The 70,792-nt window shown below is 51.7% G+C and overlaps 2 protein-coding genes across 5 annotated transcripts; both read left to right on the top strand.

Annotated features, from left to right (window-relative positions):
- The first annotated feature begins 10,604 nt into the window (after nucleotides 1-10,604).
- On the top strand, nucleotides 10,605-36,476 carry LOC137310065 (netrin-G1-like). Of its 3 annotated transcripts, XM_067978032.1 has the most exons (6): nucleotides 10,605-11,242; nucleotides 14,218-14,390; nucleotides 17,292-17,318; nucleotides 29,027-29,194; nucleotides 33,420-33,554; nucleotides 34,918-35,338. In XM_067978032.1, exons 1-6 carry the CDS (start codon nucleotides 10,611-10,613, stop codon nucleotides 35,145-35,147), a joined length of 1,365 nt encoding a protein of 454 aa, XP_067834133.1. In that variant the 5' UTR covers nucleotides 10,605-10,610; the 3' UTR covers nucleotides 35,148-35,338. The 3 variants fall into 3 exon arrangements, with proteins under 3 accessions (XP_067834133.1, XP_067834132.1, XP_067834131.1); XM_067978031.1 differs by lacking the exons at nucleotides 29,027-29,194; nucleotides 34,918-35,338 and adding an exon at nucleotides 36,350-36,476; XM_067978030.1 differs by lacking the exon at nucleotides 29,027-29,194.
- A 4,663-nt stretch (nucleotides 36,477-41,139) lies between these two features.
- Nucleotides 41,140-60,935, top strand: LOC137310068 (E3 ubiquitin/ISG15 ligase TRIM25-like). 2 transcript variants are annotated; one of them, XM_067978035.1, is made up of 6 exons: nucleotides 41,140-41,788; nucleotides 45,999-46,094; nucleotides 46,788-47,018; nucleotides 51,217-51,239; nucleotides 52,195-52,328; nucleotides 59,633-60,935. In XM_067978035.1, the coding sequence occupies exons 1-6, from the start codon at nucleotides 41,228-41,230 to the stop codon at nucleotides 60,160-60,162; spliced, it is 1,575 nt and encodes a 524-aa protein (XP_067834136.1). In that variant the 5' UTR covers nucleotides 41,140-41,227; the 3' UTR covers nucleotides 60,163-60,935. The 2 variants fall into 2 exon arrangements, with proteins under 2 accessions (XP_067834136.1, XP_067834135.1); XM_067978034.1 differs by having other exon boundaries at nucleotides 52,195-52,403.
- The last annotated feature ends 9,857 nt before the right edge of the window (nucleotides 60,936-70,792 follow it).

Below are 70,792 nucleotides of genomic sequence, written 5' to 3'. Positions count from 1 at the left end.
CAGTGCAGCACTCCCTCAGTACTGACCCTCCGACAGTGCAGCACTCCCTCAGTACTGCCCCTCCGACAGTGCAGCACTCCCTCAGTACTGACCCTCCGACAGTGCAGCACTCCCTCAGTACTGACCCTCCGACAGTGCAGCACTCCCTCAGTACTGACCCTCCGACAGTGCAGCACTCCCTCAGTACTGCACTGCGAGTGTCGGCCTGGATTATGTGCTCGAGTCTCTGGAGTGGGCCTTGTACCCATGACCTTGCCTGTCTGTCTCTATCTGTGTTTATAATTAAATATGAATGTGGGCAATACAGAGAACGGGAAACAGAGAATAACAGGAGACGGCCCCGAGACTCCTCATCATTCAAACTGGTCGATAGAAAAATCCATCCCCTGATGACAGGGTCACAAGGTCAGTCAGTCATTACCTCAACATCTGGAAACAGCCTCTGAAAACACCGTCCGGTTAGAATCAGGTCTGTGTGCAGCTGCTGACGGACTCACTCCATAAATATCTTGTAATGTTTTCATGTACACAGAGTGTTTTTATAATTCATTCTGGGGATGTGGGCGTTGCTGGCAAGGCCGGCATTTATTGCCCATCCCTAGTTGCCCCTTGAGAAGGTGGTGATGGGCCTTCTTCTTGAACCGCTGCAGTCCGTGTGGTGAAGGTTCTCCCACAGTGCTGTTCGGTCGGGAGTTCCAGGATTTGGACCCAGTGACGATGAAGGAACGGCCGATATATGTCCAAGTCGGGATGGTGTGTGACTCGGAGGGGAACTTGGAGGTGACGGTGTTCCCATGCACCTGCTGCCCTTGTCCTTCCAGGTGGTGGAGGTGGTGGGTTTGGGAGGTGCAGTCGAAGAAGCCTTGGCGAGTTACTGCAGTGCATCCTGTGGATGGGACACACTGCAGGCACGGTGCGCCAGTGGGGGAGGGAGGGGGTGTTTAAGGTGGGGGAGGGAGCGGGTGTTTAATGTGGGGGAGGGAGAGAGTGTTTAAGGTGGGGGAGGGAGTGGGTGTTCAAGGTGGGGGAGGGAGTGGGTGTTTAAGGCGGGGGAGGGAGCCGGTGTTTAAGGCGGGGGAGGGAGCGGGTGTTTAAGGCGGGGGAGGGAGCGGGTGTTTAAGGCGGGGGTTGGAGCGGGTGTTTAAGGTGGGGGAGGGAGTGGGTGTTTAAGGTGGGGGAGGGAGTGGGTGTTTAAGGCGGGGGATGGGCTGCCGATTGAACGGACTGCTTTATCCTGGTTGGTGTTCAGGTTCTTGATTGTTGCAGCTTCACATCCACTTCCTGACGTGTACAGATGCATCGAGCCACATAAGGAGATATTAGGACAGGTGAAGAGGTAGGTTTTATGGAGCATCTTAAAGGAGGGGAGAGAGGTGGAGAGGTTTAGGGAGGGAATTGCATAGTTTAGGGCCCAGGCATCTGAAGGCACGGCCGCCAATGGTGGGGTGATGAATATCGGGGATGAATAAGAGGCCAGAATTGGAGGAATGTGGTGGACCAGTGATCCCGAGGCCTGGACCGGTGATCCCGAGGCCTGGACCGGTGATCCCGAGGCCTGGACCGGTGATCCCGAGGCCTGGACCGGTGATCCCGAGGGTCACTGGAGGAGGGGAGAGAGAGGGTACCCATTGGAGGAGGGGAGAGAGAGGGAGGGTACCCATTGGAGGAGGGGAGAGAGAGGGAGGGTACCCATTGGAGGAGGGGAGAGAGAGGGAGGGTACCCATTGGAGGAGGGGAGAGAGAGGGAGGGTACCCATTGGAGGAGGGGAGAGAGAGGGAGGGTACCCATTGGAGGAGGGGAGAGAGAGAGGGTACCCATTGGAGGACGGGAGAGAGAGGGAGGGTACCCATTGGAGGATGGGAGAGAGAGGGAGGGTACCCATTGAGGGGGAGGGGAGAGAGAGAGAGGGTACCCATTGGAGGAGGGGAAAGAGAGGGTACCCATTGGAGGACGGGAGAGAGAGGGAAGGTACCCATTGGTGGAGGGGAGAGAGAGAGAGGGTACCCATTGGAGGAGGGGAAAGAGAGGGTACCCATTGGAGGACGGGAGAGAGAGGGAAGGTACCCATTGGTGGAGGGGAGAGAGAGGGAGGGTACCCATTGGTGGAGGGGAGAGAGAGAGAGGGTACCCATTGGAGGAGGGGAGAGAGGGAAGGTACCCATTGGAGGAGGGGGAGAGAGGGAGGGTACCCATTGGAGGAGGGGAGAGAGGGAGGGTACCCATTGGAGGAGGGGGAGAGAGGGTACCCATTGGAGGAGGGGAAAGAGAGGGTACCCATTGGAGGACGGGAGAGAGAGGGAAGGTACCCATTGGTGGAGGGGGGAGAGAGGGAGGGTACCCATTGGTGGAGGGGAGAGAGAGAGAGGGTACCCATTGGAGGAGGGGAGAGAGAGGGAGGGTACCCATTGGAGGAGGGGAGAGAGAGAGGGTACCCATTGGAGGAGGGGGAGAGAGGGAAGGTATCCATTGGAGGAGGGGGAGAGAGGGAGGGTACCCATTGGAGGAGGGGAGAGAGGGAGGGTACCCATTGGAGGAGGGGGAGAGAGGGAGGGTACCCATTGGAGGGGAGGGGACAGAGAGTATTCCTGATATTGGGATCTGAAGGAACGATTAATCGCTGATCGTTTGACAGAAGCATGAGATTGAGATCAGGCAAAGAAGATAAAAAAAAACCCTCTAAATGATCCTTTAATTCACTTTCTGAACTGTATTTATCAGAAACAATCGATCCCCTAAAATAGTCAAATTGATGAAAAAGTGAGACATCCCCATAATTAATAGCAGGATTTCCATTTGCTGTTGGGGGTTTTGTAAATGAGTCGGTGTAAAAGTCTCCAGGTTTGGAGTCTGATTTATTGTCTCTTTAACCCTCAGACAGTATAAAAGGATGGGGGTGAATTTCTGACCCGTTTTATCCTCTCGCTGCCTCTGTCCTGTCGAGATTACTGGAGAATATTTCAGCTCCTCTCTGGGACACTAAACGCTGCTCATTTTATTCTCTGTCCGATCATTAACCTCCAAACTGAGCAACTCTGCTCTAAAATTAACTGTAACAAAGGAGCTGATTACTTGGCGATGGGGAGTGACCGCAATCTGTGGGATTGTACTTTATGGAGCCACTAACTCCTGTACTTAATAATACCCTAATTAACATAATTAACCAGGGGACTGAACCGTGCAGATAGCGAGAGGTTTAGTTAGTGAGAATGACAGGCTGTTACTCACACAACACATTGTAAATCCAAGATAGAAACACTTAAAGCCCTGAAATAAATGTCAAGTGGTGAGTGGATTTGGAGAAGTAACAATGATTCATAAGATGCTCCGTTTACACTCCAGTGTGGCAGGAACAGTTCCTGGAATATATGATCCGTGTATTGAAATATCTTCCCTTCCCACGTTGATGCAGCTGCACAGAGCAGGAGCCTGTTGTTTCTCTCCCTCCCTGGGCTGTGTGGTGATCTTTAATTACTGTTTCAACAACAACTACTTGCATTTATATAGCGCCTTTAACGTAGTAAAACGTCCCAAGGTGCTTCACAGGAGCGTAATCGGACAAAACTTAACACCGAGTCACACAAGGAGATATTAGCACAGGTGACCAAAAGCTTGGTCAAAGAAGCAGGTTTTAAGGAGCGTCTTAAAGGAGGAGAGAGAGGTGGAGAGGCGGAGCAGTTTAGGGAGGGAATTCCAGAGCTTTGGGCTCAGGCAGCTGAAGGCACGGCCGCCAATGGTGGGGTGATGAAAATCGGGGATGCACAAGAGGCCAGAATTGGAGGAGTGCAGAGATCTCGGAGGGTTGTAGGACTGGAGGAGGTTACAGAGATAGGGAGGGGCGAGGCCATGGAGGGATTTGAACACGAGGATAAGAATTTTAAAATCGAGGCATTGCTGGACTGGGAGCCAATGTGGGTCAGTGAGCACAGGGGTGATGGGTGAACGGGCGAGTTAGGATACGGGAGGCAGAGTTTTGGATGAGCTGAAGTTTACGGAGGGTGGACGGTGGGAGGCCGGGCAGGAGAGTATTGGAATAGTCGAGCCTGGAGGTGAGAAAGGCATGGATGGTGCAGTGGAACAGTAAACAAGAAACCTGGTCCAGAAATGTGAGAATCAGAGAGAGCTCGAGCGAGTGGTGGAGAGAGACAGTCGCTCAGTCTCTCTCTTCACTCCCGCTGTGGTTTCACACTGAACTCCCACCACTGATTGCCCCTCGAGTTTCCTCACCGTTTACACACTGTCATTCCATAGAATGGTGAGTTGTAGCACTGGGACAAGGGGCTGTTAATTATGTACCGAGGACACGGCAATTCAGGAGCACTTAACATCTGGACAGTGTGATTATTCATTCATACTTTTGACAGCTTTAGGATTCTGTTACTAATGGACACTCGTTTCATTCTAAATACAGACATTAAAATAATCGATTCCAATATCCAGCTTTAGTCAGTGCCTTTGGAAAGATGCTGTGAGAATTGTAGATTCATTAATAAGAACATAAGAAATAGGAGCAGGAGTAGGCCATTCGGCCCCTTGAGCCTGCCCCACCATTCAACAAGATCATGGCTGATCTTCGATCTCAATGCCATTTTCCTACACCATCCCCACATCCCTTGATGCCTTTAATATCTAGAAATCTATCGTAAACAATTTTACAACACCAAGTTATAGTCCAGCAATTTTATTTTAAATTCACAAGCTTTCGGAGATTTTCTCCTTCCTCAGGCAAATGTTTCATTTGCCTGAGGAAGGAGAAAATCTCCGAAAGCTTGTGAATTTAAAATAAAATTGCTGGACTATAACTTGGTGTTGTAAAATTGTTTACAATTGTCAACCCCAGTCCATCACCGGCATCTCCACATCATGACTAGAAATCTATCGATCTCTGTTTTGAATGTACTCAATGACTGAGCCTCCACAGCCCTCTGGGGTAGAGAATTCTAAACATTCACCACCCTCTGAGTGAAGAAATTTCTCCTCATCTCAGTCCTAAATGGCCGACCCCTTATTCTGACACTGTGACTCCTGGTTCTAGACTCTCCAGCCGGGGGAAACATCCTCCCTGCATCTACCCTGTCGAGCCCTGTAAGAACTTTGCAACTTTCAATGAGATCACCTCTCATTCTTCCAAACTCTCGAGAATACAGGCCTCGTCTACTCAATCTCTCCTCATACGACAATCTCGCCATCCCAGGAATCAGTCTGGTGAACCTATGGCAAGTATATCCTTTCTTAGGTAAGGAGACCAAAATTGTACACAATACTCCAGGTGCGGTCTCACCAAGGCCTATATAATTGCAGTAAGACATCTTTACTCCTGTACTCAAATCCTCTTGTAATAAAGGCCAACATACCATTTGCCTTCCGAATTGCTTGCTGCACCTGCATGTTAGCTTTCAGTGACTCATGTACAAGGACACCCAGGTCCCTTTGAACATCAACATTTCCCAATCTCTTACCATTTAAAAAATACTCTGCATTTCTGTTTTTCCTACCAAACTGGATAACTTCACATTTTTCCACATTATATTCCATCTGCCATGTTCTTGCCCACTCACTTAGCCTGTCGATACCCCCTTGAAGCCTCTTTGCATCCTCCTCACAACTCACATTCCCACCTAGTTTTGTGTCATCAGCAAACTTGGAAATATTACATTTGGTCCCCGCGTCCAAATCATTGATAGAGATTGTGAATAGCTGGGGCCCAAGCACCGATCCCTGTGGTACCCCACTAGTCACAGTCTGCCAACCTGAAAAAGACCCGTTTATTCCTACTCTCTGTTAACCAATTCTCAATCCATGCCAGTAAATTACCCCCAATTCCATGTGCTTTAACTTTGTTCACCAACCTCCTGTGTGGGACCTTATCGAAAGCCTTCTGAAAATCCAAATACACCACATCCACTGGTTCCCCTTTATCTATTCTACTAGTTACATCCTCAAAGAACTCCAATAGGTTTGTCAAACATGATTTCCCTTTCGGCCTTTCATAAATCCACGTTGACTCTGCCAAATCCTATTATTATTTTCTCAGTGTCCTGTTATCACATCCGTTATAATAGATTCTAGCATTTTCCCTACTACTGTTGTCAGGCTAACAGGTCTGTAATTCCCTGTTTTCTCTCTTCCTCCTTTCTTAAATAGTGGGGTTACATTTGCCACCCTCCAATCTGCAGGAACCATTCCAGAATCTATCGAATTTTGGAAGATGACAACCAATGCATCCACTATCTCTGTCGCTACCTCTTTCAAAACCCTGGGATGGAGATCATCAGGTCCTTGGGATTTATTGACTTTCAGTCCCATTAATTTCTCTAATACTATTTTTTTACTAATACTAATTTCTTTCAGTTCCTCATTCTCACCAGACCCTTGGATCTCTAGTATTTCTGGGAGGTTTTTTATGTCTTCTTCCATGAAGAGACACAAAGTATTTGTTTAATTTCTCTGCCATTTCCTTATCCCCCATTATAAATTCTCCCCTCTCTGTGTATAAGGGACCCACATTTGCCTTCGCCAGTCTTTTCCTTTCCACATACCTATAGAAGCTTTTACAGTCCGTTTGTATGTTTCTCGCTAGTTTACTCTCATATTCTATTTTCCCTCTTTATCAATTTCTTGGTCCTCCTTTGCTGAATTCTAAAATGCTCCCAATCCTCAGGCTTACTGCTTTTTCTGGTGTCTTTCTCTGCCTCTTTATTTGATTTAACACTATCTTTAATTTCTCTTGTTAATCTCTATTATCCAGCTTTAGTCAGTGCCTTTAGAAAGATGCTGTGAGAATTGTAGATTCATTAATCTCGATTCTCTCTGTATACGGCCCCCTCTCCATCTTTCTCACACATTAGTTTTATTGATTGCTGCAACAGCCACTTTCTGAAGATTGCGGTCTAACAGGCGAGCTGTGTGATCATTTGGAAAAGGATGTTGGTCTGATTCTGTGTTGCCGATGTTATCAGTGTGTCCCATCCACAGGATGCACTGCAGCAACTCGCCAAGGCTTCTTCGACAGCACCTCCCAAACCCACCACCTCCACCACCGAGAAGGACAAGGGCAGCAGGTGCATGGGAACACCGTCACCTCCAAGTTCCCCTCCGAGTCACACACCATCCCGACTTACAATCAGAGAATCGTAGAACCTTACAGCACAGAAGGAGGCCATTCGGCCCATCATGCCTGTGCCAGCTCTTTGAAAGAGCTATCCAATTAATCCCACTCCCCCGCTCTTTCCCCATAGTTCTGCAGATTTTTCCTTTTCAAGTATTTATCCAATTCCCTTTTGAAAGTTATTATTGAATCTGCTTCCACCGCCCTTTCAGGCAGCGCATTCCAGATCACAACAACTCGCTGCGAAAAAAATTCTCCACATCTCCCCTCTGGTTTTTTGGCCAATTACCTTAAATCTGTGTCCTCTGGTTACCGACCCTCCTGCCACTGGAAACAGTTTCTCCTTATTTACTCAATCAAAACCCTTCATAATTTTGAACACCTCTATTAAATCTCCCGTCCACCTTCTCTACTCTGAGGAGAACAACCCCAGCTTCTCCAGTCTCTCCACATAACTGAAGTCCCTCATCCCTGGTCCCATTCTGGTAAATCTCCTCTGCACCCTCTCTGAGGCCTCGTCTGTCCTTCACCCGACTGTCGGAATCATCAGAGAATCTGGGAACATTGTGATGGGAGAATACGACCCACATAAAAGCTGATGTGTGACCTCTGATTGTCTGCGGGCCGTCGACTCATTCCCGAAACGCACCTTGTGTGAAATATGTGGAGCTGCCGCTGTCTCTGTCGCTGCTTCACTGCGGAAGGACCCTGACCTGAAGTGAGCCCGAGGGAGCCCTGCCATCTCCGACTGCTTCCTCGCAAACCAGCCGCAGATAAAGCATCATTAGGACCACAGGCTGGTCTGACACCCAGAGCCCAGGATTATGGCCTGATCGGAAATAAGGGATTGTTTTAACAACGGACTGTAAAAAGACAACTGCCCCTCGATCATTCCGCCCGGAAAACTCTCCTCCTTTCTCTCTCGCTCTCCTTTTGGGCAATAAATGCCGGCCTCGCCAGCGACGCCCACATCCCGAGAATTAATAAACACAAATGATTCTTTCAGAACAACATTCCTGAGAAATTGGCCGATGATAAATTCTGTGATCCAGATATTCCGAATTCTGATACAACAAACTGCACAGTGACAGGGAATCAACCCCAGTGGACAGGGAATCACCCCCAGTGGACAGGGAATCACCCCCAGTGGACAGGGAATCACCCCCAGTGACGGGGAATCACCCCCAGTGACGGGGAATCACCCCCAGTGGACAGGGAATCACCCCCAGTGGACAGGGAATCACCCCCAGTGACGGGGAATCACCCCCAGTGACGGGGAATCACCCCCAGTGACGGGGAATCACCCCCAGTGACGGGGAATCACCGCCAGTGACGGGGAATCACCCCCAGTGACGGGGAATCACCCCCAGTGACGGGGAATCACCGCCAGTGACGGGGAATCACTCCCAGTGACGGGGAATCACTCCCAGTGGACAGGGAATCACCCCCAGTGACGGGGAATCACCGCCAGTGACGGGGAATCACCCCCAGTGACGGGGAATCACCCCCAGTGACGGGGAATCACCCCCAGTGACGGGGAATCACCGCCAGTGACGGGGAATCACTCCCAGTGACGGGGAATCACCCCCAGTGGACAGGGAATCACCCCCAGTGGACAGGGAATCACCCCCAGTGACGGGGAATCACTCCCAGTGAGGATAAGGTGGGATCTTACAGTTGTGTTTCCAATTCCTGTGTAGTTTTACAATTCAGGTCTCTAAATATTTTAGAGGTGTGAAGCTATTTTTAGTTAGACAGAGCGAGAATCATTCCTCAACACTACAGCGATATAATTAACCAGCTGTCTAACCGTCCAGCACAGAGTGCAGTGAGATGGAGCGCGTACAGTTTAATCAAAACTTATCCCTGAGAAAATTAGAGTGGATCGATATTCCTGGATTTCAAGACAGTGTCGAGGGAGCTTTACTCTGTATCTAACCCGTGCTGTACCTGCCCTGGGAGTGTTTGATGGGACAGTGTCGAGGGAGCTTTACTCTGTATCTAACCTGTCCTGTACCTGCCCTGGGAGTGTTTGATGGGACAGTGTCGAGGGAGCTTTACTCTGTATCGAACCTGTCCTGTACCTGCCCTGGGAGTGTTTGATGGGACAGTGTAGAGGGAGCTTTACTCTGTATCTAACCCGTGCTGTACCTGCCCTGGGAGTGTTTGATGGGACAGTGTAGAGGGAGCTGAACTCTGGATCTAACCCATGCTGTACCTGCCCTGGGAGTGTTTGATGGGACAGTGTGGAGGGAGCTTTACTCTGTATCGAACCCGTGCTGTACCTGCCCTGAGAGTGTTTGATGGGACAGTGTAGAGGGAGCTTTACTCTGTATCTAACCCGTGCTGTACCTGCCCAGGGAGTGTTTGATGTGGGACAGTGTGGAGGGAGCTTTACTCTGTATCTAACCCGTGCTGTACCTGCCCTGGGAGTGTTTGATGGGACAGTGTAGAGGGAGCTTTACTCTGTATCTAATCCTGTACCTGCCCTGGGAGTGTTTGATGGGACAGTGCAGAGGGAGCTTTATTCTGTATCTAATCCTGTACCTGCCCTGGGTGTGTTTGATGGGACAGTGCAGAGGGAGCTTTACTCTGTATCTAACCTGTGCTGTACCTGCCCTGGGAGTGTTTGATGGGACCGTGTAGAGAGAGCTTTACTCTGTATCTAACCCGTGCTGTACCTGCCCTGGGAGTGTTTGATGGGACAGTGTAGAGGGAGCTTTACTCTGTATCTAACCTGTGCTGTACCTGCCCTGGGAGTGTTTGATGGGACCGTGTAGAGAGAGCTTTACTCTGTATCTAACCCGTGCTGTACCTGCACTGGGAGTGTTTGATGGGACAGTGTAGAGGGAGCTTTACTCTGTATCTAACCTGTGCTGTACCTGCCCTGGGAGTGTTTGATGGGACAGTGTAGAGAGAGCTTTACTCTGTATCTAACCCTGTACCTGCCCTGGGAGTGTTTGATGGGACAGTGTAGAGGGAGCTTTACTCTGTATCTAACCCGTGCTGTACCTGCCCTGGGAGTGTTTGATGGGACAGTGTAGAGGGAGCTTTACTCTGTATCTAACCTGTGCTGTACCTGCCCTGGGAGTGTTTGATGGGACAGTGTAGAGAGAGCTTTACTCTGTATCTAACCCTGTACCTGCCCTGGGAGTGTTTGATGGGACAGTGTAGAGGGAGCTTTACTCTGTATCTAACCCGTGCTGTACCTGCCCTGGGAGTGTTTGATGGGACAGTGTAGAGTGAGCTTTACTCTGTATCTAACCCGTGCTGTACCTGCCCTGGGAGTGTTTGATGGGACAGTGTAGAGTGAGCTTTACTCTGTATCTAACCCATGCTGTACCTGCCCTGGGAGTGTTTGATGGGACAGTGTAGAGGGAGCTTTACTCTGTATCTAACCCATGCTGTACCTGCCCTGGGAGTGTTTGATGGGACAGTGTCGATGGGGCCTAACTCTGTATCTAACCCGTGTTGCTCTGTGCCCATTTCCAGGAGAACCCCTACATGTGCAACAACGAGTGTGACGCTCGCACGCCCGAGCTCGCACACCCCCCCGAGCTGATGCTGGATCACGAGGGCAGGATCCCAAACACCTTTTGGCAAAGCGTCTCCTGGAGGAGTTTCCCCGAGCCCCTCCTGGTCAATATCACCCTGTCCTGGGGCAAGACCATCGAGCTGACCGAGGATATCGTCATCACCTTCGAGTCGGGCCGGCCGGAGCAGATGGTCCTGGAGAAATCTCTGGACCACGGCCGGACGTGGCAGCCCTACCAGTTCTACGCTGCCGACTGCCTCAACTCCTTCGGGATGGAGCGGAGAACGGTCCGGGATCTGAGCCCAGCCTCGGTGCTGGACATCATCTGCACGGAGGAGTACTCCAGGGGCTACGTGTGGAAGGTGGACAAGACGGTCCGCTTCGAGATCAGGGAGCGGTTCGCCCTGTTCGGGGGGCCCCTTCTCCGCAACATGGCCTCGCTCTACGGCCAGCTGGACACCACCAAGGACCTGAGGGACTTCTTCACCCTGACCGACCTGAGGGTCAGGCTGCTCCGGCCGGCCACCGGGGCCACCAGCGTCGACCAGCTCAACCTCTCCAAATACTTCTACGCCATCTCCAACGTGGAGATTCACGGACGGTGAGAGCTCCTCGTCACCTCTGCTCAGGGTCACTGATCCCACACTTCACATCCAGGGGGCGCTGTATCAGGACAAACATCTGGGGGATAGTCTATCAGGGCAAACATCTGGGGGACGGTCCATTAGGGCAAACATCTGGGGGACGGTCCATCAGGGCAAACATCTGGGGGATGGTCCATCAGGGCAAACATCTGGGATATACTATCAATTGACATCTGGAGGGCATTCTATCAGGGCTAACATCTGGAGGGAATACTATCATCAATAAGAACAACAACTTGCATTTACATAGCCCCTTTAACGTAGTAAATCATCCCAAGGCGCTTCACAGGAGCGATTATCAAACAAAATTTGACACTGAGCCACATCTGGAAATATAGGGACAGGTGAGCAAAAGCTCGGTCAAAGAGGGAGGTTTTAAGGAGCGTCTTAAAGAAGGAGAGAGAGGTGGAGAGGTCGCGAGGTTTCGGGAGGGATTTCCAGACCTTCGGGCCTAGACAGCTCAAGGCACGGCTGCCATTGGTGGAGCGATTAAAATTGGGGATGCGTAAGAGGCCAGAATTGGAGAGATCTCGGAGGGTTGTAGGGCTGGAGGAGGTTACAGAGATAGGGAGAGGCGAGGCCATGGAGGGATTTGAAAACAAGGATGAGAATTTTAAAATCGAGGCGTTGCCAATGTAGGTCAGCGAGCACGGGGGTGATGGGAGAACGGGACTTGGTGTGAGTGAGGATACGGGCAGCAGAGTTAGCCTCAGACTGTGGTCAGGGAGAGGGATGGAGTCGGTGTCTGGGGAACGGAGTTTGTGGCGGGGACTGAAGACAATGGCTTCGGTCTTCCCAATATTTAATTGGAGGAAATTTGTGCTCCTCCAGTACTGGCTGTTGGAAAAGCAGCGTGACAAATCAGAGAGAGTGGAGGGGTCGAGAGAGGTGGGGGTGAGGTGGAGCTGGGTGTCGTCAGTGTACATGTGGAACCTGACGTTGTGTTTTCAGATGATGTCACCGGGGGGCAGCCTGTAGATGAGAAATTCTACACTCAGCATCTGGGAGACTCACTCGAGCTTTTAGTCCAGGAGAATCTTCAGACACTAATTAGAGAACAGGAACAGGAAAATGTTTACGCTGAGGTTAATTTGCCTCCAAGGAACTGTCTGGGTTTCTGCTTAGTTCAGCAAAAAGTGCCGAGAACAGCAAATGTGCTGAATGTGTGAGGACCAATCTGCAGATTTTGAAGCTTCACCTTCCCAGTGAGTTAAACAGCGGCCCGATGCTGTTAGCACAGAATCCCCGAGACCAGCGATCTCACACTTTACAACACAGAAACCCTCACAACACACTGGGCCTTTCCACATCGTATTTACTAAAGGGAAATCTTCATCACACTCACTGTTAATGTCAGCGATGCGATTGTGTCCTTTAGAACATTAAAATATATATTTCACAAGGAGGTGATCCCAGACCGACCTTCCCCAGAAACTGTAAACTCCCATCACAGCGACTAAACCCTCTTCAATGTGATAATGACCAAATAATCTGTTTTATGATGTTGGTTGGTGGATAAACATTGGTCAGGACACCGGGGAGAACTCCCCCGCTCTTCTTTGAAATAATGGCTGTGGGATCTTTTACAGCCACTGAGAGGGCAGACGGGGCCTCGGTTTAAAGTCTCATTCAAAAGACACCAACTCCAATAGTGCAGCACTCCCTCAGTACTGACCCTCCGACAGTGCAGCACTCCCTCAGTACTGACCCTCCGACAGTGCAGCACTCCCTCAGTAATGACCCTCCGACAGTGCAGCACTCCCTCAGTACTGACCCTCCGACAGTGCAGCACTCCCTCAGTACTGACCCTCCGACAGTGCAGCACTCCCTCAGTAATGACCCTCCGACAGTGCAGCACTCCCTCAGTACTGACCCTCCGACAGTGCAGCACTCCCTCAGTACTGACCCTCCGACAGTGCAACACTCCCTCAGTTCTGACCCTCCGACAGTGCAACACTCCCTCAGTACTGACCCTCCGACAGTGCAGCACTGCCTCAGTACTGACCCTCCGACAGTGCAGCACTGCCTCAGTACTGACCCTCTGACAGTGCAACACTCCCTCAGTACTGACCCTCTGACAGTGCAGCGCTCCCTCAGTACTGACCCTCCGACAGTGCAGCATTCCCATAATACTGACACCGGGGAGTGCCGGCCTGGATTATTTGCTCAAGTCTCTGGAGCGGGGCTTGAACTTATGCCCTTGCTGTGCACAAATTGGCTGCCGTGTTTCCCACATTACAACAGTTACGACACTTCAAAAATACTTCATTTGCTGTAAAGCGCTTTGGGACGTCCTGAGGTGGTGAAAGGCTCTGTCGAAATGGGGGTTCTTTCTCTTTTTAGGGTTGACCCATGTTCCTGGTCTCTGCTTTTCCAGTCAGTGGGAATTGCCCCGTGCTGGGAATTGCCCCGTGCTGGGAATTGCCCCGTGCTGGGAATTGCCCCGTGCTGGGAATCGTTCTGGACTGGGAATCGCTCTGTGCTGGGAATTGCCCCGTGCTGGGAATCGTTCTGGACTGGGAATCGCTCTGTGCTGGGAATTGCTCTGGACTGGGAATTGTCCTGTGCTGGGAATTGCCGTGTGCTGAGAATTGCCCCCTTGTGCTGGGAATTGCCCTGTGCTGGGAATCGCTCTGTACTGGGTTTGTCGTCCTGTGCAGTTCGGGCCTGAGATCTTGTCACTGGGTCCAGTTTGGGGAAAGGGGAGACTGTGTGAGGGGATCACAGGCTGCCCATGTTCTGCAGGAAGGGGTTTGCATCAGTTTAAAATTCTGCAATGACCTTTAACTGGGATCCAGGACCTTCCTGTGATGGAGACACCAGGAACCTAAGCTGGTAAAGGGAGAGCTGAGCCCCGGAGCAGAGAGTCCGGTGTGTAACGGAGCTGCTCGGGGTCATTTTAAACCAGCTTGTCCCCTTGTTTTTTTGCCAGGTGTAAGTGCAATCTTCACGCCAACAACTGTGTCCTGGAGAAGGGGAAGCTGAGTTGCGAGTGTGAGCACAACACGACGGGGCCGGACTGCGGGAGATGCAAGAAAGGCTTTCAAGGCCGGCCGTGGAGAGCCGGCTCGTACCTCCCGATCCCCAAAGGGACGGCCAATATCTGTGAGTAACGAGGGCTTCTCCGGCCCTGCCTGATACCGGCGGCACCTTGGGTTTCGGTTCAGATTTCATTCTAATTCCAACTCCCGGCAATGCACCGATTCCAAAATAGAAGCAAATGGATGTTTGTGAATGAATTAATGTGTAAACAGAGACTCAGAGCGGGAGATTGGACAGAGACAGAGAACAGGAATAAGGACTGACTCCAGGGGGAGGGGACCACGAGGGGGAGGGGAAGGGGGTCAGGAGGGGGGGCGAAGGGGTTCAGGAGGGGGGAGAAGGGGTTCAGGAGTGGGGAGAAGAGGTTCAGGAGGGGGAGAAGGGGTTCAGGAGGGGGGAGAAGGGTGTTCAGGAGTGGGGAGAAGGGGGTCAGGAGGCGGGTGATAGTTGGTCCCCGTGGTGTGAATTTCCCCCCCGGCCCCTCTCTCTGTCGATCCCCGAGGGTGTGAATTTCCCCCGCGGCCCCTTTCTCTGTCGGTTCCCCGATTCCAGGAGCCGGTTGAACGGAGGCGGCGATGGCGGCCCCATCGAGAGCCCAGGCCACACTGCACTCTGGGAGATTGAGTCCCATGACCCCGTGACCCCGGGGGCTATTTGACCCCGTGACTCTGGGAGCCGTGTGACTCTGGGGGCCGTGTGACCCCGTGACCCCAGGGGCCGTGTGTTGGCCGCTGATTCTCGGTATCCGGGGGGGAGGGGCGGAGCATCAATTCCTCAAGGTGGGGCTCAGTCTGTGATTGTGACTCCTGGATTATCCCCAAACCCCCTCCCCAACCGACAACCCCTCCCCCCCAAACCCCCTCCCCAACCGACAACCCCTCCCCCCCAAACCCCCTCCACCCCAAACCCCCTCCCCAAACCAACAACCCCTCCCCCCCAAACCCCCTCCCCAACCGACAACCCCTCCCCCCAAACCCCCTCCACCCCAAACCCCCTCCCCAAACCGACAACCCCTCCCCCCCAAACCCCCTCCCCAACCGACAACCCCTCCCCCGCAAACCCCCTCCCCAACCGACAACCCCTCCCCCCAAACCCCCTCCACCCCAAACCCCCTCCCCAAACCGACAACCCCTCCCCCCCAAACCCCCTCCCCAACCGACAACCCCTCCCCCGCAAACCCCCTCCCCAACCGACAACCCCTCCCCCCAAACCCCCTCCCCACCCGACAACCCCTCCCCCAAAACACCCTCTCCAACCGACAACCCCTCCCCCCAAACCCCCTCCCCAACCGACAACCCCTCCCCCCAAACCCCCTCCCCAACCGACAACCCCCCCACCCGACAACCCCTCCCCACCCGACAACCCCTCCCCCCCAAACCCCTCCCCAACCGACAAGCCCTCCCCCCAAAACCCCCTCCCCAACCGACAACCCCTCCCCCTAAACACCCTCTCCAACCGACAACCCCTCCCCAACCGACAACCCCTCCCCCCAAAACCCCCTCCCCAACCGACAACTCCTCCCCCCCAAACCCCCTCCCACCAATCCCCCTCCCCAACCGACAACCCCTCCCCCCCAAACCCCCTCCCTAACCGACAACCCCTCCCCCCAAACCCCCTCCCCCAAACCCACTCCCCAACCGACAACCCCTCCCCCCCAAACCCACTCCCCAACCGACAACCCCTCCCCCCCAAACCCCCTCCCACCAATCCCCCTCCCCAACCGACAACCCCTCCCCCCCCAAACCCCCTCCCTAACCGACAACCCCTCCCCACCAAACCCCCTCCCCAACCGACAACCACTCCCCCCCAAACCCCCTCCCTAACCGACAACCCCTCCCCCCCCAAACTCCCTCCCCAACCGACAACCCCTCCCCCCAAACCCCCTCCCCAACCGACAACCCCTCCCCCCCAAACCCCCTCCCTAACCGACAACCCCTCCCCCCAAACTCCCTCCCCAACCGACAACCCCTCCCCCCAAACTCCCTCCCCAACCGACAACCCCTCCCCCCCAAACCCCCTCCCTAACTGACAACCCCTCCCCCCAAACTCCCTCCCCCCCAAACTCCCTCCCCAACCGACAACCCCTCCCCCTCAAACCCCCTCCCCCAAACCCCCTCCCCAACCGACAACCCCTCCCCCCCCAAACCCCCTCCCCCCCCAAACCCCCTCCCCAACTGACAACCCCACCCCCAAACCCCCTCCCCAACCGACAACCCCTCCCCCCAAAACCCCCTCCCCAACCGACAACCCCTCCCCACAAACCCCCTCTCCAACCAACAACCCCTCCCCCCCAAACCCACTCCCCAACCGATAACCCCTCCCCCCCAAACCCCCTCCCCCCAAACCCACTCCCAACCGACAACCCCTCCCCCCCAAACCCCTCCCCAACCGACAACCCCTCCCCCCCAAACCCCCTCCCCAACCGACAACCCCTCCCCCCCCAAACCCCCTCCCTAACCGACAACCCCTCCCCCAAACCCACCCTTCTTCCTCCCCAACCGACAACCCCTCCAATCCCCTCCCCTTTCTCTCCTCTCCCCTCCCCTCCTCTTCCAATCTCCAATCCACCTCCATTCCCCCTCCCCTTCACTCCACCTCCTCCCCGTCTCCCTCCTCCCCCTCTCTCCTTTGCGTTCCCCTCTCCTTTCCCTCCCTCTCAAATCTCTACTCCACCTCCAATACCCCTCCCCCTCCACTCCCACTCCACTCCACCTCCTCTCCCTCTCCACCCTCCTCCCCTCTCCCCTCCGCCTGTTCCTCTCCCCAATCCTCCCCCCCTCCACTCCCTCCTCTCCCCTCCCACTCCTCTCCCCCTCCCCCTCCTTCACTCTGAAGAAGTCTCCTTTCACTGTAATGTGTTTACGTTGTGTTCTGTCACATTGTTCCACTAAAATACTTTATAATCCGTGTTCGACACAAACACCTGAACTCAGGCCCTGATTTTTGTTCCGTTTCCCTCTCCAGGCCTCCCGAACACCGTCACCAGTGACCGTAAGTAGGACCTACGCTCTCTGACCTGCGACCTGCTGACCCAGAGCCCATTTCTGTATCTGGAGCGAACCTTCCCCTCGACCCCCCCTCGTGTCTCACTGACCGTGGAACAGGTGTAGGTGTGAACAGGGAGTGAGTGTGGAACAGGTGTAGGTGTGAACAGGGACTGAGTGTGGAACAGGTGTAGGTGTGAACAGGGAGTGAGTGTGGGACAGGTGTAGGTGTGAACAGGGAGTGAGTGTGGAACAGGTGTAGGTGTGAACAGGGAGTGAGTGTGGAACAGGTGTAGGTGTGAACAGGGACTGAGTGTATTTGTGGAAAGCTGTCTGGTTCCTGATACCGAGATCAATCGGGACCTGTTGTAATCCCGTTCTCCCAGATACAGAAATGGGAACTGGACGAGTGTCTCTCGGCCTCAATCTCTTCTCCTTCGTTTCCCGTATTTTGCATGAACTCGTTCCCGTTTATTTAACCCTTCGCATGCTGTCCATGTCATTCCAAACCATCGGCTGCATTGAGCACCCAAATCAGCACCCATACTGACCGGACAGAGTGTCCATAACTCCCCGTACTGACGGGGAGCAGAGTGTCCATAACTCCCTGTACTGACCGGGACAGAGTGTCCATAACTCCCTGTACTGACCGGGGACAGAGTGTCCATAACTCCCCGTACTGACGGGGAGCAGAGTGTCCCATAACTCCCCGTACTGACCGGGGACAGAGTGTCCATAACTCCCCGTACTGACCGGGAGCAGAGTGTCCATAACTCCCCGTACTGACCGGGAGCAGAGTGTCCATAACTCCCCGTACTGACGGGGAGCAGAGTGTCCATAACTCCCCATACTGACCGGGACAGAGTGTCCATAACTCCCCGTACTGACCGGGAGCAGAGTGTCCATAACTCCCCGTACTGACCGGGACAGAGTGTCCATAACTCCCCGTACTGACCGGGACAGAGTGTCCATAACTCCCCGTACTGACCCCGGGAGCAGAGTGTCCATAACTCCCCGTACTGACCGGGAGCAGAGTGTCCATAAATCCCCGTACTGACCGGGAGCAGAGTGTCATAACTCCCCGTATTGACCGGGAGCAGAGTGTCCATAACTCCCCGTACTGACCGGGAGCAGAGTGTCCATAACTCCCCGTACTGACCGGGACAGAGTGTCCATAACTCCCCGTACTGACCGGGACAGAGTGTCCATAACTCCCCGTACTGACGGGGAGCAGAGTGTCCATAACTCCCCATACTGACCGGGACAGAGTGTCCATAACTCCCCGTACTGACCGGGAGCAGAGTGTCCATAACTCCCCGTACTGACCGGGACAGAGTGTCCATAACTCCCCGTACTGACCGGGACAGAGTGTCCATAACTCCCCGTACTGACCCCGGAGCAGAGTGTCCATAACTCCCCGTACTGACCGGGAGCAGAGTGTCCATAAATCCCCGTACTGACCGGGAGCAGAGTGTCCATAACTCCCCGTATTGACCGGGAGCAGAGTGTCCATAACTCCCCGTACTGACCGGGAGCAGAGTGTCCATAACTCCCCGTACTGACCGGGACAGAGTGTCCATAACTCCCCGTACTGACCGGGACAGAGTGTCCATAACTCCCCGTACTGACCGGGAGCAGAGTGTCCATAACTCCCCGTACTGACCGGGAGCAGAGTGTCCATAACTCCCCGTACTGACTGGGAGCAGAGTGTCCATAACTCCCCGTACTGACCGGGAGCAGAGTGTCCATAACTCCCCGTACTGACCGGGACAGAGTGTCCATAACTCCCCGTACTGACCGGGAGCAGAGTGTCCATAACTCCCCGTACTGACCCCGGGACAGAGTGTCCATAACACCCCGTACTGACCGGGACAGAGTGTCCATAACTCCCCGTACTGACCGGGACAGAGTGTCCATAACTCCCCGTACTGACCGGGACAGAGTGTCCATAACTCCCCGTACTGACCGGGACAGAGTGTCCATAACTCCTGTACTGACGGGGAGCAGAGTGTCCATAACTCCCCGGACTGACCGGGAGCAGAGTGTCCATAACTCCCGTACTGACCGGAGCAGAGTGTCCATAACTCCCCGTACTGACCGGGACAGAGTGTCCATAACTCCCTGTACTGACCGGGAGCAGAGTGTCCATAACTCCCCGGACTGACCGGGAGCAGAGTGTCCATAACTCCCCGTACTGACCGGGAGCAGAGTGTCCATAACTCCCCGTACTGACCGGGACAGAGTGTCCATAACTCCCCGTACTGACCGGGAGCAGAGTGTCCATAACTCCCCGGACTGACCGGGAGCAGAGTGTCCATAACTCCCCGTACTGACCGGGAGCAGAGTGTCCATAACTCCCCGTACTGACCGGGACAGAGTGTCCATAACTCCCTGTACTGACCGGGAGCAGAGTGTCCATAACTCCCCGGACTGACCGGGAGAGATTGTCCATAACTCCCCGCACTGACCGGGACAGAGTGTCCATAACTCCACGTACTGACCGGGAGCAGAGTGTCCATAACTCCCCGTACTGACCGGGAGCAGAGTGTCCATAACTCCCCGTACTGACCGGGAGCAGAGTGTCCATAACTCCCCGTACTGACCGGGAGCAGAGTGTCCATAACTCCCCGTACTGACCGGGAGCAGAGTGTCCATAACTCCCCGTACTGACCGGGAGCAGAGTGTCCATAACTCCCCGTACTGACCGGGAGCAGAGTGTCCATAACTCCCCGTACTGACCGGGAGCAGAGTGTCCATAACTCCCCGTACTGACCGGGAGCAGAGTGTCCATAACTCCCCGTACTGACCGGGAGCAGAGTGTCCATAACACCCCGTACTGACCGGGACAGAGTGTCCATAACTCCACGTACTGACCGGGACAGAGTGTCCATAACTCCCCGTACTGACCGGGAGCAGAGTGTCCATAACTCCCCGTACTGACCGGGAGCAGAGTGTCCATAACTCCCCGTACTGACCGGGGACAGAGTGTCCATAACTCCCCGCACTGACCGGGGACAGAGTGTCCATAACTCCCCGTACTGACCGGGACAGAGTGTCCATAACTCCCCGTACTGACCGGGAGCAGAGTGTCCATAACTCCCCGTACTGACCGGGGCAGAGTGTCCATAACTCCCCGTACTGACCGGGGACAGAGTGTCCATAACTCCCCGTACTGATCGGGAGCAGAGTGTCCATAACTCCCCGTATTGACCGGGACAGAGTGTCCATAACTCCCCGTACTGACCGGGACAGAGTGTCCATAACTCCCCGTACTGACCGGAAGAGAGTGTCCATAACTCCCCGTACTGACCGGGAGAGAGTGTCCATAACTCCCCGTACTGACCGGGGACAGAGTGTCCATAACTCCCCGTACTGACCGGGACAGAGTGTCCATAACTCCCCGTACTGACCGGGACAGAGTGTCCATAACTCCCCGTACTGACCGGGGACAGAGTGTCCATAACTCCCCGTACTGACCGGGACAGAGTGTCCAAACCTCCCCGTACTGACCGGGAGCAGAGTGTCCATAACTCCCCGTACTGACCGGGACAGAGTGTCCATAACACCCCGTACTGACCGGGACAGAGTGTCCATAACTCCCCGTACTGACCGGGACAGAGTGTCCATAACTCCCCGTACTGACCGGGACAGAGTGTCCATAACTCCCCGTACTGACCGGGACAGAGTGTCCATAACTCCTGTACTGACGGGGAGCAGAGTGTCCATAACTCCCCGGACTGACCGGGAGCAGAGTGTCCATAACTCCCCGTACTGACCGGGAGCAGAGTGTCCATAACTCCCCGTACTGACCGGGACAGAGTGTCCATAACTCCCTGTACTGACCGGGAGCAGAGTGTCCATAACTCCCCGTACTGACCGGGAGCAGAGTGTCCATAACTCCCCGTACTGACCGGGAGCAGAGTGTCCATAACTCCCCGTACTGACCGGGACAGAGTGTCCATAACTCCCCGTACTGACCGGGAGCAGAGTGTCCATAACTCCCCGGACTGACCGGGAGCAGAGTGTCCATAACTCCCCGTACTGACCGGGAGCAGAGTGTCCATAACTCCCCGTACTGACCGGGACAGAGTGTCCATAACTCCCTGTACTGACCGGGAGCAGAGTGTCCATACCTCCCCGGACTGACCGGGAGAGATTGTCCATAACTCCCCGCACTGACCGGGACAGAGTGTCCATAACTCCACGTACTGACCGGGAGCAGAGTGTCCATAACTCCCCGTACTGACCGGGAGCAGAGTGTCCATAACTCCCCGTACTGACCGGGAGCAGAGTGTCCATAACTCCCCGTACTGACCGGGAGCAGAGTGTCCATAACTCCCCGTACTGACCGGGAGCAGAGTGTCCATAACTCCCCGTACTGACCGGGAGCAGAGTGTCCATAACTCCCCGTACTGACCGGGAGCAGAGTGTCCATAACTCCCCGTACTGACCGGGAGCAGAGTGTCCATAACTCCCCGTACTGACCGGGAGCAGAGTGTCCATAACACCCCGTACTGACCGGGACAGAGTGTCCATAACTCCACGTACTGACCGGGACAGAGTGTCCATAACTCCCCGTACTGACCGGGAGCAGAGTGTCCATAACTCCCCGTACTGACCGGGAGCAGAGTGTCCATAACTCCCCGTACTGACCGGGGACAGAGTGTCCATAACTCCCCGCACTGACCGGGGACAGAGTGTCCATAACTCCCCGTACTGACCGGGACAGAGTGTCCATAACTCCCCGTACTGACCGGGAGCAGAGTGTCCATAACTCCCCGTACTGACCGGGGCAGAGTGTCCATAACTCCCCGTACTGACCGGGGACAGAGTGTCCATAACTCCCCGTACTGATCGGGAGCAGAGTGTCCATAACTCCCCGTACTGACCGGGACAGAGTGTCCATAACTCCCCGTACTGACCGGGAGAGAGTGTCCATAACTCCCCGTACTGACCGGGAGAGAGTGTCCATAACTCCCCGTACTGACCGGGAGAGAGTGTCCATAACTCCCCGTACTGACCGGGGACACAGTGTCCATAACTCCCCGTACTGACCGGGACAGAGTGTCCATAACTCCCCGTACTGACCGGGACAGAGTGTCCATAACTCCCCGTACTGACCGGGGACAGAGTGTCCATAACTCCCCGTACTGACCGGGAGAGAGTGTCCATACTCCCCGTACTGACCGGGAGAGAGTGTCCATAACTCCCCGTACTGACCGGGGACAGAGTGTCCATAACTCCCCGTACTGACCGGGACAGAGTGTCCATAACTCCCCGTACTGACCGGGAGAGAGTGTCCATACTCCCCGTACTGACCGGGAGAGAGTGTCCATAACTCCCCGTACTGACCGGGGACAGAGTGTCCATAACTCCCCGTACTGACCGGGACAGAGTGTCCATAACTCCCCGTACTGACCGGGACAGAGTGTCCATAACTCCCCGTACTGACCGGGACAGAGTGTCCCTAACTCCCCGTACTGACCGGGACAGAGTGTCCCTAACTCCCCGTACTGACCGGGACAGAGTGTCCGTATCACAGTCCGATACTGGACAGGAACATGTGCGATGCTGGGACTGGGACTGGGACTGGGACACCCTGGGTTCTATGAAACGTTACACTTTGGACCCAAACCTGCCCCTTTCCTGCCCAGGTACAGCCAGAACCGACATGAAAAAACAGACCATCAAAACCTTCATCACTGGCACAAACTTAACGAAAGATAAACTCGTTCTAATGTCTTCAATGATTATCTATTTTGTCCTTAATGACTGAAGGTGGTTGTTACTGGATTCAGTCTCGCTGAATAATAACAGGGAGACTCAGTCAGATACTGGATTACACAGTTTGTCTTTCAAACACTCAACCTACTCGAATTACTGAAATCCCATAATAACAGCCTGTCAGCGGCCTCCCCCCATTAAATCATCGGCTCCACAGACCAGATTCCAGCTAATTCGCGTTCGCTCGGCTTCGAGCTCCAACCCGGGCAGTGATTGGACCCGGAGAAGCGATTGATTGAACCGACATTGGCTCCCGGTCCAGCAACGACTCGCAATTAAAATTCTCATCCTCACGTTCAAATCCCTCCCTGGCCTCGCCCCTCCCTACCTCTGTAACCTCCTCCAGCCCCTCGCCCCTCCCTACCTCTGTAACCTCCTCCAGCCCCTCGCTCCTCCCTATCTCTGTTACCCCCTCCAGCCCCTCCCGATCTCTGTAACCCCCTCCAGCCCCTCCCTATCTCTGTAACCCCCTCCAGCCCCTCGCTCCTCCCTATCTCTGGAACCCCCTCCAGCCCCTCGCCCCTCCCTATCTCTGTAACCCCCTCCAGCCCCTCGCCCCTCCCTATCTCTGTTACCCCCTCCAGCCCCTCCCGATCTCTGTAACCCCCTCCAGCCCCTCCCTATCTCTGTAACCTCCTCCAGCCCCTCGCCCCTCCCTATCTCTGTTACCCCCTCCAGCCCCTCCCGATCTCTGTAACCCCCTCCAGCCCCTCCCTATCTCTGTAACCCCCTCCAGCCCCTCGCTCCTCCCTATCTCTGGAACCCCCTCCAGCCCCTCGCCCCTCCCTATCTCTGTAACCCCCTCCAGCCCCTCGCCCCTCCCTATCTCTGTAACCTCCTTCAGCCCCTCGCCCCTCCCTATCTCTGTAACCCCCTCCAGCCCCTCGCCCCTCCCTATCTCTGTAACCTCCTCCAGCCCTACACCCCTCCCTATCTGTGTAACCTCCTCCAGCCCCTCGCCCCTCCCTATCTCTGTAACCTCCTTCAGCCCCTCGCCCCTCCCTATCTCTGTAACCTCCTCCAGCCCCTCGCTCCTCCCTATCTCTGGAACCCCCTCCAGCCCCTCGCCCCTCCCTATCTCTGTAACCCCCTCCAGCCCCTCGCTCCTCCCTATCTCTGGAACCCCCTCCAGCCCCTCGCCCCTCCCTATCTCTGTAACCCCCTCCAGCCCCTCGCCCCTCCCTATCTCTGTAACCTCCTCCAGCCCCTCGCCCCTCCCTATCTCTGTAACCTCCTCCAGCCCCTCGCCCCTCCCTATCTCTGTAACCCCCTCCAGCCCCTCGCCCCTCCCTATCTCTGTAACCCCCTCCAGCCCCTCGCCCCTCCCTATCTCTGTAACCTCCTCCAGCCCCTCGCCCCTCCCTATCTCTGTAACCCCCTCCAGCCCCTCGCCCCTCCCTATCTCTGTAACCTCCTTCAGCCCCTCGCCCCTCCCTATCTGTGTAACCTCCTCCAGCTCTACACCCCTCCCTATCTCTGTAACCTCCTCCAGCCCCTCGCCCCTCCCTATCTCTGTAACCTCCTCCAGCCCTACACCCCTCCCTATCTGTGTAACCCCCTCCAGCCCTACACCCCTCCCTATCTCTGTAACCCCCTCCAGTCCGACACCCCTCCCTATCTCTGTAACCCCCTCCAGCCCTACACCCCTCCCTATCTCTGTAACCTCCTCCAGCCCTACACCCCTCCCTATCTCTGTAACCCCCTCCAGCCCTACACCCCTCCCTATCTCTGTAACCTCCTCCAGCCCTACACCCCTCCCTATCTCTGTAACCTCCTCCAGCCCTACACCCCTCCCTATCTCTGTAACCCCCTCCAGCCCTACACCCCTCCCTATCTCTGTAACCTCCTCCAGCCCTACACCCCTCCCTATCTCTGTAACCTCCTCCAGCCCTACACCCCTCCCTATCTCTGTAACCCCCTCCAGTCCGACACCCCTCCCTATCTCTGTAACCTCCTCCAGCCCTACACCCCTCCCTATCTCTGTAACCCCCTCCAGCCCTACACCCCTCCCTATCTCTGTAACCTCCTCCAGCCCTACACCCCTCCCTATCTCTGTAACCCCCTCCAGCCCTACACCCCTCCCTATCTCTGTAACCTCCTCCAGCCCTACACCCCTCCCTATCTCTGTAACCTCCTCCAGCCCTACACCCCTCCCTATCTCTGTAACCTCCTCCAGCCCTACACCCCTCCCTATCTCTGTAACCCCCTCCAGCCCTACACCCCTCCCTATCTCTGTAACCCCCTCCAGCCCTACACCCCTCCCGATCTCTGTAACCTCCTCCAGCCCGACACCCCTCCCTATCTCTGTAACCCCCTCCAGCCCTACACCCCTCCCTATCTCTGTAATCCCCTCCAGCCCTACACCCCTCCGAGATCTCTGCGCTCCCCCAATTCTGGCCTCTTCTACATCCCCGATTTCCATCGCTTCACCATTGGCGGCCGTGCCTTCAGCCGCCTAGGCCCTAAGCTCTGGAATTCCCTCCCTAAACCTCTCCGTCTCTCTACCTCTCTCCTCCTTTAAGACGCTCCTTAAAACCCACCTCTTTGACCAAGCTTTTGGTCATCTGTCCTAATATCTCCTGATGTGGCTCGGTGTCAGTTTTTGTCTGATTGGTGGAGAGGCGGAGATGGAAGTGTCTGGTTGCTTGTCTCTCGGACCCACTCACTGCCCCGTGCAGTCTCGAGTCGATGTGTTTGTGCGCACAGTACAGATGTTCTGTTCAGACCGCACGTTGTTCTCCATCTGGGATTAATCGTTGTTGATTTCTCCTGATGCAGCTCATCCAAAGCAAGGTCAGACACGGCCAAGTATCTCATCACTAGAGGTCACTAACACAAAGCAAGGTCAGACACAGCCAAGTATCTCATCACTAGAGGTCACTAACACAAAGCAAGGTCAGACACGGCCAAGTATCTCATCACTAGAGGTCACTAACACAAAGCAAGGTCAGACACAGCCAAGTATCTCATCACTAGAGGTCACTAACACAAAGCAAGGTCAGACACGGCCAAGTATCTCATCACTAGAGGTCACTAACACAAAGCAAGGTCAGACACGGTCAAGTATCTCATCACTCGAGGTCACTAACACAAAGCAAGGTCAGACACGGCCAAGTATCTCATCACTAGGGGTCACTAACACAAAGCAAGGTCAGACATGGCCAAGTATCTCATCACTAGAGGTCACTGACACAAAGCAAGGTCAGAGATGGCCAAGTATCTCATCACTCGAGGTCACTAACACAAAGCAAGGTCAGAGATGGCCAAGTATCTCATCACTAGAAACATAGAAAATAGGAGAAGGAGTAGGCCATTCGGCCCTTCGAGCCTGCTCCGCCACTCCGCCTATCTCAATACCATATTCCCGCTCTCTCCCCCATACCCCTTGATGCCTTTTGTGTCTAGAAATCTATCTAGCGCCTTCTTAAATATATTCAGTGACTTGCCCTCCACAGCCTTCTGTGATAGAGAATTCCACAGGTTCACCACCCTCTGAGTGAAGAAATTTCTCCTCATCTCAATCCTAAATGTCCTATCCCATATCCTGAGACTGTGACCCCTCGATCTGGACTCCCCCCAGCCAGGGGAAACATCCTCCCTGCATCCAGTCTGTCTAGCCCTGTCAGAATTTTTATATGTTTCAATGAGATCCCCTCTCATTCTTCTAAACTCGAGTGAATACAGCCCTGGCCGACCCAATCTCTCCTCATACGGCAGTCCTGCCATCCCAGGAATCAGTCTGGTGAACATTGGCTGCATTCCCTCTGTGGCAAGTATATCCTTAGGTAAGGAGACCAAAACTGCACACAATACTCCAGGTGTGGTCTCACCAAGCCCTGTATAACTGCAGTAAGAAGTTAAGTAGGGGTCACTAACATAAAACAAGGGAGGAGCTCTCAAACAATGCTACTGGCTTAGAGCAGAAAGATGAAGAAAGAAAGACTTGCATTTATTTAGCGCCTTTCACAATCTCAGGCTGTACCAAAGCGCTTTACGGCCAATTCAGTACTTTTTGAAGTGTAGTCAGTGTTGTAATGTAGGAAACGTGGCAGCCAATTTGCACACAGCAAGATCCCACAAACAGCAATGAAATAAATGACAAGATAATCTGTTTTTTGAGGTTGGTTTAGGGATAAATTTTGGCCAGGACGTCGGGGAGAACTCCCCTTCTCTTATTCAAAATAGTGCCATGGGAACTTTTCCATCCACCTGAGAGGGCAGGCGGGGCCTCGGTTTAACGTCTCAGCAGAAAGGCGGCACCTCCGACAGTGCAGCACTCCCTCAGTACTGACCCTCCGACAGTGCAGCACTCCCTCAGTACTGACCGTCCGACAGTGCAGCACTCCCTCAGTACTGACCCTCCAACAGTGCAGCACTCCCTCAGTACTGACCCTCCGACAGTGCCGCGCTCCCTCAGTACTGACCCTCCGACAGTGCAGCGCTCCCTCAGTACTGACCCTCCGACAGTGCAGCACTCCCTCAGTACTGACCCTCCGACAGTGCAGCACTCCTTCAGTACTGACCCTCCGACAGTGCAGCGCTCCCTCAGTACTGACCCTCCGAAAGTGCAGCACTCCCTCAGTACTGACCCTCCGACAGTGCAGCACTCCCTCAGTACTGACCCTCCGACAGTGCAGCACTCCCTCAGTACTGACCCTCCGACAGTGCAGCACTCCCTCAGTACTGACCCTCCGACAGTGCCGCACTCCCTCAGTACTGACCCTCCGACAGTGCAGCACTCCCTCAGTACTGACCCTCCGACAGTGCAGCGCTCCCTCAGTACTGACCCTCCGACAGTGCAGCGCTCCCTCAGTACTGACCCTCCGACAGTGCAGCGCTCCCTCAGTACTGACCCTCCGACAGTGCAGCGCTCCCTCAGTACTGACCCTCCGACAGTGCAGCAATCCCTCAGTACTGACCCTCCGACAGTGCAGCACTCCCTCAGTACTGACCCTCCGACAGTGCAGCACTCCCTCAGTACTGACCCTCCGACAGTGCAGCACTCCCTCAGTACTGACCCTCCGACAGTGCCGCACTCCCTCAGTACTGACCTTCCGACAGTGCAGCACTCCCTCAGTACTGACCCTCCGACAGTGCAGCACTCCCTCAGTACTGACCCTCCGACAGTGCAGCGCTCCCTCAGCACTGACCCTCCGACAGTGCAGCACTCCCTCAGTACTGACCCTCCGACAGTGCAGCGCTCCCTCAGTACTGACCCTCCGACAGTGCAGCACTCCCTCAGTACTGACCCTCCGACAGTGCAGCAATCCCTCAGTACTGACCCTCCGACAGTGCAGCACTCCCTCAGTACTGACCCTCCGACAGTGCAGCAATCCCTCAGTGCTGACCCTCCGACAGTGCAGCACTCCCTCAGTACTGACCCTCCGACAGTGCAGCGCTCCCTCAGTACTGACCCTCCGACAGTGCAGCAATCCCTCAGTACTGACCCTCCGACAGTGCAGCGCTCCCTCAGTACTGACCGTCCGACAGTGCAGCACTCCCTCAGTACTGACCCTCCGACAGTGCAGCACTCCCTCAGGACTGCTCTGGAGTGTCAGCCTGGATTTTCTGCTCAAGTCTCTGGAGTGGGACTTGAACCCACGTCCTCCTAACTCAGAGGTGAGAGTGCGACCCTCTGAGCCACAGTTGAAAGGCCCCTAACTTGGAAGCCCTGTATAAAACCCACCACCGGACTCTATAAACCCTGGAACGTTCCCATCCATCGCCATCTGCCTGATTCAATGTGACCGTATCGAGCCAGGAGTCTGATGTTCTCCCCTCACTGCTAAAAGTCTCAGTGTCTCCCCTCCCTCCCATTCCAGACATTTCCTCTCCGCCTCTCATTCCTGCAGCATGTGACCCGCTCGCAGTTTTCGACCCGACTACGTCCTGTCTACGTCCCGTCTACACTTTCTGTCTTTTCCTTGCAAGACTGTGAATGTTTCGGCCACTCGAACCGGTGCAGTTACATCGAGCTGCTCACCACCACCATTTGCGTGAGCTGTAAGCACAACACGAGAGGCCGACACTGCCAGTTGTGCCGACTGGGCTATCACCGAAACCCGTCAGCAGAGCTGGACCATCACAACGTTTGCCTCGGTCAGTTCCTGTTACAATCTCCACTCTCGCCTCCTTCCTTCACCCTTCAGATTTCAGCCCAAAACAAGATAAAGAAACAAAAAGGAACCTTCGATAGGGCTGAGCAAAAGGAATCAGCTCCCCTTTCCCCAGAGATCAGACCCGGTCCGACCTTTCCCCGGAGATCAGACCCGGTCCGACCTTTCCCCAGAGATCAGACCCGGTCCGACCTTTCCCCAGAGATCAGACCCGGTCCGACCTTTCCCCAGAGATCAGACCCGGTCCGACCTTTCCCCGGGGATCAGACCCGGTCCGACCTTTCCCCAGAGATCAGACCCGGTCCGACCTTTCCCCAGAGATCAGACCCGGTCCGACCTTTCCCCGGAGATCAGACCCGGTCCGACCTTTCCCCAGAGATCAGACCCGGTCCGACCTTTCCCCGGAGATCAGACCCGGTCCGACCTTTCCCCAGAGATCAGACCCGGTCCGACCTTTCCCCAGAGATCAGACCCGGTCCGACCTTTCCCCGGGGATCAGACCCGGTCCGACCTTTCCCCGGAGATCAGACCCGGTCCGACCTTTCCCCGGAGATCAGACCCGGTGCGACCTTTCCCCAGAGATCAGACCCGGTCCGACCTTTCCCCAGAGATCAGACCCGGTCCGACCTTTCCCCAGAGATCAGACCCGGTCCGACCTTTCCCCAGAGATCAGACCCGGTCCGACCTTTCCCCTGAGATCAGACCCGGTCCGACCTTTCCCCGGAGATCAGACCCGGTCCGACCTTTCCCCAGAGATCAGACCCGGTCCGACCTTTCCCCGGAGATCAGACCCGGTCCGACCTTTCCCCGGAGATCAGACCCGGTCCGACCTTTCCCCGGGGATCAGACCCGGTCCGACCTTTCCCCGGAGATCAGACCCGGTCCGACCTTTCCCCGGAGATCAGACCCGGTCCGACCTTTCCCCGGAGATCAGACCCGGTCCGACCTTTCCCCAGAGATCAGACCCGGTCCGACCTTTCCCCAGAGATCAGACCCGGTCCGACCTTTCCCCGGAGATCAGACCCGGTCCGACCTTTCCCCGGAGATCAGACCCGGTCCGACCTTTCCCCAGGGATCAGACCCGGTCCGACCTTTCCCCGGAGATCAGACCCGGTCCGACCTTTCCCCGGAGATCAGACCCGGTCCCACCTTTCCTCAGAGATCAGACCCGGTCCGACCTTTCCCCAGAGATCAGACCCGGTCCGACCTTTCCCCGGAGATCAGACCCGGTCCGACCTTTCCCCAGAGATCAGACCCGGTCCGACCTTTCCCCGGAGATCAGACCCGGTCCGACCTTTCCCCAGAGATCAGACCCGGTCCGACCTTTCCCCAGAGATCAGACCCGGTCCGACCTTTCCCCGGAGATCAGACCCGGTCCGACCTTTCCCCAGAGATCAGACCCGGTCCGACCTTTCCCCAGAGATCAGACCCGGTCCGACCTTTCCCCAGAGATCAGACCCGGTCCGACCTTTCCCCAGAGATCAGACCCGGTCCGACCTTTCCCCGGGGATCAGACCCGGTCCGACCTTTCCCCGGAGATCAGACCCGGTCCGACCTTTCCCCAGAGATCAGACCCGGTCCGACCTTTCCCCGGAGATCAGACCCGGTCCGACCTTTCCCCGGAGATCAGACCCGGTCCGACCTTTCCCCAGAGATCAGACCCGGTCCGACCTTTCCCCGGGGATCAGACCCGGTCCGACCTTTCCCCAGAGATCAGACCCGGTCCGACCTTTCCCCAGAGATCAGACCCGGTCCGACCTTTCCCCGGAGATCAGACCCGGTCCGACCTTTCCCCGGAGATCAGACCCGGTCCGACCTTTCCCCAGAGATCAGACCCGGTCCGACCTTTCCCCAGAGATCAGACCCGGTCCGACCTTTCCCCGGGGATCAGACCCGGTCCGACCTTTCCCCGGAGATCAGACCCGGTCCGACCTTTCCCCGGAGATCAGACCCGGTCCGACCTTTCCCCGGAGATCAGACCCGGTCCCACCTTTCCTCAGAGATCAGACCCGGTCCGACCTTTCCCCGGAGATCAGACCCGGTCCGACCTTTCCCCGGAGATCAGACCCGGTCCGACCTTTCCCCGGAGATCAGACCCGGTCCGACCTTTCCCCAGAGATCAGACCCGGTCCGACCTTTCCCCGGAGATCAGACCCGGTCCGACCTTTCCCCGGAGATCAGACCCGGTCCGACCTTTCCCCGGAGATCAGACCCGGTCCGACCTTTCCCCAGAGATCAGACCCGGTCCGACCTTTCCCCAGAGATCAGACCCGGTCCGACCTTTCCCCAGAGATCAGACCCGGTCCGACCTTTCCCCGGAGATCAGACCCGGTCCGACCTTTCCCCGGAGATCAGACCCGGTCCGACCTTTCCCCAGAGATCAGACCCGGTCCGACCTTTCCCCAGAGATCAGACCCGGTCCGACCTTTCCCCGGAGATCAGACCCGGTCCGACCTTTCCCCGGAGATCAGACCCGGTCCGACCTTTCCCCAGAGATCAGACCCGGTCCGACCTTTCCCCGGGGATCAGACCCGGTCCGACCTTTCCCCAGAGATCAGACCCGGTCCGACCTTTCCCCGGAGATCAGACCCGGTCCGACCTTTCCCCAGAGATCAGACCCGGTCCGACCTTTCCCCAGAGATCAGACCCGGTCCGACCTTTCCCCAGAGATCAGACCCGGTCCGACCTTTCCCCGGAGATCAGACCCGGTCCGACCTTTCCCCGGGGATCAGACCCGGTCCGACCTTTCCCCGGAGATCAGACCCGGTCCGACCTTTCCCCGGGGATCAGACCCGGTCCGACCTTTCCCCAGAGATCAGACCCGGTCCGACCTTTCCCCAGAGATCAGACCCGGTCCGACCTTTCCCCGGAGATCAGACCCGGCCCGACCTTTCCCCAGAGATCAGACCCGGTCCGACCTTTCCCCGGGGATCAGACCCGGTCCGACCTTTCCCCGGGGATCAGACCCGGTCCGACCTTTCCCCAGAGATCAGACCCGGTCCGACCTTTCCCCAGAGATCAGACCCGGTCCGACCTTTCCCCAGAGATCAGACCCGGTCCGACCTTTCCCCAGAGATCAGACCCGGTCCGACCTTTCCCTAGCGATGAGGCCTGGCCCTGAGGTAAATTGAAAGCCCTGTGTTGTGACGATATAATCATTGCTTCCCTGTCTCCATTGTTTTTCTGGAATTTGTATGTTGTTTGTACTCTCGGCAAACGAACATCCTTCATCGTAGCAGCATCACTCGCCTCTGCTCAATGTTACCCTCCCCCCATTGTCTAACATCAATGTTCTCTCTCCATTTCCTCATCTCCTTCCCATACTCCACACATAGAATTACAGAGAATGTACAGCACAGAAACAGGCCATTCGGCCCAACTGGTCTCTGCTGGTGTTTATGCTCCACACGAGCCTCCTCCCTCCTTACTTCATCTCACCCTATCAGCATATCCTTCTATTCCTTTCTCCCTCATGTGTTTATCCAGCTTCCCCTTGATGCTATTCGCCTCAACTACTCCTTGTGGGAGCGAGTTCCACATTCTCACCACTCTCTGGGTCAAGAAGTTTCTCCTGAATTCCCTATTGGATTATTAATGACAGTCTTATATTTACAGCCCCTAGTTTTGGTCTCCCCCACAAGTGGAAACATCTTCTCTCCGTCTATCTTATCAAACCCTGTCATAATTTTGAAGACCTCTATCAGGTCACCCCTCAGTCTTCTCTTTTCTTGAGAAAAGAGCCGCAGCCTGTTCCATCTTTCCTGATATTTATAACCTCTCAGTTCTGGTATCACCCTGATGAATTTTTGCACCCTCTCCAGTGTCTCTCTATCCTTTTTATAATATGGAGACCAGAACTGTGCACAGTTCTCCAAGTGTGGTCTAACCAAGGTTCTGTACAAGTTTAACATAACCTCTCTGATTGTGAATTCTCTCCCTCTAATAATGAACCCCGGAGCTTGGTTTGCTTTTTATGGTCTTGTTAACCTGCATTAATCCTTTGCAGTCGCCCCAAGGAGTGGAACACGGGCCGTGTCCAATCAGTGTGTGGACGATTGACGCTGTTTGTAAACTGTTGGAGACTTGTTTCCCCCCAGAGTCGGCTCGTCCCCTGTCCTGGGCCCGAGTCATTTGTGTCCCTGAGGTTGTGTCGATGGGTTTTATTGGGAACAGCCATGTGCAGTGTGTGTGTTGTCTTGTTTCTGCAGACTGTCAGTGTCACCCCTATGGCTCACTCCATGATCGCTGTAATGAGACGGGATATTGTGACTGTAAGGAGGGGACAGCAGGGCCCAAGTGTGACAAGTGCCTGCCCGGATATTACTGGCACAGGGGCTGCCGAGGTAAGTAACCGTTCCAGCACCAGACCCTCCCTCACTCCGCCTGGCTCCTGTGTGTCAGGGTCAGCAGTGGATCCGATAGCAGAGATACCAGGGGGGGGAACACAAAGGCTTTTAGACAAGGAGCCCTCCTGGGTTCCCCCATCACCCTGAGAAACAATTAGTGGCACAGCTCCTCGCAAAGGGAGGGACTGGAGTTCAGTGAGGAGCATTTTATAGAATCAGACAGCACACAAGGAGGCCATTCAGCCCATCGAGGCTGTGCTGGCTCTTTGAAAGAGCGATCCAATTAGTCTCACTGCCCTGCTCTTTCCCCATAGCCCTGCAAATTTTTCCTTTTCAAGTATTTATCCAGTTCCCTTTTGAAAGTTATTATTGAATCTGCTTCCACCGCCCTTTCAGGCAGCGCATTCCAGATCAGAACAACTCGCTGTGTCAAAAAATTCTCCTCATCTCCCCTCTGGTTCTTTTGCCAATTCCCTTAAATCTGTGTCCTCTGGTTACCGACCCTCCTGCCACTGGAAACAATTTCATCTTATTTACTCTATCAAAACCCCTCATAATTTTGAACACTTCTATTAAATCTCCCCTTAACCTTCTCTGTTCTGAGGAGAACAATCCCAGCTTCTCCAATCTCTCCACATAACTGAAGTCCCTCATCCCTGGTACCATTCTGGTAAATCTCCTCTGCACGCTCTCCAAGGCCTTGACATCCTTCCTAAAGTGTGGTGCCCAGAATTGGACACAATAATTGGACACAGAATTTAACCCTCAGTCTCTCCTTCATTATTTAACCATCAATTTAGTCCTATTCACCCATCACCCCTGTGATCTCTGACCTACATTGGCTCCCGGTCCAGCAACACCTCAATTTTAAGATTCACATCCTCACATTCAAATCCCTCCGTTGCCTCGCCCCTCCCTATCTCTGTAACCTCCTTCAGCCCTACACCCCTCCGAGATCACTGCGCTCCCCCAATTCTGGCCTCTTGCACATCCCTCATTTCCTTCACACCCCCATTGGCGGCCGTGCCTTCAGCTGTCTGGACCCTAAACTCTGGAATTCCCCTCAAACCTCTCCGTCTCTCCCCTTCTCTCTCCTTTAAGACGCTCCTTAAAATCTACCTCTTTGACCAAGCTTTTGGTCTCCTATCCTAATGTCTCCGTATGTGGTTCAGTGTTAATTTTGGTCTGATTTACGCTCCTGTGAAGCACCTTGGGCCGTTTTACTACGTTAAAGGCGCTATATAAATGCAAGTAGTTGTTGGTGTAACAGTGAAACACTGGGAGCGGCGACAGTTCAAACAATCTCTGAGGTCAGGAGATTTTCAGTGACCTGACGTTTCTTTTCTCTGACCTCTTGCAGCCGGCGTGTGCGATAACTTGCTGACGCGGTGTCAGAACGGAGGAGTGTGCGAGGACAATGGGAGGTGTCGCTGTCCCGCTCCCTACACCGGGCTCCTGTGTGAGAAAGGCCAGTGTGGGAAGGAAGCAGGAGGGTGTGTCTCCCAATCCCCCCGGGACCCCACCTTACACCGGGTGCTGCTGTCACTCACTGCGCTGCTAACCACCGCTAACGGACGCCCGGCGCTCTGACCCGCTTCCAGCGCCACGGACGCTCACGGGAAGGTGCAAAGAGCGGAGGAGAATCCAGCGTTTACTGCGTCCCCGTTAAACACGGTCCCCGCCCTCCGGCCCGGGAAAGGCAAACTGTAACCCAGGCCTGAGCCCACCCACCCACCCACCGAGCCCGACTGTATCTCCGAGCCCTGAAGGAATGGGCAGTCAGTGGGGACTGTACTTTCAGACCCCCCGCCGGAGGGAGGGAGGGAGGGAGGGAGGCAGCTGCTAATATTCATTCTCCAATCGCCAGCCTGGCCTCGGATGGCCAGCTTTGGGAAAGAAGAAAGAAAGAAAGACTTGCATTTATATAGCGCCTTTCACCACCTCAGGACGTCCCAAAGAGCTTTACAGCCAATGAAGTACTTTTGAAGTGTCGTCACTGTTGGAATGTAGGAAACACGGCAGAAAATTTGTGGAGCTCAGAGGAGGCCGTTCCCCGCTCTGGTGCAGCCCTCGCTCGCTCGCCCCTCACTCACTCACTCCCTCTCCCTCCCTTCTTCACTCTCCCTCACACCCTCATTCACTCCTCACACTCACTGTCCCTCCACTCACTCAATCCACACTCCCTCCCTCCCTCACTTCATTCATTCACTCCCTCAGTCACTCCACTCACGCTCACTCATCAATTGCTTGCCCCTCACTCACTCACTCCCTCCATCCCTCACTCACTCCTCACTCTCCACACTCACTCCTTCACTCACTCCCTCACTCTTTCCCTCACTCCTTCCTTCCCTCACTCACTCAGTCACTCATTCCTCACTCAGTCACTCATTCCTCACTCACTCACTCACTCCCTCCATTCCACTCCCTCGCTCGCTCACTCCCTCCCTCCCTCACTCACTGCGAGGGATTGCTGTCGGTACATCGTGACCTGAGGAAATCTGTGGGCCGGCTTCGAGCGGCCTACAACCTGGGCTTTAGTGACCGTTGTGTGTAATCCTGGAGCGCATCAGAGCGATGGGGGAATAATCCTGAGCAGTGAGTGGAGAGTGTTAGTGCGTTTATCGATTCTTTTGTATTAAGATGAAGTTATTTTCTTGCAATCCCACAATGTTCCATGTAGTTTTTGTATGAATCGCGGTTTGTGTTGATGAATATATCTCTCACTGTGTAATTCCCAGCGACGGGGGGAATGAGACGGTTTTATTTTATTTGTATGATTTTCCTGTGCACAGATTTCTCTGTAACTGCAACGTGCTGACATCAAAGAATCTGAGTTTACAGCTCTGGAAAGTGTCATAAGATCCAGGAAAGGATTTGATGCTTTACTCTGGACAACAATAAAAGCTGCTGCAGAAAGTGTCCTGGTCTCCTGATCTGGGTCCTGACTGTGTGTCTGTGGGGAGGGGGAGGGGGAGGGAGAGGGGGGAGGGGGAGGGAGGAGGGGAGAGTGGGAGGGGTTCAGGGGAGTGGGTTGAGGGGAAGGGGTTGAGCAGGAGCGGAAGGTGTTGAGGGGGAGGGGAAGGTGTTGAGGGGGAGGGGAAGGGGTTGAGGGGGTGATGAAGGGGGTTCGGGGGGAGTGTCCCGGGCCAGTTCCAGTCCCGGGTTCCCCGATTCCAGGAGCCGGTTGAACGGGAGCCATCGACAGCTCGGGCCGCATTGCACTCTGGGAGATTGAGTGACCTGACCCCGTGACCCCGGACAGGCGGTGGAGGGGGAGGGTGATTGGGAGGGGGAGAGCTGCGTCTGTTTCGGCCGGAGACAGTGGCCAGGGAGGATGGGAGGGGGTGGAATCAGCAGCGAGGGAACAGAGTTTGTGGCGGGGATCGAAGACGACGGCCGAAATTTTCACTCCAAGCCCAGAAGTCGGCGGGGGGAGAATTCCCTGAGTCCGGGTTTCCCGGACGTCGTTCGGATTTTGATGTCAGGACGTCTTTTAGTTGTTTTTTTTGACAATTTTCCGCCGGAGAGGCCGTCCGGATTGACAGGCTGGTCTCAGTCGGATGGGAGAAGAGCAAGGAAGATGATGTGAGCAGAGAGATGATGTGAGCAGGTAAGTGTTAGACGGGGGGCAGGGGGGCGGGGTTGGGGGTCACCGGGTGGGGGTGGGGGACGTTGGCAGCCATCGGTGGGAGGGTCATTGGGGTTCCGGAGTCATCTGGGGGTTCGGCTGTCATCGTCGGGGGGGGGGGCGGGGGTTCGGAGATCGTACTTAGGGTCGGAATTCAGGGGGGGTCGGAGATTGTGGGGGGGTCGGAGATTGTATGGGGGTCGGAGATAATGGTGGGGTCGAAGATTGTGGGGGTGTCAGAGATCGTGGGGGCAGTCAGAGATCATGGGGGCGTCGGAGATCGTGGTGGGGTTGCAGATCGTGGGGGGCGGTCGGAGATCGTGGGGGGCGGTCGGAGATCGTGGGGGGTTGTCGGAGATCGTGGTGGGGGGTCGGAGATCGTGGGGGGGCATCGGAGATTGTCGGGGCAGGTTGGAGATTGTGTGTAGGGGGGGTCGGAGATCGAGGGGCGGTGGGGTTGCCCCAGGGAAGCTTGTTGGGCCTGGGGGAAGCACTCCTGCTCCTCCGGGCCCACAAGCCGTGCGATAAAGGCACTCACCTGCTGTTTGGGGCCTTCTCACCTCCTCTCACGAGGTGTGAAGGAGAAGGCCCGGGAATCCAGACAAAGCAGCACTCCCTCCGCACTGCCCTGGAGTGGCAGCTTGGATCATGAGCTCAAACTCCCGAGCCCCAGCAAGTCACACAACTCTCTAGTCCCAGAATAGAACATGTTACCAACTGAGCTCTGCACCGGTCAGGCAGCATCTGAGGGGCAACGTTTTGGGTGGGATCCTGAGTCAGTTCTGCTGTTTATTGCCAGCAATTTGTTTTATTCAAAGTACAGATGCCATTTTGTCGAAATGTCTTTAATCTAAAAACGGAGAAACAGTGTACACACACTCACACTAAAGGAATTGACGGTGAAATATTAGTGAGCATTCCTGGTTCCTTTCAGAGACCGAGCAATCAGTTATTGAAGCCCCCCTGCCCATGGTTTAGTGGGTAAAGTGTAACTGGTCTGATGTGTTGACCGTGGGCTCCACATGGTCTCGGTCTCATTAAACTGGGGCAGGACAAAGAATCAGTCAGGGTTAAATTTATATTTATCAGTGACTTGGATGAAGGAATAGAGAGCCGTGTATCTCAGTTTGCTGACGACACTAAGTTAGGTGACACAGTAAACAGTGTAGATGGGAGCAGAAAGTTGCAAAGGGACATTGGTCGATTCAGTGAGTGGGCAAAACTGGGGCAGATGGAGTTCAATGTGGGGAAGTGTGAGGTCATTCACTTTGGACCGAAGAAAGATCGATCAGAGTATTTTCTAAATGGTGAGAAGCCGGGAACTGTGGAGGAGCAGAGAGATTTAGGGGCCCAAGTACAGAAATCACTAAACGCCAGTGGACAGGTACAAAAAATAATTAAAAAGATGAATGGGATGTTGGCCTTTATCTCGGGGGCTGGAATACAAAGGGGAGGAAGTGATGTTCCAGCTGTACAGAGCTCTGGTCAGACCACATCTGGAGACTGGGTTCAGTTCTGGGCACCGCACCTCAGGAAGGATATATTGGCCCTGGAGAGGGTGCAGCACAGATTCACCAGAATGATACCGGGGCTAAAAGGGTTAAATTGTGAGGACAGGTTGCATCGACTCGGCTTGGATTCCCATGAGTTGAGAAGATTAAGTGGTGTTTAAAATGTTTAAAGGATTTGACAGGGTAGATGGAGAGAAACTATTTCCTCTGGTGGGAGAGTCCAGAACAAGGGGGAATAATCTTAAAATTAGAGCTCGGCCGTTCAGGGGTGATGTCAGGAAGCATTTCTTCACACAAAGGGGAGTGGAAATCTGGAACTTTCTCCCCCAAAAGGCTGTTGAGGCTGGGGGTGAATTAAAACTGAGATCAATAGATTTTTGTTGGGTAAGGATATTAAGGGTTACGGAATCAAGGCGGGTAGATGGTGTTGAGATATAGATCAGCCATGATCGAATTGAATGGTGATGATGTGGAGATGCCGGTGATGGACTGGGGTTGACAAATGTAAGGAATCTTACAACACCAGGTTATAGTCCAACTGTTTTATTTGAAAATCACAAGCTTTCGGAGGCTTTCTCCTTCGTCAGGTGAGAAGGAGAAAGGAGAAAGCCTCCGAAAGCTTGTGATTTTCAAATAAAACAGTTGGACTATAACCTGGTGTTGTAAGATACCTTACATTTATTGAATGGTGGAACAGGCTGGAGGGGCCGAACGGCCTCCTCCTGTTCCTCTGTTCATCTGACCAGAACTGGACACAGTACTCGGGGTGGGTCTGACCAGAACTGGACACAGTACTGGAGTGGGTCTGACCAGAACTGGACACAGTACTGGAGTGGGTCTGACCAGAACTGGACACAGTACTGGAGTGGGTCTGACCAGAACTGGACACAGTACTGGAGTGGGTCTGACCAGAACTGGACACAGTACTCGAGTAGGTCTGACCAGAACTGGACACAGTACTCGGGGTGGGTCTGACCAGAACTGGACACAGTACTGGAGTGGGTCTGACCAGAACTGGACACAGTACTGGAGTGGGTCTGACCAGAACTGGACACAGTACTGGAGTGGGTCTGACCAGAGCCCTGGACAGTTTGACCATGACTTCCTCTGACTGTATTCTCCTGTTTTTGATTTGTTGTCGAACATTCTTTTGTCTTTGTTGGTTTGCAGCTCTGTGTTGGTCGGACATGTTTCCTGTCGAGTTTACTAAGACTTGTAGCCTCTGCTGCTTTGCTTTTTCTCATCTCTCTTTAACCACTGATGAACCTTTTAACTTTTTCTGTATATTTTTCTATTCCTCCCAGAGAGCTCCTTCCCTTTCCTCTCTGCGGGATTTGTAAAGGTTATTGTTCCTCTTTATAGGAACATAGGAACAGGAGTAGGCCATTCAGTCCCTCGAGCCTGCTCCGCCATTTGACAAGATCATGGCTGATCTGTGATCTAACTCCATATACCTGCCTTTGGCCCATATCCCTTAATACCTTTGGTTGCCAAAAAGCTATCTATCTCAGATTTAAATTTGGCAATTGAGCTAATATCAATTGCCGTTTGCGGAGGAGAGTTCCAAACTTCTACCACCCTTTGTGTGTAGAAATGTTTTCTAATCTCACTCCTGAAAGGTCTGGCTCTAATTTTTAGACTGTGCCCCCTACTCCTTGAATCCCCAACCAGTGGAAATAGTTTCTTTCCATCCACCCTATCTGTTCCCCTTAATATCTTATAAACTTCGATCAGATCACCCCTTAACCTTCGAAACTCTAGAGAATACAACCCCAATTTGTGTAATCTCTCCTCGTAACTTAACCCTTGAAGTCCGGGTACCATTCTAGTAAACCTACGCTGCACTCCCTCCAAGGACAATATGTCCTTCCGAAGGTGCGGTGCCCAGAACTGCTCACAGTCCTCCAGGTGCGGTCTAACCAGGGTTTTGTATAGCTGCAGCATAACTTCTGCCCCCTTGTACTCTCGTCCTCTAGATATAAAGGCCAGCATTCCATTTGCCGCCTTGATTATTTTCTGCACCTGTTCATGACACTTCAATGATCAATGTACCTGAACCCCTAAGTCCCTTTGGACATCCACTGTTTTTAACTTTTTACCATTTAGAAAGTACCCTGTTCTGATTTGATCCAAAGTGGATGACCTCACATTTGTCAACATTGAATTCCATTTGCCACAGTTTTGCCCATTCACCTAATCTATAAATATCCCTTTGTAATTTTATATTTTATTACATCAGTTTTAAATAATTTGTTAAACCGTTTAGGGTCTGGTCTGAGCTGATTAGTTTTCGGTTTGTGTTTACTGAGCCCAGCTTGCTGTATTCTGGCTCCAGATTGTAAAATTGCAATCTTTTTCTGAATTTGGTTTCTGAGCAGCTACTGCAGGCCTGAAAGGGTTAATCTTCAACCAAAGTGAGTCATGAAACCACTTCCTGCACTGAGTGTTTATGAGAATTTCACTTCCTGCTCTGGTTCCTCTCTCTCTCTCTCTCTCTGTGCTGTGTGAAAACTCTTTCAGGTGCTGCAGGAATGGAGCCCGGAGCTTTCGAGGATGAATTAACCTGTGCTGTGTGTCTCCAGGTGTACCAGGACCCGGTGATATTACCCTGTGTGCACAGTTTCTGTTTGAAATGTATTGAGGGAGTTTGGGCCCAGACAGCAGGCCCAGAAGGGTTTGAGTGCCCTCAGTGTCGCCGGAAATTCAACCCCAGGCCCAGTCTGGAGAGAAACTTCACGCTGTGTAATATCGTGGAGAAATACAATCGCTCACAGCCTCCTGCTGATTCAGCCTGTGTCATGTGTGAGTATTGTGAAGAAAATCCAACCCCGGCTGTGAAGACGTGTCTGAAATGTGAAACTTCCTTTTGCTCCCTTCATTTAAAACCACATTTAATGAAAGAGGCCTTGAAAGATCACACCCTAATCGAGCCTACGGCTGACCTTACAGAGAGACAGTGCCTTGACCATAAGAAGGTCTTTGAAAACTACTGTAAAGATGATGCAGAGAGTGTGTGTGTTTCCTGTATAATAACAGGGAAACATAAATCCCACACACTGCTGAGCCTCGATCAGGCACAAGCTGCAATTAAGGTGAGTGACACAATTCCTGATATTAAATACAGTGAGGGAGAGTTTTCCTATTAATGATGAATGTTAATTAGAACTGATTGCAGACAGTGCTGATTTAGCCCAGAGTTTTCATGCTGCCCTGGGTCTGTGCTCGTGAGTATAGGAACAGGAGAATGGACCAGATGAATGCGTGGCTACAGGGATGGTGTCGGAGGGAGGGATTTAGATTCCTGGGACAATGGGACCGGTTCTGGGGACGGTGGGACCTGTACAAGCGGGACGAGTTACACCCGAGCAGGATTGGGACTGATGTCCTCGTGGGGGTGTTTGCTAGTGCTGTTGAGGAAGGTTTAAACTAAAATGGCAGGGGGATGGGAACCTGAGCAGGGAGACAGAGGAGGGGGAAACAAGCATAGAAACAAAAGACAGAAAGGGAAGAAGCAATTGTGGAAGGCAGAGTAAACAAGGGCGAGAAACAAATAGGGCCATAGTGCAAAATAAAACTAAGATGACTAGCAATCTTAAAAAGACAAGTCTAAAGGCATTGTGTCCAAATGCATGGAGCATTCGCAATAAGGTAGATGAATTAACAGCGCAGATAGATATTAACGGTTCTGATATAGTTGCGATTACAGAGACATGGCTGCAGGGTGACCAAGGATGGGAACTGAACATCCAGGGGTATTCAATATTTAGGAAGGACAGGCAAAAAGGGAAAGGAGGTTGGGTAGCATTGCTAGTAAAGGAGGAAATCAATGCAATAGTGAGGAAGGATATTAGCTCGGAAAATCACGATGTCGAATCTGTACGGGTGGAGCTAAGAAACACCAAGGGGCAGAAAACGTTGGTGGGGGTTGTCTATAGGCCCCCAAACAATAGTGAAGATGTAGGGGAGGGCATTAAACAGGAAGTTAGAGATGCATGCAAGAAGAGTACAACTATAATCATGGGTGACTTTAATTTACATATAGATTGGTCAAACCAAATGAGCAATAATACTGTGGGGGAGGAATTCCTGGAGTGTGCAGGTGATGATTTTCTAGACCAATACATTGAGGAACCAACTAGAGAACAGGTGATCCTAGACTGGGTATTGTGCAATGCGAAAGGATTAATTAACAATCTTGTTGTGCGGGGTCCCTTAGGGAAGAGCGACCATAACATGATAGAATTCCTCATTAAGATGGAGAGTGAAGTAGTTGAATCCGAAACTAGGGTCCTGAATCTAAATAAAGGAAATTACGAAAATATGAGGTACGAGTTGGCTATGATAGATTGGGGAACTTTACTAAAAGGGATGACTGTGGATAGACAATGGCGAATATTTAAAGAACATGTGCAGGAATTACAATTATTCATTCCTGTCTGGCGCAAAAAAAAAACACAAGAAAGGTGGCTCAACCATGGCTTACAAAAGAAATTAGGATAGTATTAGATCCAAAGAGGAGGCATATAAAATTGCCAGAAAAAGTGGCAAGCCTAAGGATTGGTAACAGTTCAGAATTGAGCAAAGGAGGACAAAGAGATTGATTTTTTTTTTTATTCGTTCAAGGGATGTGGGCGTCGCTGGCGAGGCCGGCATTTATTGCCCACCCCTAATTGCCCTTGAGAAGGGGGAGGTGAGCCGCCTTCTTGAACCGCTGCAGTCCGTGTGCAGGAGAAAAATCGAGTATGAGAATAAACTAGCAGGGAACATAAAAACTGACTGTAAAAGCTTCTATAAATATGTCAAGAGAAAAAGATTGGTGAAGACAAATGTCGGTCCCTTACACTCAGAAATGGGGGAAATTATAATGGGGAACAAAGAAATGGCAGAACAATTAAACACATACTTTGGTTCTGTCTTCACAAAGAAGGACACAAATAACCTGCCAGAAATGTTAGGGAACCAAGGGTCGAGTGAGAGGGAGGAACTGAAGGAAAATAGTATCAGTAAAAAAAATAGTGCTCGGGAAATTAATGGGGCTAAAGGCTGACAAATCCCCAGGGCCTGATAATCTACACCCCAGAGTACTAAAGGAAGTGGCCCTGGAAATAGTGGATGCATTGGTGATCATCTTCCAAAATTCTATAGACTCTGGAACAGTTCCTACAGATTGGAAGGTGGCAAATGTAACCCCACTATTTTAAAAAAGGAGGGAGAGAAAAAACAGGGAACTACAGACCAGTTAGCCTAACATCAGTAGTGGGGAAAATGCTAGTCTATTATAAAAGATGTGACAACAGAACACTTGGAGGGCATTAACGGGATTGGACAAAGTCAGCATGGGTTATGAAAGGGAAATCATGCTTAACAAATCTACTGGAGTTTTTTGAGGATGTAACTAGTAGAATAGATAGGGGAGAACCAGTGGATGTGGTGTATTTGGATTTTCAGAAGGCTTTTGATGAGGTCCCACACAAGAGGTTAGTGTGCAAAATTAAAGCACATGGGATTGGGGGGAATAAACTGGCATGGATTGAGAATTGGTTGACAGACAGGAAACAGAGAGTAGGAACAAACGGGTCTTTTTCCAGGTGGCAGGCAGTGACTAGTGGGGTACCACAGGGTTCAGTGCTTGGACCCCAGCTATTCACAATATATATCAATGATTTGGATGAGGGAACGAAATGCAAGTTTGCAGACGACACAAAGCTGGGGTGGAATGTGAGCTGTGAGGAGGATGCAAAGAGGCTCCAATGTGATTTAGACAAGTTGGGTGAGTGGGCAAGAACATGGCAGATGCAGTATAACATGGATAAATGTGAGGTTATCCACTTTGGTTGTAAAAACAGAAAGGCAGATTATTATTTGAATGGTGATCGATTGGGAAAAGTGGAGGTGCAACAAGACCTGGGTGTCCTTGTACACCAGTCGCTGAAAGCGAGCATTCAGGTGCAGCAAGCAGTTAGGAAGGCGAATGGTATGTTGGCCTTCATTGCAAGAGGATTTGAGTACAGGAGCAGGGATGTCTTACTGCAGTTATACAGGGCCTTGGTGAGACCACACCTGGAGTATTGTGTGCAGTTTTGGTCTCCTTATCTGAGGAAGGATATCCTTGCCACAGTGGGAGTGCAACGAAGATTTACCAGACTGATTCCTGGGATGGCAGGACTGACGTATGAGGAGAGTTTGGGTCGACTCGGCCTATATTCACGAGTTTAGAAGAATGAGAGGTGATCTCATCGAAACATAAACTTCTAACAGGACGAGACAGACAAGATGCAGGGAGGATGTTCCCAATGGCTGCGGAGTCCTGAACCAGGGGTCACAGTCTCGGGATACGGGGTATGCCATTTAGAACCGAGATGAGGAGAAATTTCTTCACTCAGAGAGTGGTGAACCTGTGGAATTCTCTACCACAGAAGGCAGTGGAGGCCAAGTCATTCGATGTATTCAAGAAGGAGATAGAAATATTTCTTAATGCTAAAGGGATCAAGGGATATGGGGGAAAAGTGGGAACAGGGTACTGAGTTAGACGATCAGCCATGATCATTTTGAATGGCCGAAGGGCCTACTCTTGCTCCTATTTTCTAAGTTTCTATGTTTACTGCTATTTATTTTTTGTCAGTCAGATTTGCTCCCTCCCCTTTCTCTTACAGTCTGTCTGAGAGAACAGGGTGGGCACTGGGAGGGGTGTGCGAGTGACCCAGGGTGACTGCCCCTCACCCACACTCAGCCCCTCCTGGTGAGGGCACTGTGGAGCTCAGTAATTCACAGTGTGGGCACCTGTGAGAACTGGCACTCCATGGCATAGGGCTGTAGAGCAGAGCATGTTGGAGCCCTGTGTAACACTGGGGTATTCTGACATCTGACCATCAGGGAGAGGACCATCACCGGTGGGGGGAGTGAGGGACACCCACGGGGAGTGACTCAGGGGCTGGGGGGAGAAACTGTTTCTCACAACAAGAGGGAATTGGTGTTTGAGAAATGCTGGTGTGACTGAGTCTGTCTCCCTTTCCCCTCGGCTGATTCCTGGAAATGGAGGAGCTGAGTCCGTGTGAAAATGCAGCACACGGTGTGTCAGTGTGAAAAGAAGCCGGTGTGTGTGGTCACTCAGTTTATACAGGGCGGGGAGCGCCTCTTTACTGAGAGCCACAGAAGGGAATATTTCTGCTCAGGGCCCAGACACTGAGAATCCCCCAAACCACTTTCTATCCACACCCAGTGGGGTCACTCCTGGAACGGAATCATTTCCCATTTAAATTTCAGTTTGAAACCTTTTTGAAAACTTTCCAATTGCCTTTACAGGAAGAATTGGAGAGAGAAATCGAGAGGCTTCGGGGAGTCCAGCAGAATTGTTCCAGCAAACAGCAAGACTTGGAGAGATCAGAAGCTGAAATAAAGGTAGGGAAAAGTGCGACTGGAATTACTCTGGAATCTGCAGCCAATTCAGGACAAACTCTGGGAAATTCCTCCCCAGCTCCCTTTTAAAGGGTGGGAGTGACTCCAAACCCCCCACATGTTCAGGGAGTCTGTTCCAGAGATCGAGGACTCTGGTGTCTAACCTAACTCTGTGCCTATGGATTTTATACACAGACCCTCTGGTCCTACCATCCCGATCCATCTCAATACCTCACCCAACCAGTGAGTCCAATAACCCCTCCATCATTTTAAAAACCTCAATCATGTCCCTCTCGGCCTGCCTTTCTCTAAATGACCCTCCCTCTTGGAGCCGATCCTCAGAATTAAATCCATCAGACTACGTGTCATTCTGGCCACCGTCCTCTCCAGAGTCTTGATCTCCTTCACCAGGTGTGGGCACCAAAACTGGACCCATCACTCCAGGTGTGGATGGACCAGGTGGCAGTGCCATACACAGTCTAAATACAGTGCTCTTTCTTTTAAACTCAAGGCTCAAGGCAACACTCGTTAAACTCCGTTTTCTCTCCCAGTAGACACCACCCACTGCTTGTCTATCTTTAACGGGTGATCGAGTAGTGATTGAAACAAACTGTCCCGTCCCTGGAAAGTGCCGTGTGCTCAGGGTAAGAGCTGTGTGGAAGGGCCGTTTGTAATGAGAGTTGGTTTGGGTTTCAGACACGAAACAATGAGCTGAAAGGAAAGCTATCGAAGAGCTACTCTGACTGGAGGAGACAGCTGGAAGAAGATGAAGAATACGCACTGAAACTGATCGATGAGGAGGGGCTCCGAGCTCTCTCACAGATTAGAAGCTGTTCTGAAGCATTAAACAAGAGGATGGAACAGATGACATTAATAGATGGAGAATACCAGAGTCTGGAACAGAGGGACCCTCTCTCCTTTATTCAGGTACATCTTCAATATAAACAGGGTCATGTCTGGGGAATGGGGAGTGTTGGTGCTGCCCCCTCAGCCCTGCCCCGGGAGTGTTGGTGCTGCCCCCTCAGCCCTGCCCCGGGAGTGTTGGTGCTGCCCCCTCAGCCCTGCCCCGGGAGTGTTGGTGCTGCCCCCTCAGCCCTGCCCCGGGAGTGTTGGTGCTGCCCCCTCAGCCCTGCCCCGGGAGTGTTGGTGCTGCCCCCTCAGCCCTGCCCCGGGAGTGTTGGTGCTGCCCCCTCAGCCCTGCCCCGGGAGTGTTGGTGCTGCCCCCTCAGCCCTGCCCCGGGAGTGTTGGTGCTGCCCCCTCAGCCCTGCCCCGGGAGTGTTGGTGCTGCCCCCTCAGCCCTGCCCCGGGAGTGTTGGTGCTGCCCCCTCAGCCCTGCCCCGGGAGTGTTGGTGCTGCCCCCTCAGCCCTGCCCCGGGAGTGTTGGTGCTGCCCCCTCAGCCCTGCCCCGGGAGTGTTGGTGCTGCCCCCTCAGCCCTGCCCCGGGAGTGTTGGTGCTGCCCCCTCAGCCCTGCCCCGGGAGTGTTGGTGCTGCCCCCTCAGCCCTGCCCCGGGAGTGTTGGTGCTGCCCCCTCAGCCCTGCCCCGGGAGTGTTGGTGCTGCCCCCTCAGCCCTGCCCCGGGAGTGTTGGTGCTGCCCCCTCAGCCCTGCCCCGGGAGTGTTGGTGCTGCCCCCTCAGCCCTGCCCCGGGAGTGTTGGTGCTGCCCCCTCAGCCCTGCCCCGGGAGTGTTGGTGCTGCCCCCTCAGCCCTGCCCCGGGAGTGTTGGTGCTGCCCCCTCAGCCCTGCCCCGGGAGTGTTGGTGCTGCCCCCTCAGCCCTGCCCCGGGAGTGTTGGTGCTGCCCCCTCAGCCCTGCCCCGGGAGTGTTGGTGCTGCCCCCTCAGCCCTGCCCCGGGAGTGTTGGTGCTCCCCCCTCAGCCCTGCCCCAGGAGTGTTGGTGCTGCCCCCTCAGCCCTGCCCCAGGAGTGTTGGTGCTGCCCCAGGATGGAGTGCAGTGAAATGTTGGATTATTCCCCATTCCTGTGACTGGCCCCACCTACTGTTATACACTGAACTCTTTACTCTCAATCCCAAATTCACGGTTTGGTTTCATTGGGTGTTGATTTGTTTGTTGTGTCAACAATCGAATAGTGATAATGGGGGAGTTCAATTATCCGAATATAGACTGGGGAAAAAACAGAGTAAAGGGCAAAGAGGGGGAGGAATTCCCCAAATGTGTTCAGGAGAACTTTCTTCAATATGTTTCCAGCCCAACGAGGAAGGAAGCAGTGCTGGATCTAGTTCTGGGGAATGAAGTGGGACAAGTGGAGCATGTTTCAGTGGGGGAGCATTTGGGAAACAGTGATCACAATATCATTAGGTTTAGAAAGTAATGGAAAAGGACAAGAAACAACCAAATGTAAAAATACTCAACTGGAGGAGGGCTAATTTCAGTGAGTTGAAAAGGGATCTGGCCCAGGTGGGTTGGAATCAAAGATTGTCAGGTAAAGCAGTAAATGAGCAATGGGAGGCCTTCAAAGAGGAGATAGTTTGGGTACAGACTAGAGACATTCCTGTGAGGGGGAAAGGAAGGGCATCCAAAGCTGGAGCTCCCTGGATGATTAAAGAAATAGAGATTAAAATGAGCAGGAAAAGGAAGCTTATAATAAATGTTTGGTTCATAATAGACAGTAATCACAGTAGAGAATCAAACAGAATACAGAGAGTGCAGAGGAGAACTGGAAAAGGAAATGAAAGGGGCAAAGATAATGTATGAGGAAAGATTAGCGGGTAACATAAAGTCTTTTAGAAACTTACAAATTGTAGAAGGGTAGTTGAAGGAAAGGTGGGGCTGACTAAGAACAAAAAGGAAACCTTCTTGTGGAGGCAGAGGGAATGGCTGAGGTACTAAATGAATACTTTGCATCGGTCTTCACTGAAGAGGATGCTGCCAATCTTCCAGTAAAGGAGGAGGGGGAGAGAAACTGGAGAGGATTAAAATAGATAAAGAGGAAGTACTAAAAGGGTTGGCAGCGCTCAAAGTAGAAAAGTCACCCGGTCCGGGTGGGATGCATCCTCGGTTGCTGAGGAAAGTAAGGATGGAAATAGTGGAGGCTCTGGCAGAGGACTGGAGGATTGCAAATGTTACACCTCTGTTCAAAAAAGGGGAGAGGGATAAACCCGGCAACTACAGGCCAGTCAGCCTAACGTCGATGGTGGGCAAATTTCTAGAGACAATAATCCGAGACAAAATTAATTGTTACTTGGAAGAAAATGGGATAATAAACAACAGACAACACAGATTTATTGAAGGCAAATCGTGTCGGACTAACTTGATTGAATTCTTCGATGAAAACTTGTTTGCAAAATTGAAGCCCATGGGATTAAAGGGACAGTGGCAGCATGGACACGAAATATGCTCAGAGACAGAAAGCAGAGAGTAGTGGTGAACGGTTGTTTTTCAGACTGGAGGGAAGTTTACAGTGGTGTCCCCCAGGGGTCAGTATTAGGACCATTGCTCTTTTTGATATATATTAATGACCTGGACTTGGGTATACAGGGCATAATTTCAAAGCTTGCAGGTGACACGAAACTCGGAAATGTAGTAAACGATGTGAAGGATAGTAACAGACTTCAGGAGGACAGAGACAGACTGGTGAAATGGGCAGAAACATGGCAGATTAAATTTAACACAGAGAAGTGTGAAGTGATGTATTTGGGTAGGAAGAATGAGGAGAGGCAAAATAAACTAAATGGTACAATTTTAAAGAGGGTGCAGAAACAGAGAGACCTGGGGGTGTACGTACACAAATCTTTGAAGGTGGCAGGACAAGGTGAGGAGGATGTTAAAAAATCACACGGGATGAGAGGCGATCTTATTGAAACATATAAGATTGTGAAGGGGCTTGATCGGGTGGATGCGGTAAGGATGTTCCCAAGGATGGGTGAAACTAGAACTAGGGGGCATAATCTTAGAATAAGGGGCTGCTCTTTCAAAACTGTGATGAGGAGAAACTTCTTCACTCAGAGGGTAGTAGGTCTGTGGAATTTGCTGCCCCAGGAAGCTGTGGAAGCTACATCATTAAATAAATTTAAAACAGAAATAGACAGTTTCCTAGAAGTGAAGGGAATTAGGGGTTACGGGGAGCAGGCAGGAAATTGGACATGAATTTAGATTTGAGGTTAGGATCAGATCAACCATGATCTTATTGAATGGCGGAGCAGGCTCGAGGGGCCGATTGGCCTACTCCTGCTCCTATTTCTTATGTTCTTATCCTTGGCTTTATAAACAGTGGCATGGATTACAAAAGCGAGGAAGTTGTGCTAAACCTTTATAAAACACTGGTTGGGCCCCAGCTGGAGAATTGTCTCCAATTCTGGGCACCGCACTTTAGGAAGGATGTCAATAGGGAACTCAGGAGAATCTTCTTTACTGAGAGAGTGGTGAGAATGTGGAACTCGCTACCACATGGAGTAGTTGAGGTGAAGACACAGATACATTTAAGGGGAAGCTAGACATGAGGGGGAAAGGAATAGAAGGATACACTGAAAGGGTTAAATCAAGTCGGAGGGAAGAGGCTCGTGTGGAGCATTAACACCAGCATGGACCAGTTGGGCCGAATGGCCTGTTTCTGTGCTGTACATTCTATGTAATTCTATTGATGTCGAGGCCTTGGAGAGGGTGCAGAGGTGATGTCCTGGAATGGTACAGGGATGAGGGACCTCAGTTATGTGGGGAGAGACTGGAGAAACTGGGATTGTTCTCCTCAGAGCAGAGAAGGTCAAGGGAGATTTAATAGAGGTGTTCAAATCATGAAGGGTTTTGATCGAGTAAATAAGGAGAAACTGTTTCCATTGGCAGGGGGGCCAGTAACCAGAGGACACAGATTTAAGGTAATTGGCAAAAGAACCAGAGGCAGCATGAGGAGAATTGTTTTTACGGAACAAGTTGTTCTGATCTGGAATTCACTGACTGAAAGGGCGGTGGAAGCAGATTCAAGAAGGGAATTGGATAAATACTTGAAGGGGAAAAGTTTGCAGGACTATGGGGAAAGAGCAGGGGGAGTGGGACTAATTGGACAGCTCTTTCAAAGAGCCAGCGCAGGCACGATGGGCAGAATGGCCTCCTCCTGTGCAGTATGATTCTATGATTCTATTGACTGATTTGATCTCCTCTCTTTATTCACAGAACTCGAAGCAGCTCCTTTCCAGGTAAGTTCCTCTCAGTCATACAGTACCTGCTGCTGATAGGGAACCTTCACCTGTATCTGGGAGAAGAGTGAAAGTAGAATCACCGCTTGGAAACCTCCCCAGATCAGGGGCTTTCAAATGGGGCGAATATTGAGTGATGTTTAACTGTGGTTTGAGGGGTTCTTGGCTCAGGCAGCCTGTGGGAAATGGGAGTGAGATGGGCTGTTCCATCGGTGTGTCGAGCTTCTCAGGAACCTGTTAGACAGGAATTGAGAGCGAGAGAAACCTGCAGTGACCTGTATCTAACCGAGGCTTCCTAAAGGCTCCATGTGTGTCAGTGACAGCTTTATTCCATTGGGTCAGTAAGTGCTGTGTGATTGGCTTGTTCTATCAACCAGCCCATGGAGAAATGAGGAGAGGGGCAGGTCCCAGTGTCAGAGTGACAGTAAAATGTCTTGTGATTGGCTCATTCTATCCACTAACAGAGAAATGAGTGTGTGCTGAAATGTCCCAGTAATGTCAGTGTGACTGGACACTCTGTGAGGGAATCCCACCGATCCCAGGTCCCTGGGAGGCTGTTCCTTCTCCTCTCCTCACTTCACATGATCGTAGTGAGTGTGTTCCTGCAGAGAGGGGGGAGCACAGACTGGAGACCCTCGGGATAATAATAATTATTAATAATAGAAAGATAAGGACTCCAGTACAGAGAAACTGGACTGAACACAGACGGCTTTGAAAATCACAAACTGAGCTGAAGTGACAGCAAACCAGGATCCCACTGCTCGTGTGGAGATCAGTGTGAATGCAGGGAGACTGCAAATCCCGGGATTCTGCCATTCTCAGGATGGGTTGCTGCGGGGTGTCAGTACGAGCATTAGAAGGGGTGCAGGTTGTTGCACTGATCACTCGTTCCCCTTTGGGTTTCTGATCTGAAATGTCCCCACTGATAAAAACATTCTCTCCTCTTTCATTACAGAGTGACTGAGACTCAGAGAGTCACAGACCCAGATGTTCCAGCGCTCACCCTGAACCTGTCCAATATATCTGAACTTATCCAGAAGAGGCTGAATGGATCGGAAAAGTACCACTCAGACATATTGGGAATGATAAGTAAGAACGTGCAGCTTTTCTCCAATTCTGGGCACCACACTTTAGGAGAGATGTCAAGGTTAAGAATTTCAAGAGGTGAGGAGGCACTTAGATTAAAGCCCTCAGGTTAGAGATGATTGCTGTTGGCTGGGCTTGTCTGAGACATGAAGAAACTGTTATTGAATCATTAAAATAAGATTTCCAGGGGGATTACGATCAATATACTGATTGGACTGAAAGAGGAGGAAGGCGGTGTGTACTGAGGACATCTGAATGGAGAAGTGGGGAAGTTATGTTAAACTTGTATCAAACCTTGGTTAGACCTCACTTGGAGCACTGTGCACAGTTCCGGTCTCCATATACCTTGGTTAGACCACACTTGGAGCACTGTGCACAGTTCTGGTCACCATATACCTTGGTTAGACCACACTTGGAGTACTGTGCACAGTTCCGGTCTCCATATACCTTGGTTAGACCACACTTGGAGCACTGTGCACAGTTCCGGTCTCCATATACCTTGGTTAGACCACACTTGGAGTACTGTGCACAATTCTGGTCACCACATCACAGGAAGGATGTAATTGCACTGGAGAGGGTACAGAGGAGATTTACGAGGATGTTGCCAGGACTGGAGAACTTTAGCTATGAGGAAAGATTGGACAGGCTGGGGTTGTTCTCTTTGGAACAGAGGAGGCTGAGGTGTACAAAATTATGAGAAGGCTTGATAGAGTGGATAGGAAGGACCTGTTTCCCTTCGCAGAGAGGTCAATAACCAGGGGACATAGATTAAACTGATTGGTAGAAGGATTAGACGGGAGCTGAGGGAAAAAAATTTCACCCAATGGGCGGTGGGGGTCTGGAACTCACTGCCTGAGAGGGTGGTAGAGGCAGAAACCCTCAACTCATTTAAAAAGTACCAGGATGTGCACCTGAAGTGTCGTAACTACAAGTCTACGGGCCAAGTGCTGGAAAGTGGGATTAGGCTGGGTGGCTCATTTTCGGTCGGTGCGGACATGATGGGCCGAATGGCCTCCTTCTGTGCCATAACTTTTCTATGATTCTATGCTGTGCACTGTTCTGGTCTCCATATATCTTGGATAGACCACACTTGGAGTACGGTGCACAGTTCTGGTCTCAATATTATAAAAAGGATCTAGAGGCACTGGATAATGTGCAAAAAAGATTCACAAGGATGATACCAGAACTGAAAGGTTATAAATATCAGGAAAGGTTGAACAGGCTGGGGCTCTTTTCTCTCGAGAAGCGAAGGCTGAGGGGTTACCTGATAGAGGTCTTTCAGATTATGAAAGGGTTTGATGGGGTAGACGTAAAGAAGATGTTTACACTTGTGGGGAGACCAAAACTAGGGTCATAAATATAAGATAGTCACTAATAAATCCATGATGTGGTGTCCCAGCCTAATATAAGATATGCGATTTGAGAACCTCTCATTCACTACTCACCTGACGAAGGAGATAATCTACGGAAGCTTGTGATTTTGAAATAAAATTATTGGACTATAACCTGGTGTTGTAAGATTCCTGACTAATAAATCCAATAGGGAACTCAGGAGAATCTTCTTTACTGAGAGAGTGGTGAGAATGTGGAACTCGCTACCACATGGAATAGTTGAGGTGAAGACACAGATACATTTAAGGGGAAGCTAGATAAAGACATGAGGGGGAAAGGAATAGAAGGATACACTGAAAGGGTTAAATCAAGTCGGAGGGAAGAGGCTCGTGTGGAGCATTAACACCAGCATGGACCAGTTGGGCCGAATGGCCTGTTTCTGTGCTGTACATTCTATGTAATTCTATTGATGTCGAGGCCTTGGAGAGGGTGCAGAGGAGATGTACTAGAATGGTACAGGGATGAGGGACCTCAGTTATGTGGAGAGATTAGAGAAACTGGGATTGTTCTCTTTACATCGAGTTACATCAAGTCTACAGCACAGAAACAGGCCATTCGGCCCAACTGGTCCATGCCGGCATTTATGCTCCACACGGGCCTCCCCTCTACCGACTTCATCTCACCATATCAGGATACCCTTCTATTCCTTTCTCCATCATGTGTTTATCAAGCTTTCCCTTCAATACATCTGTGCTATTTGCCTGAACTGCTCCTTGTGGTAGTGAGTTCCACATTCTCACCACTCTCTGGGTAAAGAGGTTTCTCCTGAATTCCCAATTGGATTTATTAGCGACTATTTTGTACTTATGACCTCTAGTTTTGGACTCCCCCACAAGTGGAAACATTTTCTCTACGTCTACCCTATCAAACCCTTTCATTATCTTAAAGACCTCTATCAGGTCACCCCTCAGCCTTCTCTTTTGTAGAGTAAAGAGTCCCAGCCTGTTCAGCCTTTCCTGATAAGTTTATCCTCTCAGTTCTGATATCATCCTTGTGAATCTTTTTTTGCACCCTCTCCAATGCCTCTATATACTATTTATAATATGGAGACCAGAACTGTTCACAATACTCCAAGTGTGGTCTAACCAAGATTCTATATAAGTTTAACATAACTTCTTTGCTTTTCAATTCTACCCATCTAGAAATGAACCCCAGTGTTTGATTTGCCTTTTTATGGCCTGATTAACCTGTGTCGCTACTTTTAGTGATTTGTGTGTCTGTACCCCCAGATCCCTTTGCTCCTCTACCCCATTTAGACTCTTATTGAACAAGCAGTTTGTGGCCTCTTTATTCTTCCTACCAAAATGCACCACCTCACACTTATCTATATTGCAATTCATTTGCCAATTACAGCCGACTCTGTAAGTTTATTAATGTCCTCTTGTATTTTGACACATTCTTTCTTTGTATTAACCACACCCCCCAATTTGGTGTCGTCCGCAAATTTTGAAATTGTACTTCCAATTCCCAAATACAAATCATGAATGTAAATTGTGAACAACAGTGGTCCCAGCACCGATCCCTGGGGAACACCACTTCCCACCTTTTGCCAGTCTGAGTAACTACCCTTAACCCCTACTCTCTTTTCTGTTTTGCAGCCAACTTGCTCTCCATTACCTGCTCATTTATCCTGAGTGTAGAGAAGGTTAAGGGCAGATTTAATCGAGGAGTTCAAAATTTTGAGTGATTTTCCTAGAGTAGAAAGGGAGAAACTGTTTCCAATGGCAGGAGGGTCGGTAACCAGAGGACACAGATTTAAGGTAATTGGCAAAAGAACCAGGGGGGAGATTTGGAGAATTTTTTTTACAGCGAGTTGTTCTGATCTGGAATGCGCTGCCTGAAAGGGCGGTGGAAGCAGATTCAATAATAACTTTCAAAAGGGAATTGGATAAATACTTGAAAAGGAAAAATTTGCAGGGCTATGTGGAAAGAGCGGGGAAGTGGGTCTAATTGGATAGCTCTTTCAAAGAGCCGGCACAGGCACGATGGGCTGAATGGCCTCCTTCTGTGCTGTATGATTCTATAGGGGACTGCCAGTATAGAATCATCGAAAGGTTACAGCACGGAAGGAGGCCACTCGGCCCATCGAGTTCACGCCGGCTCTATGCAAAAGCAATCCAGCTAGTCCCGTTCCCCCGCCCTTTCCCTGTACCACTGCAGATTTTTTCCTTTCAAGTAGTTATCCAGTTCCCCTTTGAAGGCCATGATTGAATCTGCCTCCACCACCCCCTCGGGCAGTGCAATCCAGATCCTAACCACTCGCTGTGTAAAAAAGTTTTTCCTCGTATCACCTTTGGTTCTTTTGCCAATCACCTTAAATCGATGTCCTCTCATTCTTGACCCTTCTGCCAATGGTAACAGTTTCTCTCTATCTACTCTGTCTAGACCCTTCATGATTTTGAATACCTCCATCAAATCTCCTCGCAACCATCTCTGTTCCAAGGAGAACAACCCCAGCTTCTCCAGTCTATCCACGTAACGAAAGTCCCTCATCCCTGGAACCATTCTCGTAAATCTTTTCTGCACCCTCTGTAAGGCCTTCACATCTTTCTTGAAGTGCGGTTCCCAGAACTGGACACAGTACTCCAGTTGTGGCCGAACCAGTGAATTATAAAGGTTCATCCCCAGTATCGAGGCACTGGTCACGCTCAACCAGCTGCAATAGGCGGGGCCACATTGTCCGCATGCCCGACACAAGATTCCCTAAACAAGTGCTCTACTCCGAGCTCCGCAATGGCAGGCGATCACTGGGAGGGCAGAGGAAACGCGAGACGGACACTCTCAAAGCCTCCCTAAAAAAATACAACATCCCCACTGACACGTGGGAATCGCTTGCCTTAAAACGCCCAAACTGGAGAAGAAGCATCCACGAAGGCGCCAATTACCTCGAGCGTCACCGAGTGGAGCACGCAGAGACCAAGCGTAACCAGCAAAAAGAGCGCACAGAATCCAGAGCGTCTCACCCACCCACCTTATCAAACACTACCTGCCCCACCTGTGGCAGAGTCTGCGGCTCCAGGATTGGACTATTCAGCCACCGCAGAACCCACCCTCCCGGAGTGGAAGCAAGTCATCCTCAACCCTGAGGGACTGCCAAAGAAGAAGATTGATCAAGAAAAGTAGTGGTCCCAGCACCAACCCCTGGGGAACACCACTGCACACCTCCCTCCAGTCCGAAAAACAACCGTTCACCACGACTCTCTGTTTCCTGTCACTTAGCCAATTCTGTATCCATGTTGCCACTGCCCCCTTTATTCCATGGGCCGCAATCTTGATGATAAGCCTACCATGCGGCACTTTATCAAACGCCTTTTGGAAGTCCATATACACCACATCAACTGCATTACCCTCATCTACCCTCTCTGTTACCTCATCAAATAGCTCCATCAGGTTAGTTAAACACGATTTGCCTTTGACAAATCCGTGCTGGCTTTCCCTATTCAATCCACACTTGTCCAAGTGACTGTTAATTCTGTCCCGGATTATCGGTTCTAAAAGTTTCCCCACCACTGAGGTTAAACTGACTGGCCTATAGTTGCTGGGTTTATCCTTACACCCTTGTTCAAAAGAGGGTGTAACATTTGCGATTCTCCAGTCCTCTGGCACCACCCCCCGTATCTACAGATGTTTGGAAAGTTATGGCCAGTTAGCAGGTCGGGTTAGTTGTGTTCAGACAGCTGGGAATATCCCTAAACTTTAATATCAGGTCCCTGTGTGTGTGGATCAGGAGCCTGAGATTAATCCTCAGTCGCCAGTGACACCTGCTTTAAACATTCCTCACTGGAATGGGCCAAAGCTTCACCCACCATGGGTCAGGTAGGGGCGGGGTTACACACTGTCAATCAGAGTGTCTCTTAAAGGGACACTGTCCCTCACAGGGCTGTCAGTATCTGTGCTCTGGGGAGGGGGCTGAATCAGGTCCACAGGGGCAGCCCCTGTCCCAGGGATCGTCATCGAGCAGTCGACAGGGATCAGGGGGAGAGCGGGAATATTCCAAGGTGTGTTTATATCACAGGGGATCACACTGTTCATAATTTCTATTTAACCCTTTCTTTCTCGGTGATGTTTCTTCAGTCAGGGTTCAGTGCGAGGGATTCGAGGGTCGAGTTCCTGTGCCTGTTCCCTCCTCGCAGCTCGGAATTGGTCCAAGTCTGAGACCCAGGGCCAGAGGGAGTGTTGGTGAAATCAGAGTGAACAGGGAGCAACAGTTTAATGTACAGAAGGGACATCAGATTCATCTCAATTCACAACTGAATTCTCACTGCTGTGTGGAAACTATAATCAGAACTGTGAGCAGGATGGAATAGTACATAGGAACAGGAGTAGGCCATTCAGCCCTTCGTGTCTGCTCCGCCATTTGATAAGATTATGGCTGATCTGTGATCTAACTCCATATACCTGCCTTTGGCCCATATCCCTTAATACCTTTGGTTGCCAAAAAGCTATCTATCTCAGATTTAAATTTAGCAATTGAGCTGGTATCAATTGCCGTTTGCGGAAGAGAGTTCCAAACTTCTACCACCCTTTGTGTGTGGAAATGTTTTCTAATCTCACTCCTGAAAGGTCTGGCTCTAATTTTTAGACTGTGCCCCCTACTCCTTGAATCCCCAACCAGCAGAAATAGTTTCTCTCTATCCACCCTATCTGTTCCCCTTAATATCTTATAAACTTCGATCAGATCACCTCTTAACCTTCGAAACTCGAGAAAATACAACCCCAATTTGTGTAATCTCTCCTCGTAACTTAAACCTTGCAGTCCAGGTATCATTCTAATAAACCTACGCTGCACTCCCTCCAAGGCCAATATGTCCTTCCGAAGGTGCGGTGCCCAGAACTGCTCACAGTACTCCAGGTGTGGTCAAACCAGGGTTTTGTATAGCTGCAGCATAACTTCTGCCCCCTTGTACTCTCGTCCTCTCGATGTAAAGGCCAGCATTCCATTAGCCTTACTGATTATTTTCTGCACCTGTTCATGACACTTCAATGATCCATGCACCTGAAACCCTAAGTCCCTTTGGACATCCACTGTTTTTAACTTTTTACCATTTAGAAAGTACCCTGTTCTATCCTTTTTTGATCCAAAGTGGATGACCTCACATTTGTCTGCATTGAATTCCATTTGTCACAGTTTTGCCCATTCACCTAATCTATGAATATCGCTTTGTGATTTTATGTTTTCGTCTACACTAGTAACAGGAGGGAGAGAGCTCAGGACACACTCCTGTATTCAGGATGGAACAGTAACAGGAGGGGGAGAGCCCAGGGCTCACTCCTGTATTCAGGATGGAACAGTAACAGGAGGGGGAGAGCCCAGTGCATACTCCTGTATTCAGGATGGGACAGTAACAGGAGGGAGAGAGCCCAGGGCACACTCCTGTATTCAGGATTGGACAGTAACAGGAGGGAGAGAGCCCAGGGCACACTCCTGTATTCAGGATGGAACACTAACAGGAGGGAGAGAGCCCAGGGCACACTCCTGTATTCAGGATGGAACAGTAACAGGAGGACGAGAGCCCAGGACACACTCCTGTGAGCTGTGTGTTCCCAGTACAGCCAGTGCTGAGATTGTGGGGCTGTAACTGTGAGTCTGTGGGATGTGTTGTGTGCCGGTGAATCCCCTCCATTGTGTCTGGGAGAATGTGTGCACAGTGCCAGGGGCTTGTGTGATTAAACTGACTGCTACTGTGTGTCTCCACTGCAGTGTTTGCACTGAGTGTACAGCACTGGGACCCACACACTGCTATTTAGCAGGGATTCTGATCAAAGGCCATTTATTTAACAGGGGATGAACACAGTCTAAGAGGTAATATGGGGCTGACAGTGTCTGGGAAATACTGACACTCCCACCCTGCAGCTGTTAATCATTGATGGGAGTGGAATAACCCTGTCTGACCAATCTCTTCTCTCCTCCCTAGGGCAAAGGTCAGCGATGAGCCTGGATTTAAATACAGCAAACTGGAACTTGGTTCTGTCGGATGATCTGAGATCAGTAACATGGACTGAATATGAACAGCCCTACCCATCTCACCCAGAGAGGTTTAAAGACTGGCCCCAAGTCCTCTGCTCCCAGAGTTTCTCCTCAGGATCCCATTCCTGGGATGTGGAGACTAATGGGAAATACTGGGTAATAGGGATGGTGTGTGGGAGCGCAGAGAGAGAGGGGGGAGAGTCTGGTCTCGGGAACAGCAGTAAATCCTGGTGTTTATGTTATGGTTTGTTTGGTGTTTCTGTCGGAGCCGGTCACAATTTAAAGTTCACTCGCCTCCCACTGATCCCGTCTAAGAGCCGGATCCGAGTTCAGTTGGACTACGAGGCCGGGACTGTGTCATTTCACCGGGTCACTGACTCACTGACACATTTACACACATTTCAAACCACATTCACTGAACCCGTATTTCCGGCATTTTGTTGTTGGGAAGAAACATCCCTAAAACTGTTAAATTAATCCTGATTGTGGAGACTTGGTGACATTACTTCCAGTTCGGGACTGATGTCACTTCCAAGTCTGCCCCTCTGATGATGTCACTTCCAGGATTGGCACTCTGATGATGTCATTTCCGGGTCCTCCCTGCCAATGATGTCACTTCCAGGTCTGCCCTTCTGATGATGTCAGGTCCCAGACCACCCCTCTGATGATGTCACTTCCAGGACTGCCCTTCTGATGATGTCACTTCCGGGACTGCCCTTCTGATGATGTCAGTTCCTGGTCTGCCCCTCTGTTGATCTCACTTCCGGGACTGCCCCTATGATGATGTCATTTCCGGGACTGCCCCCATGATGATGTCAGTTCCAGGTCTGCCCCCATGATGATGTCAGTTCCAGGTCTGCCCCCATGATGATGTCAATTCCAGGTCTGCCCCCTCTGATGATGTCACTTCCAGGACTGCCCTTTTAATGATGCCTTCCAGGAGTGCCACTCTGATGATGTCACTCCTGGCTCCGCCCCCTCTGATGATGTCACTCTCGGGTCTGCCCCTCTGATTATGTCACTCTCGGGTCTGCCCCTCTGATGATGTCACTCCCGGGTCTGCCCCTCTGATGATGTCACTCCCGGGTCTGCCCCTCTTATGATGTCACTCTCGGGTCTGCCCCTCTGATGATGTCACTCCCGGCTCCGTCCCTCTGATGATGTCAGGAGCTCAGTGCTTTGCTGCTTTTAAGGATCCGGGGTCTTTGTAATTTTCTTTGTGAGGATCTGTCACTAAATCTAAAAATAGCTGCTTTTGGTGAGTTTCCTTGTGATTCGTAGCGTTCCAATTAATTGTCTCCTTCAGTTGTAGAATTTTATCACTTTAGTTGCAGAATTGTAGTGGTATTAATCACAGTAGTGAATCAGAATAGTGGCAGGCACGACTGTATTAATATCTGTAAACAATTTTACAACATCAAGTTATAGTCCAACAATTTTATTTTTAATCCCACAAGCTTTCGGAGGCTTCCCCCTTCCTCAGGTGGTTTTCCAGTGGGGGGGGGGGGGGAGGAGAGTGGGGGGGGGGAGGGAGGGTGGGGGGGGGGAGGGAGAGTGGGAGGGGGAGGGAGAGTGGGAGAGGAGAGTGGGGGGAGAAGAGAGAAGAAGGGGAGGGGTAGGAGAGTGGGGGGAGGGAGGAAGAGAGGGGGAGGGCAGGTGAAGGGAAGAGGAGGAGATCCGGGGAGGGGGACGTGGGGCCTGGTTTCCACACTCCCCGTGGGCCACTTTTTACTGCACTTTCAAGTTTTGTATCATCTGCAAATTTTGAAATTGTGCCCTCGACACCCAGGTCCAAATTGAAAAGAGAAGATTGTGAAGTTCAAATTAACCGATCGAATACATTACAAGTGAGGAGAGATTCATCAAAGAATTCACCACAACACATCTCACAATAAATGTCCTGCTTCCCTCCGCCTTTTACGAGTTGTTTTAATATATTTTCATTCTTTGTCACTGACACATAAATCAGAGGAGGAAATTTCAGCTGCAATGAGATTCCTGTGAGATGGGCCTTGTCCCATTCGCTGCAGTGTTACAAGAACAACAGAAACTTGTATTTATAAAGCACCTTTAACGTAGTAAAACATCACAATGTGCTTCACAGGAGCAATCAAACCAAAACTGACACCAAGGCAAAGAAAGAGACATTAGGTCAGGTGACCAAAAGCTTGGTCAAAGAGGTCGGTTTTAAGGAGAGTCTTAAAGGAGGAGAGAGATGGGGAGAGGCGGAGAGGTTCAGGGAGGGAATTCCAGAGCTTATGTGTTTCGGATGATGTCACCGAGGGGCAGCCTATAGATGAGAAATAGGAGGGGACTCCAGAGGTAACCGTACGGGAGCTTTACTCTGTATCTAACCTGTCCTGTACCTGCCCTGGGAGTGTTTGATGGGACAGTGTACAGGGAGCTTTACTCTGTATCTAACCTGTGCTGTACCTGCCCTGGGAGTGTTTGATGGGACAGTGTAGAGGGAGCTTTACTCTGTATCTAACCTGTCCTGTACCTGCCCTGGGAGTGTTTGATGGGACAGTGTAGAGGGAGCTTTACTCTGTATCTAACCTGTGCTGTACCTGCCCTGGGAGTGTTTGATGGGACAGTGTAGAGGGAGCTTTACTCTGTATCTAACCTGTCCTGTACCTGCCCTGGGAGTGTTTGATGGGACAGTGTAGAGGGAGCTTTACTCTGTATCTAACCTGTGCTGTACCTGCCCTGGGAGTGTTTGATGGGACAGTGTAGAGGGAGCTTTACTCTGTATCTAACCTGTCCTGTACCTGCCCTGGGAGTGTTTGATGGGACAGTGTAGAGGGAGCTTTACTCTGTATCTAACCTGTGCTGTACCTGCCCTGGGAGTGTTTGATGGGACAGTGTAGAGGGAGCTTTACTCTGTATCTAACCTGTGCTGTACCTGCCCTGGGAGTGTTTGATGGGACAGTGTAGAGGGAGCTTTACTCTGTATCTAACCCGTGCTGTACCTGCCCTGGGAGTGTTTGATGGGACAGTGTAGAGGGAGCTTTACTCTGTATCTAACCCGTGCTGTACCTGCCCTGGGAGAGTTTGATGGGACAGTGCAGAGGGAGCTTTACTCTGCATCGAACATTTGCTGTAACTGAACTAACACTCCTCACTGTGATAAATAAACCTCTAAATTTCATAGAAATCTTAACATTTCCCTAAACCACAGTGACTGTATTCAGTGTCTGTGTGGAGCTTTGAGATATTTCTGAGAGATGTGATCAGGTTCTGTTTAAATACTACTCGTTCTGAAACCTGGAAATCCATTTAAATGGACGATAGGAATCCATCTTTCAGAGACTAACGCCTCGATTTTTAAAAATATTTGTTCATGGGATGTGGGCGTCGCTGGCGAGGCCGGCATTTATTGCCCATCCCTAATTGCCCTTGAGAAGGTGGTGGTGAGCTGCCTTCTTGAACCGCTGCAGTCCGTGTGGTGACGGTTCTCCCACAGTGCTGTTAGGAAGGGAGTTCCAGGATTTTGACCCAGCGACGATGAAGGAACGGCGATATATTTCCAAGTCGGGATGGTGTGTGACTTGGAGGGGAACGTGCAGGTGGTGTTGTTCCCATGTGCCTGCTGCTCTTGTCCTTCTAGGTGGTAGAGGTCGCGGGTTTGGGAGGTGCTGTCGAAGAAGCCTTGGCGAGTTGCTGCAGTGCATCCTGTGGATGGTACACACTGCAGCCACAGTGCGCCGGTGGTGAAGGGAGTGAATGTTTAGGGTGGTGGATGGGGTGCCAATCAAGCGGGCTACTTTGTCCTGGATGGTGTCGAGCTTCTTGAGTGTTGTTGGAGCTGCACTCATCCAGGCAAGTGGAGAATATTCCATCACACTCCTGACTTGTGCCTTGTAGATGGTGGAAAGGCTTTGGGGAGTCTGGAGTTGAGTCACTCACCGCAGAATACCCAGCCTCTGACCTGCTCTCGTAGCCACAGTATTTATATGGCTGGTCAAGTTAAGTTTCTGATCAATGGTGACCCCCAGGATGTTGATGGTGGGGGATTCGGTGATGGTAATGCCATTGAATGTCAAGGGGAGGTGGTTAGACTCTCTCTTGTTGGAGATGGTCATTGCCTGGCACATGTCTGGCACGAATGTTATTTGCCACTTATCAGCCCAAGCCTGGATGTTGTCCAGGTCTTGCTGCATGCAACCTGAAGGAGTTACTGATATTGGTGAATACAAATTGATTTCCAGATATCTGAACTCTGATTGAGCTGCCCTGAAATGAACAGTCGCCATCTCCAAATGATAAGAGGTCCCTTTAATTCATTACCAGATATGGAACGTTGATTTTAAAGATCAGAACGATTTGATATTAACAAGCTAATTTATCTTTGAAGGTGAGTTAAATTGGAAGGTCTGTATAATAATCCGACTCGTCTCCAAGCCCCAGTTTACTAACCTGGGACCGAGATGTGACATTTCCAGATCTCTGCAATCCCTTCGGTGAAACTGCACCGACATTTCACCAGATCCACACATCACTTCAAATTATTGTTAAACACATTCTGGAGACCTCGAAATAAATGATATCCACAAATCCGGAAATGGGAATTTACTGAAATGATCATTTGGAGATTAAGGGCGTGATTCTCACTCTGAGCCGGTTACCCAGCGCGTCCGCAGATATTGGCCCGGGGAACCCGGAATGAATCGAGTGGGTCTCAATCTGTGATCGCAGCTCAATTGGAGGCGAGAATTTGAGCTTCTGGGTTTCCCGGGTACCCGGCAGCCAGATTGACAGGAGGGAAAGGAGCAGCAAATCAGAGAGGGAGAGAGAGAGAGATATCATCGAGGAGGGAGGGAGAGAGAGAGAGAGATATCATCGAGAGTGGAGGGAGAGAGAGAGAGATATCATCGAGGGGGGAGGGAGAGGGAGATATCATCGAGGGGGGAGAGAGAGAGAGAGATAGATATCATCGAGGGGGGAGGGAGAGAGAGATATCATCGAGGGGGGAGGGAGAGAGAGAGAGAGATATCATCGAGAGGGGAGGGAGAGAGAGAGATATCATCGAGAGGGGAGGGAGAGAGAGAGATATCATCGAGGGGGGAGGGAGAGGGAGATATCATCGAGGGGGGAGGGAGAGAGAGAGATAGATATCATCGAGGGGGGAGGGAGAGAGAGATATCATCGAGGGGGGAGGGAGAGAGAGAGAGAGATATCATCGAGAGGGGAGGGAGAGAGAGAGATATCATCGAGAGGGGAGGGAGAGAGAGAGATATCATCGAGGGGGGAGGGAGAGGGAGAGAGAGATATCATCGAGGGGAGAGGGAGAGGGAGAGATATCATCGAGGGGGAGGGAGAGAGATATCATCGAGGGGGAGGGAGAGAGATATCATAGAGGGGGGAGGGAGAGAGATATCAACGAGGGGGGAGGGAGAGAGATATCATCGAGGGGGGAGGGAGAGAGATATCATCAAGGGGGGAGGGAGAGAGAGAGATATCATCGAGGGAGGAGGGGAGAGATATCATCGAGGGGGGAGGGAGAGAGAGATATCATCGAGGGGGGAGGGAGAGAGAGAGATAGCATCGATGGGGGAGGGAGAGAGAGAGATATCATCGAGGGGGAGGGAGAGAGATATCATCGAGGGGGGAGGGAGAGAGATATCATCGAGGGGGGAGGGAGAGAGAGAGATATCATCGAGGGGGGAGGGAGAGAGAGAGATATCATCGAGGGGGGAGGGAGAGAGAGAGAGAGAGATATCATCGAGGGGGGAGGGAGGGTCCACCATTGGGGATCGTGGGTGGGGGGTCCACCATTGGGCGGGGGTGGGTTTGGCTGATCATGGGGGTCCTGTTGGCCAGGGGTGAGCTTGTTGTGCCTGGGTGAAACACTCCTGCTCCTCTGGGCCCACCAGCAGTGCAATAAAGGCCCTCACTCACCTCATGCATCCGGCCCTTCCCACCTGCTTTCACCTGACATGAATCGGAAGTGATGGGAAATCCCAACAGTTAAGGTTAAATTCATTTAACTTTAGTAATACACAAAATATTAACCTCAAGTATCTCACTGAGGTCCGTTGCCCCTTTAATTATCGGCCCGCCGGCTTTAAGTGGGGGCGGGGCTTCCTGGTGTCTGCTCTCCACACGCAGACAAACCCCGCCCCGGGTTAAACCCAGAAATGGGCGAGTTGGAGCCGGGATACGGACCCGCTCCCAAAAGTTCTTATTTTAACCTCCCACCGGCCCCCAACCCACCCGTTCTTGGGGGTTAAAATTACCCCCGAAATCTCATTGAGAGATCTGCGAATCATTGTGAAATATTTTTAAACGGGTCCCAGATCTTTCTCTGTGATTGCCCTTTGTGCTGAAGTAATTTCACTCTGTGAATCGGAAACAGGAATGTGTGTGTGGAGCGAAGGGTCGAGGCCAGTGGGGAGATATTCACGCTGGGACCAGGGGTCAGAGTTAACGCTACACCCTGTAACCCCGATTCTCCAACATACCCCCCCTGTACTAGGGTCACCATCCCTCCAGGATTGTCCTGGAGTCTCCAGGAATTAAAGATTAATCAGGACATCCCAAAGCACTTCACAGCCAATGAAGTACTTTTGAAGAGTAGTCACTGTTGTTATGTATCAAACGTGGTGGGCAATATGTGCACAGCAAGATCCCACAATCAGCAATGTGATACATTCCAAGATAATCTGGTTTAGTGATGTTGGTTGAGGGATGAATATTAGCCTGGACACCCTCAGTACTGACCCTCCGACAGTGCAGCGCTCCCTCAGTACTGACCCTTCAACAGTGCAGCACTCCCTCAGTACTGCATTGAAGTTTCAGTCTGGATTATGTGCTCAAGTCTCTCGAGTGGAGCTTGATCCCACGACCTTCTGATTCAGAGGCCATTCGGTCCATCGTGCCTGTGCTGGCTCTTTGAAAGAGCGATCCAATTAGTCCCACTCCCCTGCTCTTTCCCCATACGGGAACGGGATCTTGATAAATTGGGCCAGTGGGCCGATGAATGGCAGATGGAGTTTAATTTAGATAAATGTGAGGTGATGCATTTTGGTAGATCGAATCGGGCCAGGACCTACTCCGTTAATGGTAGGGCGTTGGGGAGAGTTATAGAACAAAGAGATCTAGGAGTACAGGTTCATAGCTCCTTGAAAGTGGAGTCACAGGTGGATAGGGTGGTGAAGAAGGCATTCAGCTTGCTTGGTTTCATTGGTCAGAACATTGAATACAGGAGTTGGGATGTCTTGTTGAAGTTGTACAAGACATTAGTAAGGCCACACTTGGAATACTGTGTACAGTTCTGGTCACCCTATTATAGAAAGGATATTATTAAACTAGAAAGAGTGCAGAAAAGATTTACTAGGATGCTACCGGGACTTGATGGTTTGACTTACAGGGAGAGGTTAGATAGACTGGGACTTTTTTCCCTGGAGAGTAGGAGGTTAAGGGGTGATCTTATAGAAGTCTATAAAATAATGAGGGGCATAGATAAGGTAGATAGTCAAAATCTTTTCCCAAAGGTAGGGGAGTCTATAACGAGGGGACATAGAATTAAGGTGAGAGGGGAGAGATACAAAAGGGTCCAGAGGGGCAATTTTTTCACTCAAAGGGTGGTGAGTGTCTGGAACGAGCTGCCAGAGGCAGTAGTAGAGGCGGGTACAATTTTGTCTTTTAAAAAGCATTTGGACAGTTACATGGGTAAGATGGGTATAGAGGGATATGGGCCAAGTACAGGCAATTGGGACTAGCTTAGTGGTATAAACTGGGCGACATGGACATGTTGGGCCGAAGGGCCTGTTTCCATGTTGTAACTTCTATGATTCTATAACTCTGTAAATTTTTCCCCTTCAAGTATTTATCCGATTCCCTTTTGAAAGTTATTATTGAATCTGCTTCCACCGCCCTTTCAGGCAGTGCATTCCAGATCAGAACAACTCGCTGCGTAAAAACATTCTCCTCATCTCCCCTCTGGTTCTTTTGCCAATTACCTTAAATCTGTGTCCTCTGGTTACCGACCGTCCTGCCACTGGAAACAGTTTCTCCTTATTTACTCTATCAAAACACTTCATGATTTTGAACACCTCTATTAAATCTCCCCTTAACCTTCTCTGCTCTGAGGAGAACAACCCCAGCTTCTCCAGTCTCTCCACATAACTGAAGTCCCTCATCCCTGGTCCCATTCTAGTAAATCTCCTCTTCAACCTTTCCAAGGCCTTGAGATCATTCCTAAAGTGCGGTGCCCAGAATTGGACACAATCCTCCGGCTGAGACCTAACCAGTGATTTATAAAGGTTTAGCATAACTTCTTTGCTCTTGTACTCTCTGCCTCTGTTTATAAAGCCAAGTATCAACCAACTGACCATTAAACCCCTCACAGGAGGTCCACTAGTGATTGAAAGTTAAATCAGGATTTCCCAGCACAAATTCTCCCTGAGACAGATTCAACAGCCCGTCCCCTGAGCTCTGGGGAACTGACGAGGGCTGATTTAATTCCATCTTCGATTTCATTGTAATTCAACCGAATCATGTTGTACAAATAATCTCCTGTTGGGCTTTATCTGAATGGAGATGAGAGGCTTGTCATGGTTGACACCTGGAACAAACTCCATCACATTCACCGAGTCCTGCTGGGGATTGGTCGAATTGTAAAGGGTCCCTGGACCAGTGACTGATGGAGAACAGTCAGAAAACTCCCCATACAGACATTTCCAAACCTCAGGTCAGTGCTCTGTCACGGCCAGAATCGTGACTCGCCTCGGAGTCAGAAGGTCGTGGGTTCAAGTCCCACTCCAGAGACTCGAGCCCATAATCCAGGCCGACACTCCATATCACACGAAGGGCCCAAACCTCTCCACCATTCTCCAGCGTTCCCGGGAAGATCAAAGGTTTCTTCCTGTAATCTCTGCGGCTCAAAGATGGTCACAGACGAGTTTGGGAATCAATGTTTCTCTCAATGGGCTGATGGAATTCACAAAGGGGGAGTCAGAGCTCGGCTGTGAGAGTGAGCTCAGGAACATTAGAGATAAGTCCCAGAGAGTGACCTTCGGAAGGTCAGAGAATGGGTGACCTTTGGAGATGGTGTTTAGCCTCAGACCCTGGGCAGGTAATCTCTGTACCTTGTGTGTTAACCCAGAATGGGAGTCTGCGGGGAGCTGATTTGCCTGAACTGATGTGCCATCGAGTGCAATTTGTAAACAAGGCTCTGGCTGTGAGTGAGGAAGTGTCGAAATGTCATTTCCAGTCCAGCTCTTTCACAGCACTTTGTGTTTCCATCAAACCCTCACAAGGACCTTCTCACCAGCTCCCTGAACAGTCAGTCAGGGCGTCTGAGAGACATTTAGGAGATTACAGAGATAGGGAGGGGTGAGGCCATGTGAAGATCAACTGTCTGTTAGGTTCTGTGGGCAGAGGAATGTTTCCTCCCTCAGGGACAGAAACTGTCAGTCAGACACGGTTTGGGTGAAAGTTTTGTCACTCTGAATATTTCTGTCCCCTCGGATGGAGCTGAGCTCTGGGCCTGAGTGAGGAACCTGTGGGAATGAGTTGATGTGAAGGGGCTGAGGTGGACAGTGTGTCTGCTGTCTCCCTTCTCTCCCACTCTGCTCTATAAGCTTCATATCATCGGGTACCTGAACTCTACTGATTGTTTCTGGATGTGGAACCTTCCCTGGTTAATGGAACCATTGAACTGTGAGTCCTGTTACTGGGAAAGTGCTCGATCTGCAGACAGGGTTGCAAGGTGTGTAATACGGGGAGAGAATCACTGGCCTTACACTGGGAGTTGCCTTTCCTTCACTCTCAGAACTTTCATCAAATATATTTTTACTGCACATTATATTTCAGCTGGAAAGTGATTCAAACAGTAAAGTTTCTCTTATGATTTCTGTATTATTGGATTCCTCTGACACGTGATATTAATAAAAGCTGGGGTGAGTTACAGTCTGACCCCAGGGTGACCCTGCAGGTTTTGTGATGTCCTTTGCCTGAACTTGGGCTGGTTGAATATTTAAGGCACTGAGTGAGCGGGGGAGGGGGGAGGTTTCTGTGGGCCCCACAGAGAGGAGTGGGACTGGTCGTCTATTGGAGGTTTGGGGTCTCCCCCCACTGCTCCCTCTGAGGATCAGGGTTCAGCCTCTCTCCGTCCAGTAACCCCGGGGCCCATTGGAATCTGGACATTGCTTCAGGATCCTACAACACACAGAGGAATCTCACTCCCACTATTTCCTTCTTTCACAAGAAACCCATCGCTCGTTTCTCCTGTGACCGGGGGAAACTCTGACAAAATATTTTTATCATCAATTCTTTGGGATGTGGGCGTCGTTGGCAAGGCCGGCATTCATTGCCCATCCCCAGTTGCCCCTTGAGAAGGTGGTGATGGGCCTTCTTCTTGAACCGCTGCAGTCCGTGTGGTGAAGGTTCTCCCACAGTGCTGTTCGGTCGGGAGTTCCAGGATTTGGACCCAGTGACGATGAAGGAACGGCCGATACATGTCCAAGTCGGGATGGTGTGTGACTCGGAGGGGAACTTGGAGGTGACGGTGTTCCCATGCACCTGCTGCCCTTGTCCTTCCAGGTGGTGGAGGTGGTGGGTTTGGGAGGTGTTGTTGAAGAAGCCTTGGCGAGTTACTTGGTGTGATTATTGTGTTGGTGCTGAATGTGAGAGGAATCCATCTCCCCATCACAGCTCACATTATTCAGAAACACTTCACACAACTTTACACTTTGACCCCAGCTGATTGATGGCGGTGATATTAGGGCCAATAACAATTAATAACCTGGACCCTTTGTACAAGGGAAGGATGGAGTGAATATTATGGAGATTAACTACAGAATTAAGAGCTTGTTTTTGGTATTAATCCCTCGTCATGACATCAAACACCAACTTTCTCCGTTGATCTTTAACAGTTTCGATGTTGACGACTTGGACTCAAAGCTCGATCTCCATTCACTGGTTTAAAGGCCTCTCGTGAAGTGAGCTTTTCATATTTCAAACTGAAGCCTTTCCCTATCACTGAGGTCAGAGCCCGTTGGCAATATCTTCCTGTCATTTCACTCACTGAGCACTTTCTCCTTAAATGGCAGCTCACTGGGGACAGATCTCCAATCAGGGAAAAGATGACACCACCCTTCTCTTC

The sequence above is a fragment of the Heptranchias perlo genome, unplaced genomic scaffold (genome assembly GCF_035084215.1).
Source record: "Heptranchias perlo isolate sHepPer1 unplaced genomic scaffold, sHepPer1.hap1 HAP1_SCAFFOLD_209, whole genome shotgun sequence".
NCBI classification, from domain to species: Eukaryota; Metazoa; Chordata; class Chondrichthyes; order Hexanchiformes; family Hexanchidae; genus Heptranchias; species Heptranchias perlo.
The sequence above is the reverse complement of the archived record's forward strand: the minus strand, read 5'-3'. Positions and strand labels throughout refer to the sequence as shown.

Excerpts from the sequence above, each read along its gene's own strand:
- LOC137310065 (XM_067978032.1), top strand. The coding sequence starts at position 10,611 with ATGTGCAACAACGAGTGTGACGCTCGCACGCCCGAGCTCGCACACCCC. Across the intron at positions 14,391-17,291 it reads CAAAGGGACGGCCAATATCT|GCCTCCCGAACACCGTCACC; the intron begins GTGAGTAACGAG and ends TTCCCTCTCCAG. Across the intron at positions 17,319-29,026 it reads GAACACCGTCACCAGTGACC|ACTGTGAATGTTTCGGCCAC; the intron begins GTAAGTAGGACC and ends TTTCCTTGCAAG.
- LOC137310068 (XM_067978034.1), top strand. The coding sequence starts at position 41,228 with ATGGAGCCCGGAGCTTTCGAGGATGAATTAACCTGTGCTGTGTGTCTC. Across the intron at positions 46,095-46,787 it reads GATCAGAAGCTGAAATAAAG|ACACGAAACAATGAGCTGAA; the intron begins GTAGGGAAAAGT and ends TTTGGGTTTCAG. Across the intron at positions 51,240-52,194 it reads TCGAAGCAGCTCCTTTCCAG|AGTGACTGAGACTCAGAGAG; the intron begins GTAAGTTCCTCT and ends CTTTCATTACAG.